The sequence below is a fragment of the Bufo gargarizans genome, chromosome 1, assembly GCF_014858855.1.
Source record: "Bufo gargarizans isolate SCDJY-AF-19 chromosome 1, ASM1485885v1, whole genome shotgun sequence".
In the NCBI taxonomy this organism is placed as follows: Eukaryota; Metazoa; Chordata; class Amphibia; order Anura; family Bufonidae; genus Bufo; species Bufo gargarizans.
Window position 1 is genome coordinate 610,644,378 of NC_058080.1, and position 72,089 is coordinate 610,716,466.

The 72,089-nt window shown below is 45.7% G+C and overlaps 1 protein-coding gene across 1 annotated transcript; it reads left to right on the forward strand.

The window, feature by feature from the left end:
- Positions 1-1,428: 1,428 nt before the first annotated feature.
- On the forward strand, positions 1,429-48,469 carry PRRT4 (proline rich transmembrane protein 4). The gene is made up of 3 exons (XM_044291149.1): positions 1,429-1,523; positions 18,493-19,469; positions 46,353-48,469. Exons 2-3 carry the CDS (start codon positions 18,569-18,571, stop codon positions 48,275-48,277), a joined length of 2,826 nt encoding a protein of 941 aa, XP_044147084.1. The 5' UTR covers positions 1,429-1,523; positions 18,493-18,568; the 3' UTR covers positions 48,278-48,469.
- Positions 48,470-72,089: the final 23,620 nt, after the last annotated feature.

The following is a 72,089-nucleotide window of genomic DNA, read 5'->3' on the forward strand; positions in this document are numbered from 1 at the left end:
AAGAGAAAACAACAAACTGTTGCATCAGTTACCGCCCGTTTGAGCCATTTCTGTCTGAAATCCATTTTTTAGACGGAAAAAAAAGGTGATGCCATTCTACAGAAAGATCGATCTAGCAAAAAGTGTTAAGAAACAGATCAATCCTTCATTTGCAAATCTGCCCTGAAAATTTGGAATAGTCTTTATGCAAAACGGACAAGGGGACAGGGGGTCGTCTAAGATTATTAAAACTCTTGGACAAGCCCCCGAATGCTCTGAAATAAGCAAGGATGCTATACTTACCTCTTGTCTGCGCAGCCAGCCCCCCTCGCTGCTGGTTTACAGACTGCAGAGTGATGTATGGCACGTGTGGAAGGTCTCCATTTGGACGGCCCAGCTCGTCCTGTAATGGAGCAGAACAACCAAAAAATTCAGGGCAAAATAGCGCCAACGGGGTGAACAGCCTGTTGGATCCATCCTGCCGCTAGTGTGAAAGTAGCCTTAGTTCGCATTTGTATACACAGGGAGAAGTGCTGCCGAGAAACAACCTTAGCAAATGGCATTTATCTCGTACACAAAATGAATACAAGTCACTTACTATAGTATTGTGATTGTCCATATTGCCTCCTGTTTTTCCATCACATTATTCAGGGCTTGTTTCCATGGTTATGACCACTCTGCAACCCAGTAGCGGTGGTCATGCTTGTACACTAGAGGAAAAAGTTCCAGTCTATGCTTACTCCTGTGGTCCCGGCCACCAGAGAGGTAGGTGGCGTTTTTCTATAGTGTGCAAGCACGACCACTGCTGATGGATTGCAAGATGGTCGTGACCATGGAAACAAGCAGTGTATAATGAGATGGAAATATGATTCCAGACAGCAAAGGAAGGAATATTACCAATAACAATACATTAGTAAGTGCCTTATATTAACTTTCTCTACATAATAAATGTCACTTGCTGAAGTGACACAACCTAAAAATGCGATCAGCTGACAAACAAGCACTTCCACCAAGCAACCGAGCCCGTCCTGAGGTTCTGCCGGTATAGTCTAGTCTAAATAGTAGTAGAGTAATAATCTCCCCACTCTTATTTGTATAAGGATGCCTATGCAGAGCTGTATTGTAAGGTGGCACTGCACTGCTGTATGGCGCCGTAACCTGAAGCTCTTGGGTCCAGGTGCAATATTTCTACCACGGTCCCCCAGCTTTGGGGGCCCCTCAGTCACCAGTTCCAGGTGTGACGGTAATCTCTCCATCCCTATGGCTACGCGCTGGTAATCCAGATACAGCATTGTGGCATGTATGTGAGAATACACACACAGGCATGGATACACTATCTGCAAGGAGACAGGGACTGGGAGGGGAACTGGAGGGAGATATAGTGACAGAGAGGAGGAGGGGATGACTGGGAGGTGGGATGGGGGAGGGAGAAACTCAGAGATGGGGCTGCTTTGGTAATGGAAAGCATTACTGTGAAGAGATGAGGTGGGATGCGGTGGAGAGCGGGCTCAGCACACTGAGGGGATCAGCATGGATGTGGATGGGTAAGTGATGCCTTCCTGCATGCCCACCTCACATCTGGCTGACATGTATGAGCCTCTAGAAGTGCACTTCTCTTGCTTTACCTCACTGTGCACTACATATGACTTACCTGACATTGCCAGGATGCAGATCTTTACCTATGTCTTCTACAGGCTGTCTCCATTCTCCATAGCTGATGTGAATTCTGCACTGCAGCCGTCTACATACATGAAGGCGTCTTCAGTGCACACCATTGTATTCCAAGTACACAGTGTGCAGATGTGTGTGGTCGCTACTAGTGAGCGGGCTGTCTCACATGCACGCTGCGCTCCTCATTCTGCTTCACACAACTGGCCATAGACATAATGATTTCTCTCCCGATAATCGTCAGTTCTGCAGCACCGAGTAATCTCATCTGGTGAAAGACACTTGATCGGTTGATAGAATCGCTGATAGATCTGCGGAAGATAATTTGATAAGTCCTTAGTAAATCACTAGGAGATGCACTGCACATACTACTGGTGTCTCTCTATCCGTGATCATGCGTGTATAATGTCGCTTGTGTTATTGTGCATATATATTGGATTAGGTATGAAACTATAGTGCCCTGACCCAACAAGAAATATCTTTTTTTTTTGTTGCAATATATTTTTATGTCATTTTCTGTTATTATGATCAAGTAAAATACTGCAGTTTACTAGGACGAAGCTTTCTCAACTCCATATAGATTTCTAGCCCATAGGAATGCAGCTTAGGCAGGGTACTGGCTCTCCTTAAAGAGACCAGCTCGGAGTAGAGACTTAGGGTCTATTCACATGTCCGCAAATTGCGGATCCGCAATACACTCGGCCGGCACCCCCATAGAACTGCCTATTGTCCGCAATTGCGGACAAGAATAGGACATGTTCTATTTTTTTTCGGGAGCCGCGGACCAGAAGATCGGGGCCGCGCTCCGGAAATGCTGTGTGCTGTCCGCATCTCTTCCAGCCTCATAGAGAATGAATGGGTCCGGATTTGTTCCGCAATGTTGCCGAACAGATCCGGACCCATTCTACCGATGTGCGAATGGACCCTTACTGGAAGTCCTCTATGGTATGGAGACTTGGTGGCAATACTCCATGGGAAAACAATATGCAAAGGGTTATATCCTGATAAAAGAGAACCATCTCGCTAGCACCTGTGCCTGATTGCAATGTCTTGGATGCAGCTTAGGTAGGGTACTGGCTCTCCTTAAAGAGACTAGCCCTTAGTAGAGACTTACTGGAAGTACTCCATGGGAAAACAATATGCAAAGAAGTATTTCCTGAAAAAAGAGAACATCTCACCAGTGCCTGGAGTGTGATGTCTTAAGTAGGGCACTGCCTATCCTTAAAGATACTAGCCCTGAGTAAAGACTTACTACTGGAAGTACTTCATGGTCTGGAGACTTGGTGGCAAAGCTTCATAGGAAAACAATATGCAAAGAGGTACCTCCTGAGAAAAGAGAACCATCTTGTGAGTGTGATGTCTTGGATGCAGCTTAGGTACAGTACTGGCTCTCCTTAAAGAGACTAGCACTTAGTAGAGACTTACTGGAAGTACTCCATGGGAAAACAATATGCAAAGAGGTACCTCCTGAGAAAAGAGAACCATCTTGTGAGTGTGATGTCTTGGATGCAGCTTAGGTACGGTACTGGCTCTCCTTAAAGAGACTAGCACTTAGTAGAGACTTACTGGAAGTACTCCATGGGAAAACAATATGCAAAGGGATATCTCCTAAAAAAAGAGAACTATCTTGCTAGCGCCACCTTGTGGAAGTGGCTCCCTATAAGTCATAGTTAATAATAATAATATTTCTATAGCGCCATCATATTCTACAGCGCTTTACAAATTCAGGGGGTTCATAATCAAAACAAAAGATATCACAACGTTACTGGCTAATGTACAACTGAAACACTAGTAGTGAGGGCCCTGTTTGCAAGAGCTTACAATCTATGAGGAGGTGGGGGTGACACATAAGGTTGATTGTGATATCTAGTAGTCAAGCCATTATTGTACTGAAAGCTGACTTTTTAACAAGCCCTAGGACACAAGGGGAAAATAGCCAGGCCAGATATCCATCTGTAGACAGCTATTTCAGGGTGTTTGCTCCTCTTCAGTACAGAGTAGGATTCTGTCTGCCTGATACAATGCCTTGGAAACAGGTTAGGTAGGGTACTGGCACTCCTTAAAGAAGTCAGTCCCGTATGGAGACTTACTTGAAGTAATTGATGGTATGGAGTTTTATTGACAATGCTTCATGGGAAAACAGTATACAAATAGATATCTCCTGAAAAAAGGATCCATCTCGCTGGCGCCACCAGGTTTCTTTTTTTTTTCAGGAGATACCTCTTGACATATAGCCCATAGGAATGAAATAGTTCACTTGGCCATTTAGATGACCAGGAATTAGGCAGTCACCCTAGAAGCAAATATTGTGATAGCACTATTGATGAGTGAAGCGAGCTTCAGATCCTAGATCCGAAGTCGCTTCGCTCAAAACTTTGGATTAATGCTGTACAGAGATCCGTCTACATACAACATTAAAATGTACAGCCTCCAATGAGGTGAAGTTAGTTATTTGTGAAGTCTTCCGAGACTTTGTTGAATAACTTCGGTATTTGAGTGGAAAACCACCTTAAAACTTGGATCCGAATTCGGCTTCTAACTGGTACCTCGAGTCTCCATACAACATTAAATTTAAAGTTTTGAGTGAAGCTCGTTTTGCTCATCACTAGATAGCCCCCATATAAAAGCTGTGAATTTGATAGATTGCACTTAGATGTACTGTATGTTTTAGGTACCATTAGTAGACCATGGTATCACTACAGAGGTGGACAGATTACATTTCACCCACATTGGGCTTGGCTTAGCCACATGTGGACAGACACCCAGTCTGATTTCATCCTTTGTGTACAGTCAGTTACTGATATAGTTCCGTCCACCTGCTTTTTTTGTGGATCCTGACTCACCCTGCCTTGTTTCAAGTCCATTTCTGTCTGAATCTTGTGTCTTGAGCTGAACCTTGTATCCTATCTGAACCCTATATCCAATGCCTGGACCTGTATCTGAACCTGTATCTGGACAGATGACTGTAGACTGTAGGAGCCAGTAAGACCAATCCAATGGTGGGATTGATTGTGATAGGGCAAAATAGGAACAACATACAAATTTCTTGGTGCATTGGTTCCTTGGACTCCATTCTCAAACAGGTACCTTTGTTCCCTCATTCCACATTGCCAATGTATCACCTGTGAAGGTCATGCAAGTGTACAACTTTAGCTATGAGGAGAAATGTTCTTTCTAACCTATGCAAGCTATGAAAAGTCAATGAAATTTCTCATAATACATCATTCTCACAAATGGCCACTGCTGCAATTAAATCTTGGACTTTTTGTGATTGGAGCTCAGAGACTAATGAAAAGAAGTCTTTCTAGCAGAGCATTGTCGGCAATCCCAACTCATGGATAGTTTCTGATTTCTATATATGATAAGTCAGCAGATTTAGAAGCTAGGAAAACTCCATTGTGAAGTCCAGAGTGGCAGCTACAGTATATCATGTTCTCTCAGTAGAGATTGACCATGTTAATTGCAGGAGGATTGTTGCCTGAGTCCATTATGTGTTCACTACTACTCCTATGAGATTAATCAATGCATTGCATGTTAAAGGCTACATGTTATTTTAGAATATATCACAGGAGGCAGTCGTATTAAACCATATCCATTTAAATCTATCACTAGTACAGGACCCTTAATATTAGAGCGACTCCATTAGCATGAGCTAGTGGGCCCAAATGGAGCTGAGACGGTTCACATTTAATTTTTTCCTACACAAAGCAAAGCAAGATGGATTTATTCTGAAACTGTTTTCCAAAAACCCTCAGACTGTGGAGTCATAGAGTAGTATGTGAGCCTGGCACTATTCCTTTTCATAAAGACTTGGAGAAAAATTGATATTTTGGAGGCCCATGACACCCAGTCAGGGTAGTACTTCCATTTTCTAAAAGGCCTCTGAAAAGAGAGAAGAGGAATCAGATTGGTTGCAGTGGTCAGCTTTACGACTACTGATACCATTGTTCTGTTGTAGGTTGACACATAAGCTCAGTTGTGTTCATCTACCTTTCAATGACATATACATTGATCATACACTTAGGATGAAGACCTTTTGCCATGCACAGCACTGCCATCATTGTTCTCACTGCTGTGTGCTCCAGCGCTCTCCTCCTGCCTCTGCTCAGTGCCTGCACCACATTGTTATGCAACATGTGCACTCCAATCATACCATTCCATCTTAGCAGCATGTCTGAGCAAGTAGGTCCGTTAAAACCATTGCCTGAGCACCAGCAAAACAGTGGTTAACTTTTCGTGGTTCTGAGCTCTCTTGCTGTTCATCTGTTTCTGATGAGCCACTTAAGGTATGCTATATATACCCAGATTGTTCTTTCACTCATAGCCTGAGGTTTAGTCCCAATTCAGATATCTGTTTAGTTTTTTTCCATGTGTGCAATTCACTGCACTCAGAACCATAGAGCTGCATGGTGTAATTCACAACTCTAAGTCAGGGATGGCGAGGGACAATTGGATATTTGTAGCATTGTTTACAGACCATACAAAATTATCAACTTAAAAATTAGACTGTTATATTTGGTCAAACATATAATTATATCAGACCCTACCAACCTCCATCAGCATTCATTCAGACCCCCCCCCCCCAGCCTGCATCAGCCTCAGATCAGACCCCTCAGATCAGACACCCCAGCCTCTATTAGCCTCAGATCAGCCCCCCTAGCCCCCATCAGACTCAGATTAGACCCCCAGATCAAATCTAATCAGCCTCAGATCGGACCCCCAGATCACATATAATCAGTCTCAGATCAGACTCCCCAGACCCCATCAGCCTCAGATTAGACCCCCAGATCAGATCTAATCAGCCTCAGTCCGAACCCCATCAGCCCTTATATCAGATATTACAAAAAAATAAAATAAACTTACCTGGCTTGCTCTGGACATCGCTGCAGATCCCGGACTCCCTGCATCGCTTCTTCCGGTTACCACTATGTACTGTGACCTGACTGTGCCCTACGTCCTGGCATTCTACGCATCAGGACACAGAGCAGGGCCCAAATAGGTTATGCTCTGGCAGGGAGTCATGGGCCAAATGAAATGATCCCACGGGCTGGCAGTTCCCACCCCTGGTCTAAGTGAAGAAATTCATTGCATGCGCTACAATTTTACCAAATTTCACCCTTTTTGGTCTTGGCTTAGCCATATGTGACCAGCCACTCAGTCTGGTCTCATCCTAAGGCCTCATGCACATGACCGTGTCGGTTTTTGCTGTCCGCAAACCGCGGATCCGTAAAAAACAGAAGGCGCCCGTGTTGCCTTCCGCAATTTGCGGAACGGAACGGGCACCGGCAATATAAATGCCTATTCTTGTCCGCAAATCGCGGACAAGAATAGGAAATGTTATATTTTTTTGGCGGGCCCGCGGAATGGAGCCACGGATGCAGACAGCACACGGAGTGCTGTCCACATCTTTTGCGGCTCCATTGAAATGAATGGGTCCGCATCCGAACCACCAAAACGGCGGCTCGGATGCGGAGCCAAACAACGGTCGTGTGCATGAGGCCTTACAGTCAGTTCGTAGAGCAGTTCCTGATATAGTTCCATCCACCTGCTTTTCTTGTGGATCCTGCATCACGTCCATTCCTGTCTGAATCCTGTGCCTTAACCTGAACCTTGTATCAGTGCCTGTACCTGTATCCAGTGTATGTACCTGTATCTGAGCCTGTGTATGAATTTTTAACCGAACTGTACCAGAACTACAAACTCAGAAATTGTGTTCCTGTGTTGTATTTCAGCTCTGCTGTTCCTGAACTAGGAGCACAGGAGTTTAAGACGCTAATCGCTGTAGCTGGCTGTGGACCTGCTGGCCTCTATATAACCTCGACGCATCCACCGCTAGTCTAAATGTAAGACGGCTTCCTTGCTGGCTTAAATTTAGACCATTTTTAATGCCTAAAACGGGCTTAAAAAATGGTAAATGAGACGTGCTACCGGCCCGTCCCCTTCACCGCCCATGTCACACACCCTTTTTTTAGACCTGGCGTGAGCGGGGAGAAGTCACAGATTGCGGTGCAAATAACCTATGCACCGTAATCTGCGCCAGATATACTCCAGAAAACAAACTGGAGTATATCTGATAGTAAATGATGCCCACAGTTTTGCTGTTACAGCTCTGCTGAACTGCAAACTATGAACTGAGGAAAGGGTTGCAGAAATATACAGCTCTAGAAATGGTTTCAGAGTCTCTGATGAGACTCTTTCCGTGTGGGGAGGGTGGATCTGATGTAGCCGCACCGCACTGCCAAGCCGCTGCTGAGATGCCGCCATAAACCCTTAGTTAATGACGTTTGCAAATTGTGTGAACGGGTTGCTGATTGTTAATGAAAAATGCAAACTGCGTGACCTTATATTATCAACAACCCATAAACGCTTGTACAATTTGCAGAAAGTGTAGACTTGGGGCTTTTAACTGCATCGTGGCTGCATGGCTTGAGAAGGGACATCATCCTCATTTGCATGTTTTAAAATGATCATAAGGTGTATGCAGTTCTTGCCTCTGGAACGTCATCAAACCACAATAGAATATATTAAACAGTATCAAAACAGTAATCCATTAGACCTGACAAATTACTCTAAGAGCAGGGACTCTGAGGTAGTCACGAGAGATCCCAACCGTCTCTAGCCTCAGCTAAGTTCAGTGTTCTTCCATTTACAGAATTATGTATTTTCTGTTGTAAGGTCAAGAAGTCACTTATATACGACTTTAGAAGCCAATTTGAGTTGTCTAGTGTCTCAGCAGTAGAGGTGACCTCAGACGGTGCGGCCTAGCTACAAGATGTTCATGCGTAAAACAGTAGCAAGTACAGGTGCAGCCCAACAAATACAGGCATATAATCCGTATGCGGATCCCAGAGCCACGCTTCACTGTGTACGGGTACCCTAAAGTGGTGGATTAGGATTGGTATAATGGATTAGATGTGGATTTTGGTCTTGGAATCCTGCAACTAAATTATGGTTTAATCCATTTCAAATATTATGATGAAGTTAAAGGGGTTGTCCCATGAAAAATATTCTGCAGTCTTCAAACCAGCACCTGGATCTTAGTACTTTTGTAATTGCATGTTATAAAAAATTTAGCATGGTTATTCACTAAAATGCCTCTGTATAGTGCCACCTGCTGTTTGTTCTGTTTCTTATCGTTTTTACCTGCTCACTGATATGGCCGCACATGCTCAGTTTCATCCTTCAACTGCCTCCTGAGCTGTGATAGGAAGAGCTGAGACACGCCTCCTGAGCTGTGATAGTGAGAGCATAGACACGCCCCCTTAGCTGCAGCAGAGAAGACACTCCCCTTGATCTGTCGGCTTGATATAAATCTAGCAGAGCAATGAACGGGGAAATATCTGGATCCATGTGAGGTACAGGGCTGGTTCTAACTTTGTTAGAAAGAGGTTATCATGTACTATATGATGTCCGGTTTTCATTTTTTACATTGGTCATGGGATACCCCTTTAAAAATCACATGGCGAAGAGGCTGACATGGTGACACTATATGGGACAGGTATGGGTGCTGCATCACTCACCTAGATTTTGCCTGGAGCCAGCCACCAAACTCCTATGTCCATGGTACAGGCTGCAGCTTGGCTGCTAGATCTCTTTCTGTGTGTGTATTGGTGTCTATTTATTGAACCTTGCCCTACAGCTCTGCAAGGTTTCATTCCCTTTTTTACTCTGTGTTTAGCTGTTTGACCAATGAGCTCATCAGTCCATCTTTATATGCTGGGCTGTTTGTTCCATGCCTGAACTGAGCAATAGATTCCTTTTGGTTTCACTTGCTTCTGGGATTTCTTCAGAATACTATCAATGCTCATATTTGTAGCAAATGAACAGTCAACATGTTGAGGAGAATCTAAAAACATAAGGAATAAAACACACTGCGAAAAAAGCATAATACATAAGCTTCAAAAACAAGTGAAATAATACAAAGACATAGTAATACTGACAGTAAGATTGGAAAAGGGCAGAACTAAATGGCTACCATCGCCCAAGTAGCTGGAACTGAAAGGTTGTTGTGTGTTCTTTACTAATAGGTCTCCATACAAGCGCAGTGGTGAGAGAACATTCCACCTCCACCTCCTTCGCCTGTGTTATACATAAAATATTTTTGTCCTTGTGCTTTTCATAAACTGAATTCAAATGAGTATGAATCATAGCACTGATGGAAAACTGCAGCCCACACAGCAATTTGTTTTGTGTTACATTGTATGTAACAGGTAGGCAGCATGACACCATACATGAGGCATGCGTTCTCCCACCGTGTGTGTCACACACCAAGAGTCACATCAAACATTTACGCATACAACTGTGCCTCTTCCATTATTTACCATTTAAATATGTTCCACACAATTGAATTTCATGTTCTCCACTGGAATTGTTCTGCTGAGATCTTTAATCAGAAGATGTTCCTGGGTGTTCTTCATCTGCTACAACACGTGGGCCTTCTAATGATAATGCTACATGTCTTATATTTTTAATGGTAGATTTTTTTTAGACCTGTCATCAAATGACAAATAACCCCTGAAAAGGATTTATACTGAAAAGATATTGGCCGAACAATGACTAAACATTGAAAGTTCAGCAATTTCATGTAGATGACAAGAACCAGAATGGAATGACATTACTGTATTGTAAGGGATGAAAGGATCTGATAACCCTCCCTAGCAAATAAACTGTACAAATATGAATATGCAGCCGACGTGTGGCAGAATACACTAGATATCTTTATTGTGCATCTGTATATCATACTTGGGGAATCTGTTCCCTTTGATAATATACACAAGGAAAACATAAGCCAAATAGTAAAGACCTGACTTTCTATCCCATCATAAAAAAAAACTAAAATAACAGTTTTATCACTGACAGAAAACAGTCTGTCCCATTAAAAGCAAGAAGCTGCTTGTAAAAGCTAAAAGGAGGCCTTACAAGTATTAGTGACAATAAGGTTCCCCTAGATCAAAAGCAGTTTAATAGGGAAAAAGCCTGTAAATACATAGTTTGACTTTGCCGGTAGTGACATGAGAGGCTGAGTTATGCCAACAAGTTCACATTTAGGTTACAAATAAGATACTATTATGTATATTTGTGTGAGGCACTTACGGTAGTACAGTGAAGAACCTAGGAAATCAGGGAATAAGCGTAGTCGGTTGTGGTGTGCCGAAACCGAGGATGAGGTAGGCCTGAGAAAGAAGAGGGCCCACCCAAGGAAAGAGATGTGGAAGAAATGAGTTTGTTAAATGAGTGGAGTGGTGGGAGGGTCAAAGCTCAGACCTCGGACGGTGCAGGAGTTAGGTAGAGGGGTGCCCTAAATAGGCTGGAGGCGGACCTCAGCCCCTCCCACAAATCCAGGCCAAAGCCTTCACACTTGTGTGAGGCACTTACGGTAGTACAGTGAAGAACCTAGGAAATCAGGGAATAAGCGTAGTCGGTTGTGGTGTGCCGAAACCGAGGATGAGGTAGGCCTGAGAAAGAAGAGGGCAAAAATGAGATAAACCGTTTATTGTATTCGATATACAGGAAAACTCAACCCGACATGTTTTGGAAAGCATTCCTTAACTCCCGTGTTGGATTGGGGATGTAACGTGCGAAAGCGGACGACTTCCAGCGCCCCAATCTCTTAATGACATGAGCCGGGATGTTGGCACTGGAGGCCGTGGACGCGGCCCCGATCCGAAAGGAGTGCCCAGAGTAGTTGGATGCGTTGAGGCCTAGTTGAGTGAGGGGTGACCTGACATAGGTCATGAAGGTGGTGGTGGTGAGTACAGACCCACGCCGTTGAAGTAGTGGCTGACAGGGTAGGAACTTGTGATGCTGTTTGTATGCGTCCAGGACCCCGACTGGGCACCATCTGTTCTGCGTAGGGTAGTATGGAATGTTCACGGGTGAGAGCTGACTGCTTTTGGAGTGAGGTAAGGTTAGGATATAATGATCCCCGTGTTTCGACAAGTGGGAGGCTAGCAGACAATGTGTAGTTTGGGTCGCCGAGGTCGTGGTGAATTCCCCGGGCCTCAGGAATCCGTAGAAGGCCAGGTACATCGCTGTTTTGATGATGGAGTTGGTATCAGCTTCAAAAGGACTGGAGTCTAATAAGTCGGATAGTGCTTTGAAAATGTGACTGTTAATGGGCAGTCTCTGTGTCGGCCGTGCGGGTTCTGTCTTCTGAATGCCCTTGAGTATGGTTTTGATCTGGTGTGAGGCCATGAAACTGATGTTGTTGGGGTGTATGATTAGCATGTGATGTTGGATACCGGTGAGATAGAGCTTGATGGTGTTGTATGACAGTTTGAGCTTGAGGTGGCAAAAAGAAGCAAATCCTAGCAGGGAAGTCATGACAAATGGGTGCGTGATGCTGTGTTCCAACAGGAATTTGTTAACCAGTGCGAATGCTCTGTTGTATGACCTGCGTGTGTTGTCTGATAGTGCAGAGTGGGATAATGACTGGCTATGGCGCATGATGACCTCTAATCCAGAATGAGCTGGTGAAATGACGGGGTGATGGAGGCCGTGGGTGACGCTGACGGGAGAGCCTGATGAAACGCCTGAAATTGGAAACGAGACAGATTGTCAGCTGCCGTATTGCACCTTCCCGGGACGTGGAAGCAGTGTATGAAGAAATTGTTGCAAGCTGCCAACCAAGTAAGCCTGCGCAGGAACCTCATGATTGTGAGGGATTTGGACCGACCCTTGTTAATGATCTGGCAGGTCGCCTGGTTGTCTGAGTAGCATCGGACCGACCTGTTTGCCCATGAATGACCCCACGCCACGGCGGCCGCCACGATAGGGTAGATCTCGAACAGAGCCGAGGTAGTGGAGAATCCCTTCCAAACCCTGGACCGCAGGAGGCCAGCTACCCCACAGCCAATCGTTCCCACAAATGGCCGCGAAGCCTGTGGTGGATGCCGCATCCGACCAGACAGATGGGGAAGAGTCCGATAGCTGAGGGAGGAACATGCTCCCTGTCCGTTCCAGGCGGACAGAAATCTCCTCCACACTACCCAGATCTGCAGTGGCGTGGGCATCCAGGGGCAGCCTGTGAGAGTCGTGAAGGAAAAGGGGGAAAAGGTGCAGAAGCCGTGAAATGAACGAGCGACCCTGGGGAATGATGCGCATGGCAAAGTTCAGGGACCCCAATAGGGACTGTAACTCCTTGCGGTTGCAGTTGCCGAGTTGAAGGTAATTGTCTATGTGGTTGAGAATAACCTGGATCTTCCCGAGTGGCAAACTGGCTTGCATGGAGGCCGAATCCAACTGAATGCCCAAGAAGGTGATGAATGTGTCCGGCCCTTCTGTTTTCTTGGAGGAGATGGGTACCCCAAGTTCCCCGAACAGCTTGATGGTGGCCCTGAGGCTGGCGGGAGGGGAGCTGTTTTCCTCCACGAGTAGAAAGTCATCAAGGTAATGCAAGACCATCGGGCATCTTGCTACGTTCAAGAGCAACCAGCATAGTGCCTCCGCGAATGTGTCAAAAATGGCCGGGCTACTCTTGGATCCGAAGGTCAACCGGGAGAAAAAATAATAGTTTCCGGACCACTTGATGGCCATGAAGGTGCCACAGTGACGGGTGGATTGGTAGAAATTTGAACGCATTGGCGATGTCGGTTTTGCTGAGCCATGCTCCGACCCCTGCTTGCTTGATGGCGGTGATGGCGTGATCTATGGTGGTGTATTGGAGTGAGAATTCTTCCGATGGAATGAGGGAGTTTAGACTGGGGTCGGCTGAACCGTGTGGTGCCGATAAATCGATGATTAGCCTCTGCTTCTGGGAAGACTTCCCGGTGACGATGCCAATGGGATTGGTGCGCCATGTGGTGAATGGGGGTGTCTTGAATGGTCCTAGCACGAAGCCCTCTGCGACTTCCAGGGCTATGAGGGCGTCAATTGCGGTGGGGTTGCCTTGGGCGGATAGGAGATTTGGACATTCGAGGGTACCTGTCGGCATGTGCAGGATGCCCGTGTGGAAGCCTTCGGTCAGACCTGACACCAGGAAATCCGTGAGATGTCTGGATGGGTGCTGAGACATGAATGCTTCCAGAATGTCCCTTTTCAAGTGCTCCGGTATCATGTGCGCCGGGCTGACTTCTTGGTCATCTGGGTTGATGGATGGCACGGCCACTGGCAACCCGGCTGGTGCCGGTGGCGCCGCCGGTGGTGGCACTGCCAAGGAGAGGGATGTGGTGACCGACTCCAGCTTCTCTAACCTGTCGTTGACCCTGGACATGGACGTCATCAAAGAGGCCAGCACGGCGTGTATGTCCCCCGTGCCTGGACTGGCTGGGTCCCTCCCCCTGCCTCCGCGTTACCGGCTGACGTGCGCAGTAGACGGAAAAGCTCCGCTTTCCTTGCCGTGGCGGGGAAGGGAATCCTGCCGTCTCCTCAATTCTGTCGTGATACGCGGAACTGTCCAGGATCTGATGGCTGCTGGGCTGGAAAGATCGTCTCCCTGGGCTAAGGTGATGGATCTGGCCGGAGTGCCAGGAAGGGAAAAGTTCTCACTTCCTTCCAGAGACATGCTAAAACAGAATAGTTTGTTAGTGTGGGAAACACAGGATCGTGCTGGCAAGCTAGCTATGCCGGATGGCGAAATAATTAAGCCTAAGATGGTGACAGATGAGGCCCTGCTAATTGCCGAGCGGCTTGAGAGGCACTATCTATGAGTTGGCGCGAGGGGTTGATGAGGCCACTGACGTGGTGGCAGGAGTGTGAGGCCTCTCGGTGACTTGTAAGACAGGACTAGGGAAAGGGAGTGACAGGTGAGGCCCTCTCTATGCAACAGCGAGGCGGCTTACTAACGAGTGGCGCGATGGGTGGCTGCCTCCGAGCGTGTGAGGCGGGGTGTTGGCCTCGCGGACCACTGACTGATGGCGGAGCCAAGAGGGGGATACTCTAGTGGGATTCCGATGCCCCTAATGCCAGCACGCTGACCCTAACGGGATGGAGTGAAATGTAGGAAAAATAGACGATTGAGCAGGTGTACGTACCTGGTAGCCAAAAAAAGTGGTCTGGACGTTGGCATGACCTGAGAGGATTGCGCCGTGACTTGCCATGGTGACCCGGTATGGTGGATGTGGTGTGAAATGTAGAAAAGAAAAGTAGTTTGACTGTGATGATTCTTTTATTTGTTTTCCATATGGTTTTTTTTTTTTTTTTTTTTTTAATTGTGGCGGGGTTTTTTTTTCCCATATGGCTTTTTTTTTTTTTTTTTTTTTTTTCCAAGTGGCGTTTTTTTTTTTTTTTCCATGTGGCGGGTTTTTTTTTTTTTTTTTTTTTTTTGTGGCGGGTTTTCTGTTTTCCATATGGGGTTTTTTTTTTTTTTTTTTTTTTTTTTGTGTTATGTGGCGGGTTTCTGTTTTCCCATATGGCGAGTTTATATATATTGGTTTTGTTTTTGTTTTCCTCTATTTTCCCATGCGGGTGTTCTGGTGCTTTGTGTGAACGTTTGAGGTTTGAGGATGTGGCGCCCCCCTCCTGAAGGTGCTGGCTGATGGAGGGGAGCGGTAGCCGAATCTTGAGGTGCCTGGTGCAGGGGTGTATGTGCGGCACCCCTCGGCTCCCCCTCCCCCCCGCACAGCGCACGTGCGCGGCATCCGGCCGGCCGCAGGTCACCGCGCATGCGCCGCGGCCGCGCACGCGCCGCGCCCCCGCCGCGCATGCGCAAACCGGGCGTCGGGACGCGGCGGACGCCATTGGCAGCGCGGCAGGAGGACGGAGATGCGGGGAAGAGAGGGACCGCGGCGCTGGCGCGGCGCGCGGAGGGGGAGCATGGAGCGGTCGGGTTGCGGTGAGCCACTGGTGACTGTGGGAGGGCGGGCGCGCCGCTGAGCTGGGCGAGGGGAACAACTTGCCCAACAAAGTAACAGAATGGTCCATGCACGTGACAGCCTGATGCATATATATATTTGTGTGTGAGGGGGAGGAAAGTGTGGGATGATGGTGAGGAGGGGAACGGCGTTGGTGGCTGCCATGGGGATCTGGTACAACGTGTTTGGCAGCGCTGGGAGTGGGGATGTGATGTGGTGACCGTGTGCATGCATGATCGGAAAACGTAGCAACATGAAACCGTGACAGGAGTGAAACTGTGACATGGTTTGACAAGGAAAAAGTGAAATGAACGAGCTGGTACAGGGGCAACCGTGAGGCCCTGTGCTGCACCGCAGACATGAAATGATAGTGACTTGTAACGAGAATTTGTGACATGAGTGCAAAGTTTGGTGAAATGAAATGAGCCGGTACAGGGGGCAACCGTGAGGCCCCAGCTGTACCGTATGGATGACTCATAGTATACCGGGCAAAACTTCCAAGACTCAGCAACTCGCAGGTAACTCTCCAGTAACTCCACCAGCGACTTCCTCCTTCAAAGCTCAGACCTCGGACGGTGCAGGAGTCAGGTAGAGGGGTGCCCTAAATAGGCTGGAGGCGGACCTCAGCCCCTCCCACAAATCCAGGCCAAAGCCTTCACACATATCTTCAGAAGGAATGCAGATTTCGCTCAGACACATCCTCTTGCCCGCAGAAATCCGGTGACCTGGTCATTGAGTCTCCAGTGAGATAAGACTGGAATTCTCTTCTGATCCCCAGAGTCCATGTAGATAACACCTGCAGTCCACTGCTTCACTAGTATGATAATGCACAGATAAGTCTTACCACGCTTGAGTTCAAATCCAATGTTACAGCTTTAGGCCGCGAGCATCTTGAAGTTGAATATTCATATAAATAATATTTTGTTGTGACTTTAGATATGGTGATAAACCTTTCCTAATGAAGACACCTATGTAGCCTCAAGTGCTTGACACTAAAAGTTACTTATTAAAAATTTTTACTACTACTCACATTTTTTATCTTTCAAGAACTTTCTGTCTGTGTTCACATCACGTTTTTGACCTATGTTTAAAGGTGTTCTACAGGTTATTTTAACTGATGATCTATCCTCTGGATAGATCATCAGCATCTGATCGGTGGGGGTCCGACACCCGGGACCCCCCGCCGATCAGCTGTTTGAGAAGGCAGCGGCGCTCCAGCAGCACCGCGGCCTTCTCACTGTTTACCGCAGGGCCAGTGATGTCACTACTAGTATCACTGGCCTGGGCGGGGCTAAGCTCCATTCAAGTGAACAGAGCTTAGCCGCGCCCAGGCCAGTGATACAAGTCGTGACGTCACTGGGCCTGTGGTAAACAGTGAGAAGGCCGCAGCGCTGCTGGAGTGCAGCTGCCCTCTCAAACAGCTGATCGGCGGGGATCCCGGGTGTCAGACCCCCGCGGATCAGATGCTGATGATCTATCCAGAGAATAGATCATTAGTTAAAAATAACTCAAGAACCCCTTGAAACATATAGACATGACTTACGGTATATAATAAACAGATGCCTCTGATGGATGCCGTACAGTGGCATCCATCACCATAGGGTTCCTATGGACAAAAAAAAAAATTGGGTTAACATATACCTTTTTTTGCTGGAAAATGTTAATAAATGTGGGACAAAAACGGGATGTAAACACAGTCAGATATACATTTTTTCAATTCCACACCATTCTCAAGGCCTGTTTCCAGAGGCTGTAAACCTGTGCAGACCTAATATTTCTCCCAGCTAAGAAGTGTATACCATTATATACTGTATAATCAGCTTGGATTTGAAACAGATACAGTACATTTTACCTACACTATAGGCGGCTATTCCTCCTGATCGCTCCCCCCCATACATTTGCAGGCTCGGTACAGCTGCATGCATATACTATATATCACTCTGCTCAGCTTCTCCTGTTCTATGACATGCTGCCTGCAGATTGCACTGCAGTTTGTGGTGACAGGTCCTCCTTAATGGAAACTTTGACCTTTTTCCAGTATGTAGATTTAATTGAGGCTAATAGCACAATGTGAAAAGACCTCAAAGGAGTTCTCTGGGAATAAGGACTTTTTACATACAAGTAATGCCCACAACCTGCCTCCATAAATAGAAGATTCTCACTTACCTGCTCCCTGCCACTCCAGTCCTCTGTGCAGGCTCCTGCATATCCATGTTCTAGTCCTCGTACTGTTTGCATCCAGTGGTGCATGGTGTCCTGCTCCACTGCAGCCCATAACTGGCTTCAGTGGTGACATGGCCACAAGCAGCACATCACTGCTGAAGCCAGTTATGGGCTGCAGCACATCACTGCTGAAGCCAGTTATGGGCTGCAGCAGAGCATCTGACTATGACCATACACTGCTGGATGTAAACAGTCTGGTCACCGGGACATGGGCATGCAGGGGCCAGCACAGAGGACTGGAGTGGTGGGAGTAGGTATAATTCTTCTATTTATGGAGGAAGACTGCAGGCATTTATGTAAAAAACCTTTATTCCCGGAGAATCCCTTTAATGTGTATGAGTATCTTTACTCAACTCCTAATTTGGACAATATTCAAAAGTACCTGTAAAGTAGTACAGGGGTGTAGCTATAGGGGGTGCAGAGGTAGCAGTTGCTACCGGCCCCAGGAGCCTGAGGAGGCCCAAAAGACCCTTGTGGTACATAAGAAGACACCGGTATTATAGAAAGTGCATCCTTGTCAAGTTACACCTCTGGCTGGAAGCAATTTTTGCCTCAGGCAACATGAAGGCTATGTGCTTCCCTGCGCCTGCCCACAAAGTACTGAGGGAAGGGGGGGCCCAAGCTGAACTCTCGCACCAGGGCCCATGAGCCTTTAGCTACACCACTGGTGAAGCCTATGCCTTCTCAAAATTATCGATAGACATTTGCCCATTCGTTCAAATCATTTTTGGAATTCCTTCTCAGGTGGCATAAAACACATTGACATACAACAATATAAAGCGTGTTATCCTGGACATTTCACTGTAATGTTCTTTCTTTTTTTGCCTTCTAGTTTCTGCTGTCAAAGAAAAGTGAAGCCACGGTGACCTTGTGTTTGGCTGGTAGATGTTGATAGAAGAAGAGACATCATGGGTTTGTCACACTGGACATCGGTGAACATCTTCCTTTTGGCATGCATACGCCTAAGCCTTCAGGAGGTAACGCCCACTGAAGACTTCTCACCGTCAGAAGAAGAACTGATTGTATCACGTACTTTCTCCCCAATTGGTCTTGCCCCAGTGACAGAATATCCTCCTTCAGAGGCACCTACATGGCTTGATGATAATGAAGCTTCATTTTCTGATGAAAGTCACACAGATATGTATCTGGTGCATGGTCCAACCTATAATACACCAGTTCTAGAATCAGACCAACTTCAGATTGATATGTTATTACTTGACAAAAGCCAGGAAACAGATGAATATGTGCAGACTGCCACTCCAATTTATGAGCTAACAGACAGACACCGGACAGTGGTGGCTATTGTAGAACCTCCAATGGTGCCTCTTGTGACAGACTCTTATGGATCAGCATCTCCTTGGCCTGAAATCTCGTCACAGTTACCCTTTACGCCTGACTTTACTACTGTTAATGTTTCAATAGAACTAATTCCAGAGGCTGTAACCTCCTTGGAAACATTGTTATACCCTTTACTTGAAGAGGATGATGTACAGCCTGTAAATTCAACAGTTCTGAGTAGCACTGGACCTCAGACGGATGCAGACTCTTCACTGCCATATATCTGGGACATAAGCAAGCAAGCAGTTACTGATTCTCGGCTACATGAAGATGAACCCACTGAAATGGCATCTTTTGAAGTGCCCACTAAAGAAAATAACATGGATGAAGTAAATGCTACTGAAGATGCACCATTTGTTATATCTGAAGTAATTCCTGATAAGATCTTAGAAGTCTCAGCAGAGAAAGATGTCCACCAAACATATGAGGACGTATCTAACGTAGCATCAACAATGACAGTAAACATCACTGGTAAGAAACATATTGCCATATTTAAGAGACAGGAAAGCATTACTTGTGTGGTTTAAGTGTTGAAAAGAGAAAGAGGTTTGGTTAGAAGAACCTATTTATTGCATTGGTTCTATTATGGGATAAACATATCTTCAATTGTTTGTTTATTCATTTAGCTCTATTTGTCTTCTACAGCTTGAGTGAATTCTTACCCATTGCAATCTGCTCAGTCCCATTCAGTGTGAAATCCGTCAAATGAGATCTGTGATGAGTGAGGCCGGAGCCCCTCTCTCTGTTCCCTAAATGCAGATCTAATATGATATCCTTACAACCAAATAAGATCAATTTAAATCAGAAGGGATGTCAGCTTTATGAACTTTCAGGAGAGCAGAGAGATGATCTGCAGACTGAGCCATCAGAAATATCGTCTAAAGGATTTCACACCGAACGTTACTGAGCAGCCTGCAATGTATGAGAATACATGCTGGCTGCAGAAGACAATTAAGAAAATATGTTTTTACCCCATAAGGCCCTCTCCTTTTCACTGAAGAAACTGATGAATTGCATATACTGAACTCTACCAAAATGTAATTTTTTCCTCATACCCTATCATTTTATCCTTGGGTGATGCAGTGGTTTTATTTTTGATCAGATGTTCATAAGTTTAGTGTCCCTATTTTAACAGTTCCACCATTATGTTTTGACAATACTAAATCCCAGCATATCAGCCTGTCCCAGTTACTAACATCACTGGTTTGTAATATAATCCACGAACAATACATTTATCTCTCCACCCAAAGCTTTCTTTTGACTGTTTCTTTTCAAGAATCCTTTGACAAAGGATTATTAGAGGATCAGAGTAGAGGAAGTGAGTAATATTTGGCTATTTTAATATGCTCACCCATACTACACCCATATCATGAATACCATTCTAGAACCATGGCTTCAGAACCCACACAATTTCTGTTCTGTTTCTTACAACGTCCATACGTAGGCTTTTATTTTACAGTTTTCATTGACATTCATTTGACTTTTTCTTTTGCATAGTATGGACCTTGGTTACAAAAAGAGAGTTTTCAAAATGTATCTGTAGACTTGAAAAATACTGTAAAAAATGAGAAGTCTGCTGAGAGGGTACACAACCTCAAATGGTGCTTTCTGCCAGTAACACTACAGTATATAAATGAAATGCTAGTATCTCCACATAGCTTTGCCTTTGTAAATATCCATTTCTTTGCCACCTAGAGAAGTACCTAGCAGTTTGGTAGATTCGCAAATTCTTTTTAGCTGGTGCCCCCAGTGTAGTGTTCTGTAGATATCTGCTGGGGTGGCTGGATGAAAGACCTTCATCAAACTGGCTTTGGTAGTGGATAGGCAAGTAGGAATTTGCAGCGAACGTCCAATGACATGTACCAGTAGGAGACGTCCATTTGCTTGTAACTCTTGGCCATTCCATCTTTTTGCCTTCTTATTTTACCCTTATAATATAGCTTTGCAGTGCATCAATATCTTCTTCTTTTTTTTTGCCCACCTGTACGTAGGATTATGTAGAATGATGTAGAACCATCCTTCACATTGCGTTAAAGATAGTCCTACCACATTCGTTCACACTCAAAGAATTCTGTAGGTGTACGGCCACACGTTCAGGCTTCCTGATGCAGTTTTGGAAGTCAAAAGCTTAAAAATGTTCTACTTGCTTTTCTTTATGATCCACTCCTGTTTTGGGCTTCCAAAACTGCATCAGGAAACCTGAACATGTGACCTTACCCTGAGCATAAAATACGAGCCCAGGGATCAATTCTCAAATATGTGCTTCATTTAACTATTGATCGCACCAGCTGAGGACCAACTGACACGTCTCTGGGCATCTAGACTAGTGGGAAATAGATGCCCCTATTTATTCAGCCTGTTCCTATACACTGATGTTTTTTTTCTGCATAGTGTATTAATGGGGAGGCTTCCACTGCTCCAGAATGTGTCCTTTATACAAACATGACCTCCGCAGGTGTATACAATGGGTCTAAGAGAGAGAAGTATAGGTGGGGGTTGTTGTTATTAGATCTGCATTACATCTGTTCAGACTGCTAGGCTGTGGTACCCTCGGGGTGTCCATGCATGCCTAGCATTATACAGAACGCATGGAGAACTGTGTACAGGTTGTGCCGTCAGTATGTTATAGAGCTTGTGATGACTGATTACTGTATATTTACTGTCTGGTTGATCATAGGATGCCATTCACACAGCTGGCATTGCATTGCAGTGGGAACGCTGGCTTTCTGCATTCTATCAGTAGTGGTGAAGCCGTCTGAGCTGTAGCACTGCTGTTGCTATGATGCTGTAGCATTGGTTAAATATAACCGACACATAGAGACGCACAAGTCCTTCCCTCTGCTGATCAGTATGCTGGCCAGGTACTAACACTACCCAGCATCCTCTCTGTTACTGCCGTCGTCTCATTGAAAATTCTGCAGGCACTTATTTACCTCAGTAGCCTCTAAACACCACCGAGGACCATAGCAAGATCTCAACTCTGAAGAACATCAGATCTCGTAACCTTCTGACAACAATGGTTTATTATTATGTAACCCCATTTTGTTTGCTACTTGATTATATTGGGTTGATGTCAGTCATTCCTGAGCGAGCACCGAAAATACGTTTTACTTCACATATCAGCTAGCGAGGCAGCTCTTCTATTTTAGGGCTAAAGATTCACCTTCTGGACCTTAGCTTTGGTCTACATCTTGGCACAAGTGTCTGACGAGGTGTCACTGATACCCTCTTCCTCCTGTTTGATACTGTACCACATAATAGGACTGAATTAACCTCTTGCATATGCCGAAGACTAAAAGATTAATGAGTTACCCCTGTGACAAGTCTCCATAATCCTTTATTACAATGACTACCTCATTAGGAGGGATCATTTCTCATGTCTATTTGGTACTAAGATGAGAAACTGATATTGTGGAAAAAGTAGTTATAATTTTATATGAGACTTGATAGAACGGAGTGAAAATGTAAAGCTGGTCATAGACATAAATGGGGTCATTTATCAAACTGGTGTAAAGTAGAACTGGGTCAGCTGCCCAATCATATTCCTGCTTTCATTTTGCAAAGGAGCTGTCCAAAATGAAAGGTGGAATCTGATTGGTTGCTATGGGCAACTAAGCCAGTTCTACTTTACACCAGTTTGATAAATGACCCCAAAATGTCTCATACAAGATCAGATAAGATGCAAAGTTTTACATGGGTGAAGGTGTGGGGTGTCAGACTCTCGTCCATCAGCATCAGCTAATGATGAAACTGGACAACCCCTTTAGGCTAAATGCACACGATCAGGATTGCGTGCGGATTTTCCGCGCTGATTTGCATCTGCACCGTAGGTCATGTGCTGTACATTGTATTCTATGAGAATTTGAAATTCTCAATGCACACGACGCTGATTTTGACCTGTGGTGCAGATTTGAAAATTCGCAGCATGTCAATTTATTTTATTTTTCCTGACCGGATTTTCTCCATTCACTTAGTAAAATCTGCACCAACTAATACGGATTGACCGCACGGATTTGCCTGCGAACACCTGCAGATTTCAGTGCGGATTCTCCGCACATGAATCCTGAACATGTGCATGTACCCTTAAGATGACTTTACATAGGCCAAACTGACAAACAGGGCAACTATCGGTAAGGAACATTCATTCTCGATAATTGCTCTGTGAAAAGGTGGCGCTGATGAGTTATCAAATGCTGGTTCATATTGATGGCCTATCCTCAGGGTAGCTCATCAGTATGAGATCGGTAGGGGTCCACCCAGCTGTACGTAGAGGCCATGGAGCTCTGTCACATGGCTTAGGCACAGCTCAGTACCATTCAAGTGAATGGGGCTGACCTGCAGTACCAGGCACAGCCACTATCTAATGGATGGTGCTGTGCTTGGTCAGCTGTGGGGAGGCTGCAATTTTACCAAACAGCTGATCGGCTGGGGACCCCCATCCATCTCATATTGATGACCTATCTTAAGGGCAGGACATCAATATGAAAATCCTGGAAAACTCCTTTAAATGTGGTTTACCTGTAAAACCCCAAATCTCATTTCTTTTGATTTTTTATGTGCTTTTAACCAAGCTTCACCTGTAACATCTGAATACACAGTAAGGGCTCATGCACACAAATTTATTTTATTTCCATGTTCGTTCCGTTTTTTAGGGACCTTAAGCAGAACCATTTATTTCAACGGACGTTACTCCATGTGGATTCCGTTACCGTACGTCCACATGTCTGTTCCGCCCAAAAATGTAACATGTTCTATTATTGTCCGCATAACAGACAACGATAGGACTGTTCTATTAGGGGCCAGCCGTTCTGTTCCACAAAATATGGAAGGCGCATGACATCATCTGAATTTTTTGCAGATCCATGTTTTACGGACAGCAAAATACATGTGTTCGTGTGCATGAGCCCTTACTGTCATAAGGAACAGTTGCTGTTTTTTATTATTCAAAAAAATGGTGTCTATGGCCTCCTTCATAACACTACTACCCTAAATATGGGAGCGGTTCTAAGAATATGCAGGTAGTACCTTCAGGACAGAAAAGATATTTGGTGTGGAGACAAGGGAAAGTATGGTCGCCTCTCCTGATGAGTCTGCTTCAGAGAACACTTACAGTCTTCATGAAAAAGGAATGCTATGGTATCTTTTCCCATGGCTTTGTGTTGCGCCATTCCTCTGTAATTCCCCCTGGAAATGTATGAATACATTTACAACTGGATGTTACCCTTCTCCTTGTCTCCTTGTCAGTCTGGCACTGTCCACACTGATTGGATAGTATCAGACTTTGCAGGGACACCCCAAACTAGTAATGACCATTTTTTCATGTGTTCATAAACTTCTAATAGGAATAACCGAGGGATGGCAGACAAGCAGAGTTATAAGAAAGGATGATCCAGATTTATTATTTCATGGGGACATAATGAATGAGTTAAACACACAGGTCCTCAACATGGTGGAAAACCCAAACAGGTAAAACATTTATGAGGAGATTTATCAAACTGGTGTAAAGTAGAACTGGCTTAGTTACCCATAGCAACCAATCAAATTCCACCTTTCATTTGTGGCAGCTCTTTTGGAAAGGTGGACTCTGATTGGTTGCTATGGGTAACTAAGCCAGTTCTACTTTACACCAGTTTGATAAATGACCCCACATGTTACTATTTGAATGGAGATCGATCCATTGCCAAAAATGGTTTCTGAACTGCATTGCCCCCTGCATGGTTTCACTGCCCGGGCTTGTGCGCTGTGGGGCACATATTACTTGTTAGGCCCCTTTCACACGAGCGTGATGGATTAGGTCCGGATGCTTTCAGTGAAACTCGCACCATTTTGCAAGCAAGTTCAGTCAGTTTTGTCTGCGATTGCGTTCAGTTGTTCAGTTTTTTACGCGCGGGTGCAATGCGTTTTGATGTGTTTTTCACGCGTGTGATAAAAAACTGAAGGTTTACAGTCAACATCTCTTATAACCATCAGTGAAAAACGCATTGCATCCGCTCTAGCTTCCGGATGCAATGCATTTTTCACTGAAGCCCTATTCACTTCTGTGGGGCCAAGGCTGCGTGAAAAACGCAGAATATAGAACATAAAACGCTCATGTACACAGACCCACTGAAATGAATGGGTCAGGATTCAGTGCAGGTGCTATGCGTTCACATCAATCATTGCACCCGCGTGGAAAACTCGCTCGTGTGAAAGGGGCCTTAGGCATCTACCCGAGAAAGTGACTCAATGTGGAGCTGGATGTTAATTGTTTAATTTGAGGGGGAGTCGCACAGAATCCGGACCCATTCACTTCAATAGAGCTGTATTCTAACATTGTTATAAGGGAAAATAATAACATTCTTAATACAGAATGCTTAGTAAAGTGTTGATTGAGGAAACTAAAAAAAATAATAATAATTAAGGCCTCTTTCACACTTGCGTTGTCCGGATCCGGCGTGTACTCCACTTGCCGGAATTACACGCCGGATCCGGAAAAACACAAGTGTACTGAAAGCATTTGAAGACGTCTTCAAAATGCTTTCAGTGTTACTATGGCACCCAGGACGCTATTAAAGTCCTGGTTGCCATAGTAGGAGCGGGGAGCGGGGAGCGGGGGAGCGGTATACTTACAGTCCGCGCGGCTCCCGGGGCGCTCCAGAGTGACGCCAGATCGCCCCATGCACATGGATGACGTGCCATGCGATCACGTGATCCATGCGCTTGGGGCGCCCTGACGTCACTCTGGAGCGCCCCGGGAGCCGCACGGACGGTAAGTATACTGCTCCCCCGCTCCACACTACACTTTACTATGGCTGCCAGGACTTTAGCGTTCCGGCAGCCATGGTGACCATTCAGAAAAAGCTAAACGTCGGATCCGGCAATGTGCCGAAACGACGTTTAGCTTAAGGCCGGATCCGGATCAATGCCTTTCAATGGGCATTCATTCCGGATCCAGTCTTGCGGCAAGTGTTCAGGATTTTTGGCCGGAGCAAAAAGCGCAGCATGCTGCGGTATTTTCTCCGGCCAAAAAACGTTTCGGTCCGGAACTGAAGACATCCTGATGCATCCTGAACGGATTTCACTCCATTCAGAATGCATTAGGATAAAACTGATCAGGATTCTTCCGGCATAGAGCCCAGATGACGGAACTCTATGCCGGAAGAAAAGAACGCAGGTATGAAAGAGCCCTAACTCACCTCGTCCTCTTGATCGCGCAGCCGACATCATCTTCTTTCTTCTTCTTTGAGGACCTGCAAAAGGATCTTTGATGATGTCAGCGCAGGGCCTGCTGAATGAAGATAGACATTATACTTAGCATTCTGTATTCAGAATGCTATTATTTTCCCTTATAACCATGTTATAAGGGAAAATAATAAAATCTACAGAACACCAAACTTCAGTGAAGAAGTCCAGGTTCGGGTCTGGGTACCACATTCAGTTTTTTATCAGGTGCGTGCAAAACAAATTGCACCCGCGCGGAAAAAAACTGAACAACGCAATGCAATCTCAGTCAAAACTGACTGAAATTGCGTGCGCACTCGCGCTGGTTTACCCCAATGCACACGCGACGCATCCGGAGCAAATTAGGGACGCCCGTGTGAAAGAGGCTGAAAGTCTGCCCCTTATTTAGAGTCTTTGAAGAACACGGCGAAAGACAAGACCTACCAAAAATGTAGGCTGATATGGAGGGTGATACTACAATACGTACAGTAAGTTAGGGTGGGTTCGCATCCCATTTTTGCCATCCTTTTAATGGCTACTTTAAAAAAAATAAAAGGATACAAAAGCGCGGCACACCACGATTTTGTATCCTGCAGAGTCTGGTAAAAAAAATATGTCTTTTTTTACAATGGAACTCTATTGTGAACAGTATGGCATCAGGCTAAGGCATCTGTTAACTTATACGTTTTTTTATATTCGTTAAACGGATGGCAAAAACGTGATGTGAACCCAGCCTAATGCAGTATGACAGTTAGGGGGTCCTTTAGGCTGTTACTGGGGGCTCAGTCATCACTGCACTATCCATGTCTATTCCCCGTGCACAGCACTAGATGCTGAAAGGATGATTAACTCGATTATTTGGGGCATCTGAAAATAAACTCACAATTAGATTAGTTTGTCAGCGGATATGTTCTGTGTATAGTAATCACATTTATGCCACGATAATATAGTTCTGACTCCCTGATTAACGGACGCAAGGGTCTGATCCTCTGTCAATCCGTCTCTGCCACCACGGTGACACACACCAAAAAGACCTATGACCCATTGATCTGTCCGAGCCGTGGCAGTCATATAATGACAGTCACATGGGATATAAGAGCATTAAAATGAATGGAAAGGGCTAGTGCAGGTAATATGGACGGCGTTATCTGCAGATGGGTATTATGTAGGCAGGAATGCAAAGTCCTGGGGGCAAGTAAAACACAGAGGGGCTGCGGGTGTTGTCCATCCCTGGCTAAAATGATGCCCTGTGGAGTTAAGTAAGGAATGGTCTGAATGGTTTCCTGGGGGGAAGGTGGAAAGAATGGAGCGAAATTGCTGTAGAGCAAACACAGACCCATTTAACATATAGACACAGTAAATAAACAGGAGAAGGTGGACAGGAACCAGATTTGTGAAAGAAGAGGGTGTGGGCCGAGGTTTACCCTAAGGCTGGGTTCACACTTGAGCGTTGCGCAAACGCGCGTTTTACGCGCGTTTTTGACGCGCATTTTTATGCGCGTTTTTGTAATAGTAAACGCGCGTTTGACGCGCGTTTGTGTGATTCACTACAGTGTCCTATGGCCACAAACGCCCCAAAAGTCGCTCATGTACTTTTTGGAGCGTCGGGCGTTTTACAGCGCGATCGTACGCGCTGTAAAACGCCCAAGTGTGAACCATTCCCATAGGGAATCATTGGTTTCTCCTTGTTGAGCGTTTTACAGCGCGTAGGAACGCGCTGTAAAACGCTCAGGTGTGAACCCAGCCTAAGGTGAATGTAATAAATCCCACACTAAGGCCTCATGCACACAAAGGTATTTTTTTCTGTGTCCGTTCAATTTTCTTTGCATACTGTCTGCAGAACAATTCACTTTAATGGGGCCACACAAAAAAAACAAAACTGAAATGATTCCACATGCATTCTGTGTCCGGATGTCCACATGGCCGTTCCACAAAAAAATCGTCCTATTATTGTCTGCATAGGACTGTTCTATTTGGGGCCAGCTGTTCCATTCCGCAAAATCTGTGTTTTGCAGATCCGCAATTTGCAGACCGTAAAACATACAACGGTCGTGTGTAAGGGTGTTGCCACGCATTCAGGGTTTTTGATGCAGACACAACTTTTTTTATCCACTCCTGCATCAAAAAACCTGAACGTGCGGCATCACCCTAATGCCATCTCAATCCACCAGCTAGTGCAAAGCATCTGTTCAATACTACTAAGGGCTCATGCACACAAACGTATTTTCTTTCTGTGTCCTTTCCGTTTTGTTTTTTTTGCAGACTGTATGCGGATCCATTCACTTCAATGGGTCCCCAAAAAAAACTGAAGTTACCCCGTGTGCATTCCGTTTCCTTTGAGTCCACAGGCGTTTTACAGAATTTAGAAATGTTTAACTGTGAAAATGTAAAATGTAATTAGTCTGGAGAGGACTCATTGGGGATTATTAATTAAGGGACTTGTGACTATTTCTACGACTAAAACAGTAACTTTTTTTTGCTGGCCGTTTTACAAAATTTAGTTGCATGGCCCGTTCCATGCATCGGGGAATGCAAATTGCAGTCCCCATTGCATGGGCACCATACATGTGGCTGGTGCAGATGGATGCAGACCCATTCAAGTTTCATTTTTTTTTGTGGTGTGGAGGCATGGACCGAAATGCCAATTGATTAGGTCTGTGATCTGCCCACACCACAAAAAATAGAACATGTGTAAGCCGTGTACCGGGGAGGGCTCCCCCAGGATACAGTGAAGTCACGAACGAGGAAAGCATCTCCAACACCAGCTTTTACAAAAACAGAATTTTACTAACATGTGGTAATAAACACAACACAAATGCTAGGAACATAAAATAAATTTACATAGACCCAGCCGGAAGGCTGAGACCCCTGTGTTGCATAGCACGGCGCCCTCTGATGGATGCTGGAGGAAATTTTGTGGTAATTTACCTACTGGCGGGCACAACTAAAACTGCCGTGCCATACCTATTATTACCCTGAAGCAAATACGAACAATTGTTTGGGTGCTTAGTATGGGCTAGCCTGCGGTGCAACACAACAGTTTACAATCTTACCATGCTCTATAGTATTCCCCCTCCCATGACTAGTCCGGTAGCACGTGCCTGAATATTACTTCTGAGCAAAACGCTGAACTGGATTGAGTTTGTGGGGGTGTTTATTAGCTCTCAAATGTGCAATTTCCCTTTAAGTAATGGAGTCCTTGTAGTAACTGTAGCAACACTTTAGACCTGTCACAAAGCAGAGACCCTAACTAGCTAACTACAGGCCTGGTCTTAGTCTCTAGGCGCCAACACTGCAGTGAGGTGCGTGCACGATCTTACCAACCCGGGTCTGCTCTTTATCCGCTGATAACTCTAAGCCAAACAACCAGTCTCTCCAGCAAACATGAGGTCCAGCAGGGTATGCAGCTTTGTTCCTCAGCTCTCATTAGCCTTCCTGGAAACAATCCTGCTTTCCCTGGACAGGATCTGGATCTTGGATAACGATCAGCTTCACTCAGCTGCAGCTGTGGTCACTGAGGGGTCCTCTCACTCCTGGATTCATCAGATCCTCTGCTCACACACAGTTCCTTAGTCCAGCTCGATTCTAGGTACTTTCACACTTGCTGCAGAGGATTCCGGCAGGCAGTTCCCTCGCCAGAACTACCTGCCGAATCCGTCTAAACGTATGCAAACTGATGGCATTTGTCAGACAGATCTGGATCCTGATCCATATGACAAATGCATTGAAATGCCGGATCCATCTCTCCGGTGTCATCCGGAAGAATGGATTCGGCTTTAATTTTTTCACATTTTTTGCGGTCTGAGCATGCGCAGACCGCAATGCCGGATCCGTTTTGCCGGAACATTCGGGGCCAGATCCAGCATTAATGCATTTCAATGGGAAAAAATGTGTTCCGGAATTATGGACGGAGATAAAACCGCAGCATGCTGCAGTATTATCTCCGTCCTGAAAAGTGAAAAAGACTGAACTGAAGACATCCTGATGCATCCTGAACGGATTGCTCTCCATTCAGAATGCATTAGGATAAAACTGATTAGTTCTTTTCGGGTATAGAGCCCCTAGGACAGAACTCAATGCCGGAAAAGAATAACGCTAGTGTGAAAGTACCCTAGGATGGCTGCTGCTTCTTCTAGCAAGTTTTGAAAACCACAACTCTCATGAATATGAAAATATATGCAGTCTGTTAGCTGTGTCTTGGAAACAGCGGCATCTTGTGGCCAAACAGCAGAATGTCAGTCCAGATCATTTAAAGGGGTATTCCAATCACAATGATCACTGTTTAATCTGTTAATGATTTGGCAGTGATCATTTTTGAAAATATATTGTACTGGCAAATTCCCACCCTTCTTGATAAATTTCTTTCCTTCCTACCTCATTTTTGTCATATGGTATCCCATAGATACGGCCACCGCTCACCCCCTGAATGAAGGGGCCACGCTTGCGCAGAAGATACTTTATTTTCACCTAGCCGTCTGTTTATTGCGCATGCGCAATGCTTATTTTTTTACAGTGCCGCGCCTAATACAGAGCCGTGCATGCGCTGTATGCAGCGTGACTCTGTATGAGACGCGGCACTAAAGAAATAAGCTTTGCGCATGCACGGCAGCGTGTGCGTTCAGGACTGCAATGGGAAGCCGGCTGGGTCTTCTGCGCAAGTGCGGCCCATGAATTCAGGACGCGAGCTGTGGCCGTATCTATGGGATACCATATGACAACAATGAGGTATCAGGACTGCAATGAGTGGCCGGCTGGGTGAAAAAAAATGGCTTCTGCGCAGGCGCTGCTCAGGGATTCGGGAGAGAAGCGGTGGCCATAGGAGACACATGAATGAGCACAGCAAGGAGTGTGATGTCAGAAAGAGGCGTGGCAGGGCGTCACTCAAACTGACTAAGCCCGCCCAGCCTTAGAAGCAGGAAACCAGGAAGTGAACAGCAGAGCTGGCTGCGGGTGAGGACGAATTAGCAAGATGGGAAAACCCCTTTAACTTCATTTAAACAAACACAATGTTCAGACAATGAGAGCTGTTTCCCCATCTCACACATGCGGAGGTACGGACAGAAAACCGCAGAAGCACTCAAACGAATGGGTCCGCATCTCTGATGCTGTGCACAAACAGCCGGTGCCCGTTTATTGTGGACCTGCTGTTTATGTGCATGAGGCCTTACATCGTGTTCGGCAGTTGGGTGGGGCTGGGACTTCGTCAAATTTAGGTTCCATTCACACGTCCATAATGTGTTTTGCAGATCCACGGATCCGCAAAACACGGACAGCAGCAATGTGCGTTCCACATTTTGCGGACCTCACATTGCCGGCACTAATAGAATATGCCTATTCTTGTCTTTGTCCGCAATTGTGGACAAGAATAGGACATGTTTTATTTTTTCGGGAACGGAATTGCGGACCCAGAAGTGCGGGTCCGCATTTCTGGAGCCAGGCCGCACATCGTGCGGCCCCATAGAAAAGAATGGGTTCGCAATTTGGTTCCGCAAAATGACATTTATGTCTGGAAACAGATGTAAATGTTGGTGAAAAACTACTCCGGCAAGGGACTAGAGTAGTTTTTATGCCAGGTGCATAGACTGCTGTAGATTTGCCTAATTTATGACGAGGCTCACGGACTGCTGTAGATTCGTCTAATTTATTACAAGCCTATTATTAGGCTTAGTGGCCCTTGTGAAAATTACAATATTTTAATATTTCTAAAATATAGATATTGACATGGAAAATAAAAAATAAAATCAGCAAAAATTCTTTAAAAATATGTTTAACATAAAAACTTGATTTAAACAATGGGCAATTTCCTGATGATGCATCCCCTTTAAGGCTGGCTACACACCGTGCGAATTACATGCCATTTTATCCCACAGATTTTTGTGCGGTGTAATACAGTACCAGCAAAGTGTATGAGATTAGACAAATCTTACGTTCACTCTGCTTTTTTCTTAGGTGTGGAAAGTGACCTTGTGCAGGGTATGTTCACACAATACATTTTGAAAATCCGCCTACAAATATATATATTTATTTTTTTCAGCTTTTTTTTGCATATTTTGATTTTAACCAGTGGGTGTTCACTTCAGTACAAAACTGCATTTTCAGCTTGTGGTTAATGGCGCAGATCTGTGCAAAAACCCCATGGACACGCACAGAGCTGTTTATTTGATTTTTTTACGCTTGTAGTCATTTCAATGGGAAATTCAGTGTGGATTCTGCCCCAGGAAACGGCACGCTGCTTATTTTTTCCTCATAGAAATAAACAATTGCCAATTCCCATTTAAATGTAACGGGAGGCGGTTTTTTTGGAGCTCATTTTGAGGTGGAAACGCTCCAAAATCAGTGCCAAAAAACTGTGTGAACTGGCCCTAAGTCTCCCATACACATTATTGTATTGTTAGTCCAAGCCCATAGAGAATGGCAGGTTTGGCCAACAATCTAATTTGTGTGGGGAGCTCCTGATGACGTCATGGAAGAGGAGGATTGGGCAGACTGATGTTTGTGTTCCCCCAGGAGATGTGCCTGACAGCAGATCTCTCCTCGGTCCCCATTGACTACACATACACACTCAGCCAAACTGTATGTGTATGGTGGAGCCGGGAAAGGTAACGAGCAGTTACTGACTGTGTATGGCCATCTTTAGACCACACATTTAGCTGCCACTTCTCAAGCCTCTTCTGATGGTAATTTGGCTGAATAAGACCTATCTGAAGTTGGTGAAATGAACAGTGTTGGAGGTAGCCATGGCTCTCTAGCTGGAATGACTGGATCTAGCAATTTGTATTGACTGTCATTCAGACCTACACCTATGGAGCAGATGGAGATATGCGTCTCATTTTCCGCTCTCCTTCAGTGATCTTTGTCTGTAAGGAATCCTCTCCCTTCCTGCTCATCTGTGTCCCATACTCGGGTCCTCCGGCTCAGTTGTGTCTGATTTCCCTCTCGGTTACTGCTTCTCCCCCACCCTTCCCTGTTCTTCTCACTTAATCTGTGCTGAGGTTTCCTAATAGATTCCACTACTAGGGCCAAATAGTAGAGCACATTGACACTTTGAACGTTATCCAGCTGTGAAGCAATAGACGGAATATTCTCCTTTTCATACAGCAACAATGATGGATTTTGGAATTATTACACAACCGGTGGCAAAACGTTCAGAAATATATAGGAAGGTAGAAGTGAGGCAGCATAGCTGGCGTGCCTCGGGTGTCACATGATGTGCTGCAGCTGTTGGGCGAGGGCTTCAGGGCACTGACAGTGACAAATAATGACAGTTGAATGGTTGTCACTGGTTGCAGAAGGGGCTGCTGTGTGGCGTCTGGGGCGGCAGTGATTTGGTAAGTGGTTTGTAGATACAAGTACTTGATTTTCGACGTGTATGAAAGAAAACTGAGTGATTTTTTAATGTCATGGCTGCGATCATTCAAATACGGGATGACATTACGCAATATTTCAGGTGTTGAGGCTAAGGGCACCTTTACACAACATTTAGCTGCTCGGATTCTAGTGCATTAGGCTGCACTCCATTAAGTTGTGAAAGAAGCAGTCTATATCTTCTGCCTGCACTTAGACTTTGTTCACATTAGCTTTTCGGAGGTGTCTGGAAGGTTTCCAGTATTTTGTTCTGCAGTCTGCAGAGCTCTTCTTGCCATCAGAAATACTGACACCCCAATGGGAGACTGATAGATCCCATTCTAAGTCATCTGTTAGGTACTGTCTGACAACAATCTGACAAATGGGAGCTGTCATGGTCCCGCTGTGAACAGAAACAATGACGCTAATGTACTGAACTACACTATCCAGCATACCAAACTGCAGGTTAGTTCGCTAGGGAGCTATCATTGCCTGTGTAGCTGTTCACTGGGGGTCATTTACAAAGTCCAGCGTTATACACAAGCCTTTGTTCCCCCCTACACTGGCAGAGAAAGCGCCTAACTTATGATGAGGTACAGGGCTCATTATTAATTAGGCACACCGTCAGCAGTCTGTGTACCTGAAGTAAAAACGACTCCAGCCTCGTTTCCTGGCGTAAAAGATCCTAAATGTGTCAAGCCTGATGCCCCGCCGCACCCTGTCTCTCCCGAATGGTGAGCACAGAGCAAAACAGCCCATGTGACAAAATATTGTCACAGAAGCATTCAAAAAGTTGCAAAATAATTTTTTTAAACTTTTTTTTACTCCAAAAACCGGCAAAGCGCTGTAAGTAAATGCCCCCCCATCCCCCCCGCTCACGTGTGTTATTGATGTGCTTCTTACATATGTCTCTACTGACGGTCTGTAACCGGTGGCTCTCCGGCTGTGATGAAGCCACCAGTCTCTGGAAGCTATGATTAACTTTAATGGCATGCTGAGCTGTGTCGGCTCTGGAGGTCCGCAGGATGAATATGTATGTCCATATGATGTATGTGACCTTCAGTTAGCTCATATGTTCATAACACTACCTCTGTAGTGATTATTAGGGTCGTCTTACTGTAGATTGTACCTACAGCGACAGGCGTAGATAAATCCAAAATGTCTCTGCACAGCGTGAGAGATGGGAGAGGAGAAACCGCAGCGTAGTACAGAACCAGAAAAGTGTATCAGATGAGACACATCTCATATACACTTTGCGGGTGTTTTCCATGCGAAAGTTGACCTACCGTGCGGATTTAGAAATCTGCCGCATGTCAATTTATGTTTGTGGGTTTAGCTGTGGATTTCAGCCTTTTCTAATGAAGGGTGAGATCTTCAGCAAGACCACATCTAATCCGCACCAAAAACCAGCCAGTCAGTGCCCTGAAGGGAAGAAAAGGTGTGACTGGCTCATAACAATGCTAGAGTGAGGACTGCCATTGTGAATAACTATTACCATCATTAGGCCCATCCTCTACAGTACCCACTTCTCGGGCCTGTTGCACATGTAATACTATAATGTATGACCCGGAGACATCATTTTGCTTTGCTTTACTTTACCTGGAAAAAAGATTTGCAGATTGAGTTTGGCTGGTGTCATGCTTCTGTGTGTCCAGAATGGGTGTCCTCTGTAACGTGCTTCTGTGTGGGTTGGAAGAGTCCCTTGTGCAGTCTATCTCACTCCCATCATTGTCTCCCCTCCCCATGCATGGTCGGTGGAACAGAGCCACAGTGCTATGCATTCCAAAGAGCAGGAGCTCCTGAGCCAGCAATGCATCCAGATGGGGGATACCATTTAGAGTGGTGGAGGGTCTGACTACTGGGTTTCCCACCAATCATGAGAATAAGGGTTCAGTGTTCCATGTATAAATGGAGCGGCAATCACGCATATGTACAGATGCTTCACTAAAACTTTATGGAGCTGCTGGAGATCCCATAGAGCAGGGATCACCAACCTTCGGCACGCCAGCTGTGGTGAACCTACGACTCCCAGCTTGGCTGTTCTTGTATTTCCTGTAGAAGTGAACGGAGCCTGCTGGTAGTTGTAGTTTCACAACAGCTGCTGACCCCTGCCATAGAGCATGCATGCCCCGACCACTGCTCCTGTAAAATAGGGAGTAGAAGGCTCAGACAACCAGTTGATAGGGGATAACTTATTCCTGCTAGAATAACCCTTTAAAGGGGTTGGCCACTTTCTGGTTATTGTTGACCAATATGTTTCTGAGATGATAATATGACACTTACTAATATAGCCTTTGTTGAAATTCTGCACCATTTTCTAGATTTTATAAGATATGCTCCCTTGTTTACAATGTCTTTTGTGCTGTCCACACAGAGGTGCTGTCCATAAGAAGGCTGCTGATGGAGGGTCATGTGACCAGGCAAATCACTGCCGTATGATGTCTCCTCAATTCAGACACACCGCTCCTGCCATCTGCACTTGTTCTGTTAGGAGTTTAGTCCAGATTCAGTGTGTTTGAACAGAGAATACACCATATGGAGGCGATTTGCCTTGTCACATGACTCTCCATTAGCAGCCATTTTATGGACAGGACCTCTCCATGGACATCACAAAAGACTTGGCAAACAAGGGGCATACCTTAGAAAATATAGAAAATACCACAGAATTTCAACAAAGGCTATATTAGTAAGTGTCACAAAATCATCTTACGGAGACATTGGTCAACAGTAACCAGAAAGTGGCCAACCCCTTTAAGTATATTTCTTTCTATAGCATAAAGTTGACCCAAAGCTTGTAAAGCAAGTCAGATCACATTGCAGGAGCACTTTTCTAAGTAGCAGAAGCTATCTATCATCTCTCTAGTCCATTTCTAATTGATTCTTAATTTTACCTAAACCAGTTACAATGTGCTCATTGTAGAACACTTCATATCATATGAGCTTCCTCCGCAGTGAGTTGTACGAGCATCGGCTTCCTGGGAATCGCCTGAGTTTTGGAAAGTAGGTTAGTAGGTAGTGCTGATGTCCAGTCCGTGACAAGGCTGTCATCTCATATCTGGCTGATGAATCTGTTTTCCGCGTGAGCGATGAGATGACCATTTATTGTAGATTATCTAGGGTTGCCATCAGCCGTCTGGGTGGCCTGGAAATGAAACAAGCTGTCTGATTAGATGAGGCTTATGTTTCCCTTCTGTATGCAGCCAGTTGCACACCACAGCAGGGTGCACTGGCTGTTTTACTTGATCAGTATATATTTCCATAACCAATAATTCAGAATCTCATGCAAAAACATTACTGTAGAAAATAAAACATTTGATTGAAAAAAGTGAAATACACGGATGCTAATCACATTGACATGTGTATCACTGAGGGCACTGAAAGTCCTAAAACTTAACTTTTATTATATTGCTTCATATAAAATTGAAATACAACTTGGATTGAAACATCCTATTTGGTGTGTAGAAAGCTATCAACGGGTAAAAATAAGCGGTGGGAGGCTGAGATATTGGCATACTGGAAAGGGAGTTAACTGTCCCTAGTCTTACCCTCCACCATCTGCTCAGCCCAGAGATACACCTTGATGGTAGATGTACTCTGTCCGCGTACCTAGGACTGATCTGTCCTTAGAAAGACCCTATTACATTATATATCCCAAATATCACAGGTCTAAACGCGTTTCCCCCTCCAGGTAAAGCAGAGCGTTCATCAGGGGACAATACTTGTACAGGTCACTACAGAAAAAAATTGCGGCCTAAAATTGGGCTATCAGCGCATTGATATAAGGGCAAAACGCACAAAAACATGGGACCACTGGTACACACAGAAACTCCTAAGCTGTAGAGTTCAGACCGCAGAATTGTTACGAAACAATAATCACAGTCGCTTGATAATCCTACTATAAATCAGTGCATGGCCTGATATTACCTGCACCACAGCGACCAGTGTTGTCTCCATTAGATAATAAGTAGAATCTTACATACCAAACTGCTTGAGATGCGAGTAAGGTTGGTACAAACTCACAGTCTGACGGTTGTGTGGCCAGGGAAACGTTCCTGGGGCCAGATGACAGCATCTTTTACGGCCCCGTTGAAGTGAATGGGTCCGCATCCAAGCCGCCAAAACTGCATCTCGGATGCGCACCAAAAACAACGGCCGTGTGAATGAGGCCTTAGGGCCACAGCCATCACTCCCATTCTCCACACACTCCTCAGCGGGTTGCAGTAACACCAGTGCAGCCAGTAGTGGGGTTCTGGTCCATATGGATGTGGGTAATAGTGCAGAGTATTGGGGGGCTGGTAGATGGGGGTCGTAGTACACCACAGTACATATGTGTCATTGTGATATAGTCATCAAATGGAGGTGCTGACTGATGTCTCCCCGTGCAGAAATCCTCATTCTGGAATTCGCTGGTGGTCTGAGATCAGACATTATCATGGTCGTATTCTGACTTGTATCTATGACTGGGATTGGTCATTGCAGTCATTTTTCGGTGGGGCCTTCTATGGAGGCATTTACCAAGAGCCAATTATTGGGAGATAAGCAAGGAGTAGAGAAAACCAGCTCACTGGAAAATGGATTTTAGATTTTTTTTTATTAAACATATGGCTCTTAAATCAAAAGCAGGCAACACTTCCGTTAGGCATTGCGCCTAAACATTAGGTAGTCTGACGTCGCTGGAGGAGTGCCAGTTCTCCAGAAATGACAGAGTAGTAAACGCTTTGGCTGGTAGACTGCACAGAGAAAGCATATAAAGCAGTGCCTGATATAACCCTTACTCCCATTATCGTTAATAGGATTTTCCATGCTTTTACCCATAGTTTTTAGGCTGGGGTTTTGTCCCATAAAAGCTATCGTACACGTCATTGTCCTTCTACTTGTGGACAACTTCTTTTTTGCCCCATGTCTTTCATGGAAAGTGGTAATAATGGAGGGCACTGCATGTTGGGATGACCATTGCTTATCATGTGGCTAGATCAGAATACCTCCATTGTAGTCAGATTGCATCTCCCTGTGATTATACCGTATGTATGTGCTGTATAATCATGGAGAGCACTTAGGTATCAGCTATCTCCAGGTTATGCTGTGTTAACTTCACATTTAAAGGGGTTGTCTCACCTGAGACATTGGTGGCATATGGCAAGGCTATGTCACCAATGTCAGATAGGTGCGGGTCTCATCTCTGGGACCCGCACCTATCTCTAGAACAAAGTTTCCAACGTGAAGGAGAGCGCTCTGAGCATGTGCGGCTGTCCTCTATTTATTTCTATGGGAGCGCCAACTATAGCTGCACGCTGGCGTCTTCATTCTTTTCTGTGGGAATTCTGAAGATAGCCACTCGTCTGTTTTCGGCACTCCCATAGAAATGAATGGACGCCGGCCATGCATGTGCAACCACCGCTCCATTCACTTCTATGGAACTGACGGAAATAGCCGAGCCAGCGTGCAGCTATTTTTGCTGCTATCATAGAAATAAATGGAGGGCAGCCACACATGCGCGGTGTGCTCGCCTTCACTTTGTGATGTGCACCCAGGCTACTTTCACACTAGTGCTTTTACTGGATCCGGCAGGGTTCAGCAAAAACGCTTCCGTTACTGATAATACAACCGTCTGTATCCGTTATGCCACTATAGCCAAGAGGGATCTGTCATAAACTCCATTGAAAGTCAATGGGGGACGGATCCGTTTTCTATTGTGTCAGAAAACGGATCCCTCCCCATTGACTTGCATTGTGGGTCATGACGGATACATCTTGCTCTGCATCCCAGGACGGAAAGAAAACTACAGCATGCTGCGGTTTGCTCTCCGGTATGAGAACGGAACGGAATGCATTTTGGAGCATTCCGTTCTGTTCAGTTACGTTTTGTCTCCATTGACAAAGAATGGGGACAAAACTGAAGCATTTTTTTTTTCCGGTATTGAGACCCTATGGCGGATCTCAATACCGGAAAATATTAACGCTAGTGTGAAAGTAGCCTAACCAGAGCTCAAACTAGTACATTACAAATACAGGGCATATTATCAGGATTTTCCAGTTACTGTCCACATGAAGGTTTCTCAGACAGGAAATTGGCGTTTGCCTTGTTTGATAACAAGATTTTCTGGATCTCTGTGGAAAGGGAATCAAATTACTACTTTACCCTTTTATGTTGGTATATTGTACGTGCGCGTCTTCGTGGAGGATGATCACAGCATTGCAACCTGTGATATTTCTTTGTTCTCTCTTGGGTTGGTAGAAATGAGGGGGTAGAGTACTGACGCATATAAAAATAATCTTCAGTGTAGACAGGTATGACAACTGTCCATATGGTCCCATCTGAGAACGGGCTTTGTACCTTTCTCGTTTATGGCTGTACAGAAATAAGGATTAGAAACGCATGTCAAATAAAAGTGATTCCCACCTGAACTGTCCATTGGCTGCACCAGAAGAGATTCCAGATTAAAGGGAACCTGTCACCGGGATTTTGTGTATAGAGCTGAGGACATGGGATACTAGATGGCCACTAGCACATCCGCAATACCCAGTCCCCATAGCTCTGTGTGCTTTTATTGTGTAAAAACCCGATTTGATACATATGCAAATTAACCTGAGATGAGTCCTGTATGTGAGATGAGTCAGGGTCAGGACTCATCTGAGGTTAATTTGCATATGTATCAAATCGTTTTTTTTTGACACAATAAAAGCACACAGAGCTATGGGGACTGGGTATTGCGGATGTGCTAGCGGCCATCTAGTATCCCATGTCCTCAGCTCTATACACAAAATCCCGGTGACAGGTTCCCTTTAAGCACTATTAGGACTCATTCACACAGTACAGTCTAATGCTGATGCTAAAGCTGAAAAAAACTGATGAGAAATATACAGTAAGGCAAGGGCTACACGGTGACACTGGTCACGCGAAACCTGTCGCAGACAGGATCGCTCGGTAGCTGTGATCCCATAGAAATTAATGGGATCGTCGCGGCAGTCGCAAGAAATCCAACCAGTGTAGCCCTCGCCTAAAAGTGGCCATACACATTAATTGTTCAAAATGGATGATTTTAACTAAAACAATCATATAGTCGCTAGTCCAGTCCATGAATAATCTTCTCATTCCTGCCCCTTAAAGGGATTGTCCCTCGAAAAATATTCTACGATTTTCAAACCAGCACCTGGATCTGAATACTTTCATTATTACATGTTATTAAAGGGAACCTGTCACCTCCAAAAACCATCTGAAGTTGCCAGCAGTCGCTGCCCCCTTGACTTCAAGCATGTCTAGAGAAGCGCGCCGTCAGGGGATAAAGGAACGTTTTCGGAGCTTTTGCCGCATCTGCCTTCAGGAGCAAAACAATGGTCAGGAACAAGCTTCTGGCTACTGTCAGGTACTGCTGGTGGCTTCAGATGGTTTTTGAAGGTGACAAGTTCCCTTTAAATAAAATGTAACTGTATAGCGCCACCTGCTGTTTGTTCTTTGTCCAACATCTGATACTTAAAAACTGAAGGAGTGCTCCAGATCACTTTTGGTTGCAGGATGTCCTGCACATATTGCTGAGCTGTCAGTGTCCCTCATCTCGCTTCTAGGGGTGACGAACTATCGAATGCAATGGCTCCCCAGATCATCACACTGGCAGTTGGGGCAGTATGTTGCTCCACAGCAAAGGCAGGATTGAAACACACACCACAAGGCCTCTATGGGATCCCAAGCAGAATCTGAAATCATCGCTAAAGACGATACAGTTCCATTCTGTATCGGTCCAGGTTTCTCATTCAGGACACCACTTTAAGCTAAGGCGACGGTGGTTGGCTGCAGGACAAGAAATGGGCACCATGACACCAAATTTCCTTGTACAACCCGCCTGGAAATGAGAGCAGAAACGGGGGGTTTGTAATGAAGGTGCTACCTTTGTCTGGATCACGGACAGCTAAACTGTGGGAGCTTCTAGTGCTTGTCAGTGGATGAAATGATCATCTCTACTGATGGGTTGTAGGGAGCCTGTTTTCCATGTGTTCGCCCTCATGTAATCACGGCTCCCAACAACGCCTAACAGCTAGGTCAGAACAGCCTAGATGTCGGGCAATTTGTCAAAACGACCATCCTGCTTCTCTAAGGCCTCATGCACACGACCGTTGTTTCATTCCGTGTCCGTTGTTCTGTTTTTTGTGATTTTCTGCGGACCGTTGAAAAGTCGGCTAATGCACCGTTTGTCATCCGCATCCGTGGTTCCAGTCCGTTAGAAAAAAAATATAACCTGTCCTATTATTTTCACGGAAAACGGTGTGCGGACCCATTCAAGTCAATGGGACCGTGAAAAAACGTGGAGGCACACAAGATTGTCATCCGCGTCCGCGCGTCCGTTTTTTTCCTATTATTTGCATGGCAAACTTGACAGACTTTTTTTTAACTTTCCTTTATGTCTGTTGATCCTTCCAAAAATAAAGGAAGACACACGGAAACGGATCACGGAACAACGGAACCCCATTTTGCAGAACGGAACACAACAACGGTCGTGTGCATAAGGCCTTAGGCTGGGTTCACACGGGCCTGACTGATTTATTCAGGATGCGTCCCTGGTGTATTGTGGCAAACCCGTGTGAACAGGTACCCAATTGCAGTCAGTTTTGACTGCGATTGCGTTCCGTTGTTCAGTTTTTATCGCACGGGTGCAATGCGTTTTGCACGCGCGTGATAAAAAACTGACTGAAGTTCAGGTTTGGGTTCGGTGTTGTGTAGATTTTATTATTTTCCCTTATAACATGGTTATAAGGGAAAATAATAGCATTCTTTAATTCAGATACAAAAATAATACAGTGAATAGACTGTCATCTTAGCAACCATGCGTGAAAATTGCACCACATCCGCACTTGCTTGTGTGCCCCGTGGGCGCATTGCGGGTCCGCAATACACGGGACACCGGACGTGTGCATTCCGCATCATGGATGCGGACCCATTCACTTAAATGTGCATGAGCCCTAAGAAGTACACTACCCAAAAGTAGCCTCTTAGAGCCTTTGTAGGCTAGGTCTACACGACGACATTTGTCGCGCGACATTTTGTTGCACCAATGTCGCGCGACAATTTTTATAATGGCAGTCTATGGTGTCGCACTGCAACATGCGACATGCTGCGACTGCGACGCGACAGTCGCAGAAAATCCATTCAAGATGGATTTTTCTGCAACTGTCGCAGTCGCAACATGTCGCATGTTGCAGTGCGACACCATAGACAGCCATTATAAAAATTGTCGCGTGACATTAGTGCAACAAAATGTCGCGACAAATGTCGTCGTGTAGACCTAGCCTTATAGGGCGAGGGAAGCACTTTTACACCCTCTTGTGGTAAGACCCAGTGTCTAATCAGACCACACCTCTAATCATTTACACGCTTGCCTGGGACAGAACTGTCAGCCGAGTTTTCCAGCAATCCAATATTTCTATCTGGATGTGTTATTATTCGATTTTCAATGAGTGTGTTTATTTTGTTCATTCTGCCTACAGATTTGTGTTGCATTTTTGTATCTTCCTAGAAAAGAGACATTTTGCTGGGTCTGCCATTTATTATTGGAATTGCAAGGCTAAAAGCACCGTTTAGCAGAAACATGGTTTTCTTGTAGGAAATCCAGACAATTCAGCAGTATTTTAGAACCTAAAAACAGCAGTTTTAATATAAACCGCGGTAGAGGAGGAGGATTGTCAGTAAGACTCTCTTGTCCTGATGCTTGGTACAAACTGCACTGCACCAGGAGGTTCTCCCTTAGGTCTTCATTAGTAATATTCTGCAATCATTTATGGACGTGAGGTCCGAACAGCCTTCTATGGGTTTGGTTTAGTTCCAGTAGTGTGATGAGTATCCATGGCTATGACCAAGATGGTTTATTATTATCTGTATGTTTACAGACATGTTCTTCTAATAGCGGGGAAGTTAAATTTAAAGAGGTTGTCCCACAAAAAAAATATTCTACAGTTTATTAACAGTCACCTGGATCTGAATACTTTTGTAATTGCAAGTAATTATAAATTATTCAATGAAACCGCCTTCTGTTTGTTCTTTTTAAAATTTCTCTGTAGACCTCTCCGAGGTGGATGCACATGCTTAGTTCTATCCTTCAACTACAGCAGAAAGGACATGCCCCTTGAGAAAGGACACTCCCCCTGAACTACCAGCAGCATACTAATCTAGCAGAGCAATTAGAGCAATGAGTGTGGAGATCTCTGGACCCATGTGAAGTACGAGGCTGGTTCTAGCTTTGTTAGAAAAAGACCGGTCTGTACTATATGATGTTCGATTGTCATTTGTACATTAATCATGGGACACCCCTTTAAACAGCTGCAGAGATATGTTTTATTTATTTATATGCAAATGACCCTTGGAGCACCGCTGCTGCCCACAAAGGGAAGGGGGAAGTGTGCAGAGCACAGGGACGGTAAGAAAGCAGTGCTCCAAGGACCCTGGCAGGCTCCTTGGTGCTCCAATTTGCTCATTTGCACTGTGGTATTTGGCTCTACTGGGGTGGTATTATGTGCTGTAGTATGGTAACGCTGTTCACGCCTACTTGTGCTGCCCCGCATTCAGTCAATTTGGCCCTGTCCACAATATGGAGCTACTTTTTTATATTTTTTTCCAGGACCACATCAAGTTCCCAGTCTGCCCTTGAGAATAGCTGTGCATGGAAAGCCAGTAATCTCAATGGAATAAAAGGCCTTGAATTTGTCGAGTTGCCAAGGTTTAGGCCTCATGCACACGACCGTTGTTGTGTTCCGTTCCGCAAAATGGCGTTCCGTTGTTCCGTGATCCGTTTCGTTTCCGTGTGTCTTCCTTTATTTTTGGAGGATGAAGGAAAGTAAAAAAAAGTCTAAGTCAAGTTTGCCATGCAAATGCGTTTTTTCACGGACCCATTGACTTGAATGGGTCCACGAACCGTTTTCCGTGAAAAAAAATAGGACAGGTTATATTTTTTTGACGGACTGAAACCACGGATCACGGACGCGAATGACAAACGGTGCATTAGCCGAGTTTTTAACGGACCTATTGAAAGTCAATGGGTCCGCAGAAAATCACGAAAAACTGAGCAACGGACACGGAATGAAAGAACGGCCGTGTGCATGAGGCCTTACTTGAAATGCTTTGGTTTCGGTATAAATATCCCAATCAGAGGCCGATCAGCACTGCTACAATCCCAGTTAGGCCTCATGCACACGACCGTTGTTGTGTCCCGTGTCCGTTGCTCCGTTTTCCATGATTTTCTGCGGACCCATTGACTTTCAATAGGTCCGTCAAAAACTCGGCTAATGCACCGCTTGTCATCCCCGTCCGTGATCCGTGTTTCCAGTCCGTGAAAAAAATATAACCTGTCCTATTTTTTTCACGGACAACGGTTCGCGGACCCATTCAAGTCAATGGGTCCGTGAAAAAACACAGATGCACACAAGATTTTCATCCGCGTCCGTTTTTTTTACTATAATTTGCATGGCAAACTAAACTTAGATTTTTTTTTACTTTCCTTCATGTTTGGAGATCCTCCAAAAATAAAGGAGGACACACGGAAACAAAAACGGACACGGAACAACGGAAGCCCTTTTTGCGGACCGCAAAAAAATACTGTCGTGTGCATGATGCCTTACAGGGATTTTTTTGTACCAGACATCAGTGGTCTCCGAGCTAGCGCACCCCTGGACAATTGCCTTCTCAAGATTTCCACACTACAAATAAGAGGTATACAAATCTTGAGACTACATTTGTGCAGAGGTGTCCCAAAATCAACACATCCCATATACACAGTGTCCCTCAGAAGTCAAGCATGTATACTGAACCTGCATTCGAATTCTGTGAGACTGCTGAAGATGACCTCTTTTGGCTTTCTTCATTAGTCCCATATCTCATAGACTTTGGAGTGGTAGCACATCTGTTTGATGGCTGCTCCATTCAAAAGGGGAACATGGGACCTCTGTTCTTGTCATCAGTGGCGGGTCCTAGCAGTAAGACCTCCATTAATCAGACACTTTAAGGGTCCATTCACACATCTGCGAACAGGTGCAGACCTATTAATTTTCAATGGGGCCGGAAGGTGCTATACGCATCCACACTTCCGCATCCGTGCTTCCGTTTCCGCAAAAAAATAGAACATGTCCTATTCTTGTCCGCAATTGCCGACAAGATTAGGCATTTTTTATTATAGTGCCGGCGATGTGCGGCCCGCAAATTGTGGAATCTGCAAAACACTTACGGACGTGTGAATGGACCCTTAAGGGGTTATGTGATGATTGATGTACTATAAAATGTTTGATTTCCATTTTTTACATGACTATCTATTTCTAACAAGTAACAACCAGCCCTGAAGCTCATTGATCCAGAGCTCCCCTGTCCATTGCTCCAGTTGCTCTTCTGGATTTCTTTGGGGAGTTTCCTTTCTGCTGCTGCAGCTCTCTATCACAGCTCAGGGGGTGTCCTTCCTTAGGGGCATGTCCTTTCTGATCCAGCTCTCTGCCTGTCACAGCTTTGAACAGTAAACGTGGCTAGTTGCAGTTGAAGGATGGAGCTGAGCGTGTGCAAGCACCTCAGTAGGTGAAGGTTCACGCTAACATACAGATCAAATACCATGGGGCGCCATTATAATAAAATAAAGAGAATATCTCACAAATAAAGCATTTTTGTAAGGAAATATTACAAAAGTAACTAGTTTTTTATGCAGAATTGTATTACAATAACATTTAATGGTAGAACAGCCTTTTTAATATTGATTCTGGGAAGGCCTATTAAAAAAATATTTACACGTATATTTTTATTTTGTGATATAAAATTTACCTATTTACTTTTTTCTTTTTTTTTTTGCAGATACTGGTTTTATTTTGCATGGCTCAACAGCCCCAACAGATCCTGCTTCTTGGGACTGCAATCACTCTAGTTCTGAAAAATGTGATTTCAGCATGACTCAGAGGCCCACTCCCCATGAAGTAGAACCCACTCTCCTTGGACTTTCCCCGCTTCTGTCTTCTCCACCGATTTTTATTACACTGCATGCTGACTGGAATACATCTGTGGCTGACTGGGGTATTGCTTGGGAAGCTCTGGTATATGGCTCTGTTGGGCTATATGGATCAGTGGCTCTACTTGCTTTACTCTCCATTTTCTGCCTCGTGTTCAGATGCCCCTCAGGTGGTTTTTATTTCTCACTTTTACACCTACTGCTGATAGCATTAGGTGTCAGCCGAGCCTTCTCCCTTTTTTATGATGCATATGGTCACCAGGATCGTCTCCCGGCTTTCACTGCTTTGCTTCTGCATGACCTAGCCTTTCCCTGTATGACTTCAAGCTTCAGTATTGCATTCCTCTTGCTGTGTTCAAGATGCCGTCTTCAGCACTCATCTCCAAGCGTTCCACGGCTCTGCCTCTTAGCTTCTGCAGCATTGCTTCACTTTATCACTGCAGGAGGAGCAGTTGTAGTTGTTGATCTTTTACAGCAATTCCCCTTCCTTCTTCTGGTTTCCAGGGGATTTTATGTCATATTAACTGTTGTTCTGTCTTTCTCCTTCTTCATCTTTTGTTGCATTGCAAGAACCCAAAGCACCCAAATCTATGACCTTAAAAGTTCTGCTCCCCCTACAGAATATATCAGTGGATGTCCTATTGCAAACCTGAAAGACTGGTGCAGAGCAACACATGTAGTTCTTTTGTCTGCCTGTTTTGGTATTTTAAATGCCGGCCTACAATTGTATGCTGTACTGTACGCCCTGGGCTATGGTGGTTCCATTGTTTTTAGCCCTTGGCCTTGGTGGGCTTTCCAGTTAAGCTCAAGCCTCTGTGAAGTTGGAATCTGTTTCCCTCTTGCACTCATAGGAGCCTACCCAATTTTTTGTGCCAATGAGATTGGAAGAACCAACTGCTGGACACAGGTATTTCGTCTTTCCCCTGGTCATGTTACAATGAAGGCACCTATATTACAAACCAGTCATCAGTGGGCTTCTTCTCAACATGAAAAGCTACTTGTCTGTGACACCATCGCTAGGAGTGACTCGGAATTCTTCCCACTCTACACTCTAGTGGAAAAACGCCTAAGTCATGGAGAGGACCTCAGCTTAATTTACCACAGCAACAAAAGCCTTGAGGTTCAAGGTTTAACCCTTCCCCATGGTTACAACACACCATCGTATATTAGTGTGCAAATAGACAGTGACTCGACTGTTGATTTTCACCCCCCATCTCCAATCAACCTGAGGCGAAGCATTGATGAGGCACTTTTCAGTGAATCTTTGATACCGAAGAGTCTCTTTCATGGCACTACCTTGTCCAGTAGCTTGTCTCTCACAGTAAAAAGTTCCACAAAAATGGAAGACTGTGTCTTTAAAGAAAAGGCCTCTGATAGGGGACTATATCGAACTTCTTCTTGCATGGAGATAGAAGCAGGACTACCATTAATACAGCCTATTCCAACCACAAGGCAAGACACTCCAGCGTCCTCGTCTCCAGGGGTATGGAGAGGAGAGCAGAGCACTGCTAGCTCTTTGTGCAAAATGTCATTGGATGGATCATCCTTGGTGCTTTGTTCCAGTCCAGAACATGTAGCTCCCTCAACTTGCAAGCTTGAAGGAAAACAGGAGCCAGGTTGCAAATCAAAAGAGGTATACCATACACTGACTTCACCATCAAAGGAGTCATTGGATACTACAGCTCAGCCAGGAGATAGCCTGAGAGATGACTTGATAAATGTTTTTGGTCCAATCGATGCTTTGAGTGTTTGCAGTGACACCATTGACTTGTAAATGAAATGCAGTATTAAGAGTCAAGCAGACATCTCACATATGATGCACATATATTGGGCAGATGTGGTTGTTGTCAGAACTGACATCTATATATGAGAGTGGTTTCCATTCTAGAGAATCAAGATAAGATGTATTTAGATTTAACGTATTTTATATATTTAATCATTAAAGCTTACCATCTTTAAAAGCAAAGACTTTTATTGAGCCGTAAAATATTTAATTGTGCAGTGGTTAGACCCGATAAATTACTTTTCATCTTGGATCTATAGAGACATGGACAATGCCATATTTATATAGTATTTGGCTGCCATTTTTCTGTATTAATGCATTTTCTAGTTTTCAGAGTGTGGCCCAATATCTAAAAGTGTGAGCCAAGGATTTATATATGGTGGTATACAACACTGGACACTGAACAACAAATGGACAGTCCAGATCAAAACCGCAGAAGAATAAAATGTCGCAGTTGTGATAACAGGTATATTTTACTGTGACAAATATACCTGAACAAAACCAAACCTACCTCATGCACACCTGTCATACTTCTGGGACATCTAGGCCTAGTTCACACTTCAGCAATTTGGTCAGAATTCCGTGCGGGTGCAATGTAATGTGTAAGGTGAATGCATTGCACCCGCACTGAATCCGGACCCATTCATTTCTATGGGGCTGTGTACATGAGCGGTGATTTTCACGCATCACTTGTGCGTTGCGTGAAAATCGCAGCAAGCTCTATATTGTGTGTTTTTCACGCAACGCAGGCCCCATAGATTTTTCACACATGGTTGCTAGGAGACGATCGTGATGGGGTACTCAATCTTTATTATTTTCCCTTATAACATGGGAAAATAATAGCATTCTTAATACAGAATGCTTACTAAAATGTGGATTGAGGGGTTAAAAAAATAAAACAAATTAACTCACCTCATCCATTTGATCGCACAGACGGCATCGTCTTCTTGCTTCTTCTTTCAGGACCTGCAAAAGGACCTTTTGATGATGTAATCGCTTAATTCAGCAGGACCTGCACTGACGTCACCATGCTCAATGATTACGTCATCAAAGATCCTTTTGCAGGTCCTGAAAGAAGAAGCAAGAAGACGATGCCGGCTGCGCGATCAAATGGATAAGGCGAGTACATTTTTTTTATTTTTGAACCCTCAAGGCACATTTTAGTAAGCATTCTGTATTGCGAATGCTATTATTTTGCCTTATAACCATGTTATAAGGGAAAATAATAAAATGAATAGAACACCTAACCCAAACCCGAATTTCAGTGAAGAAGTCCGGGTTCGGGTCTGGGTACCACATTCAGTTTTTTTTCACACGCGTGCAAAACACATTGCACTCGCGCAAAAATTAACATCAGAACACAATTTAAGTCAAAACTGACTGCAATTGCGTGCCTACTCCCGCTGTTTTCCAGCAATGCACACGCAACGCATCCTGAGCAAATTCGGGATGCCCGTGTGAAAGAGGCCTTAGGCCTCATGCACACAGCCGTTGTTTTGGTCCGCATCCAAGCCGCCCATTCACTTCAATGGGGCCGCAAAAGATTCCCGACAACACTCCGTGTGTTGTCTGCATCCGTTGCTCCATTCCGTGGCCCCGCAAAAAAATATAACCTGTCCTATTCTTGTCCGCGCTTTGCGGACAAGATTAGGCAGTTATATTAAAGGCTGTCCGCGCCATTCCGCAAATTGCGGAACGGACGCCATCCGTGTTTTGCGGATCTGCGATTTGCAGACCACAAAACACACAACAGTCGTGTGCATGAGGCCTTATTCACACAGTGAGTGTTCGGTCAGTGATTTCCATCAGTGATTTTGAGCTAAAACCAGGTGCAGCTGTAGACACAGAACAGAGGCAGATATTTCCCTTATACCTCATGTCTGTGGAGGCTCCAATCCTGGCCTTGGGGCACAATCACTGATGTAAATCACTGACCAAACACTGGTGTGGGAATGAGGCAGAACGGTGTGTGAATTGCGGAACGGAAGCCGGCAATATAAATGCCTATTCTTGTCTGCAAAGCACGGACAAGAATAGGACATGTTATATTTTTTTAACGGGGCCGTGGAACGGAGCCACGGATGCGGACAGCACATGGAGTGTGCGGCCATATTGAAGAGAATGGGTCCGCATCCGAGCCGCCAAAATGGCGGCTCGGATGCGGACCCGAACAACGGCCGTGTGCATGAGGCCTGAGGCAAAAGGGAAAGATCTGCTCCTGTTCTATGTTTACAGGCACATAGGGGTTTTGGCTCAAAAATCACTGATGGAAATCCCTGACCGAACACTGACGTGTGAACTATGCCTTAGTCCCCTTTAACACGAGCAGGTTTTCCACGCGGGTGCGAGTTTTAAGACAAATTCAGAAGTTTTCTAGCTTTTGCACCTAATTTCTGTCCTATCTATGTAGGTGCGCCCTATTTTGCCCCAGATTTTGTTGTAAAAACAGTCTATTTTCCACCCCACCCCAGGGCTGGCGTACTTTTCTGTTCTGAGTTGCGCCACTATTTGTCTAATTTCATGGAGACGTGCACCAAAATTCAGCTCACAAGAAAACTAATACTAGATGTCAGACTTAAACCAAAAAAGACAAACCAGATATTTTAAGGCTAGGTCTACACGACGACATTTTGTATAATGGTAGTCTATGGTGTCGCAATGCGACATGCTGCGTCGCGACAGTCGCAAAAAATCTATTTGAGATGGATTTCTCTGCAACTGTCGCGACGCAGCATGTCGCATTGCGACACCATAGACTACCATTATGAAAATTGTCACGCGACATTGGTGCCATAAAATGTTGAGTGACAAATGTTTTTGTGTAGACCTAGCCCCCCCAAAAAAAGGCAAGTTTAGTAAATGTGTCCCTAATTGAAGAAATGCCTCTAGGAAAAGAAAAAAACGCTTTTATGTCATGTATTTCCGATAGATTTGCAGTTAACACCTGGAACTGACATTTTTGCAGCAAAAAAAGTACCAAAAACTGCAGATGCAAAACTGGTGACAAATGCCAAAGTATCTGTGTGAATTCAACTTTAAAGGGCTTCTGTCACCCCACTAAAGTGATTTTTTTTTTTGGGCTAGTGAAATTAGTTATATTGTGATATATGACAATATAATTGTGTTACTTACTTTGATCCAGCAGTTTCTGCAAAAAACGAAGTTTTAATATATGTAAATTCAGTCTCTACCAGCAAGTAGGGCGTCTACTTGCTGGTAGCTGCTGCAGAAATCCGCCCCCTCGTCGTGTTGATTGACAGGGCCAGCCGGGATCTCCTCCTCCGGCCAGCCCTGTCGGCATTTCAAAAATCGTACGCCTGTGTGGATTCGGCGCAGGCGCTCTGAGATGAGGAGGCTCGTCTCCTCAGCACTCCCTCAGTGCGCCTGCGCCGATGACATCACCGAAATAGAAGACGTCATCGGCGCAGGCGCACTGAGGGAGTGCTGAGGAGACGAGCCTCCTCATCTCAGAGCGCCTGCGCCGAATCCACACAGGCGCGCAATTTTTGAAATACTGACAGGGCTGGCCGGAGGAGGAGATCCCGGCTGGCCCTGTCAATCAACACGACGAGGGGGCGGATTTCTGCAGCAGCTACCAGCAAGTAGCCGCCCTACTTGCTGTTAGAGACCGAATTTACATATGATAAAACTTCGTTTTTTGCAGAAACTGCTGGATCAAAGTAAGTAACACAATTATATTGTCATATATCGCAATATAACTAATTTCACTAGCCCAAAAAAAAAAAATCACTTTAGTGGGGTGACAGAAGCCCTTTAAGCTTTATTCACACCTACATCCATAAAAACCAGTGTTTCATCCCTGAAGATGTGCATGAAGGCACGGGCATGTCTGCTGCACTGAAATTGAAAAACCTGATTATGCTGAAATCCACCATGTGAACTAGCCCTTAGGGCGGGGTCACACACAGCTTTTGGCCGAATGCACACGGCCGTGAGCAGTCCGTGGTATGTCAACCTGGATTCCTGCTGACAGCAGGAGCGCACGGTGTCATTGGTTGCTATGACGCCGTGTGCTTCATGCCGCCGTTGCACTACAGTAATACACTGGTATTGCGGATGACATCCTTTTGGCATCCGTATTGCATCTTTTTTTTTTTTTAGGATTCATGCCTATCCTTGTCCGCAACATGGTGTGCTATCCACATTTTTTGAAGACCCATTGAAATGAATGGGTCATCATCCAATCCGCAAAAAAAAAAAAAAACAGACACAGAAACAAAATACGTTTGTGTGAATGTAGCCTTAGGGCTTGTTCACACGACCGTGTGAAGCCCGTGCCGGTGCTGTGGACTGCAAATTGCGGTACGCAAAAAAAGATAGAGCAAGCTCTAACTTTTTTGCGGTGCGGAAGCACGGAACGGAACCTTAGAAAGCACTCCGTAGTGCTTCTGTAGTGTTCTGTTCCGTGATTCTGTTCCGTACCGTTCCGCATCTTCGGATTTGTGGACCCATTTAGATGAATGGTCGTGTGAACAAACCCTTACAATGTGTTTTTCACTGAAACCACATTCACTTCTATGGGACCAGGGCTGCGTGAAAAACACAGAATATGGCCTCTTTCACACGACCGTGTGTCCCCCGTGGCCGTATTGCAGCCCTTCATACAGCAGGTCCGCAATACACGGGGCACCGGCCGTGTGCATTCACTTGAATAGGTCCGCAAATCCAGAGATGCGGTGCGGAACAGAAGCACGGGACGGAACCCCATGGAAGCACTACTATATATTTTTGCGGAACGGACGGATCACGGACCCCATTCAAGTGAATGGGTCCGTGATCTGCATGCGGCTGGCCCACGGTCGGTGGCCACGCACTGCGGACCGCAATTTGCGGTTCACAGCACGAGCACGGCGGGACAACGGCCGTGTGAATGAGCCCTATAGAACATGCTGCGATTCTCACACAACACAGAACTGATGTGTGATAAACAAAGCTCATGTGCACAGACCCACTGACATGAATGGGTCAGGATTCAGTGCGGGTGCTGTGCGTTCACTTCACTCATGGCATCTGCGTGGAAAACTCGCACCTGCGAAAGGGACCTAAGGCCTGTGTGACACACACAGTTTTTTGGGGTTTTTTCAGTGTTTTTGAAGGGTTTTGTGGTTTTTGGTGGCTGACATTTTTGCAGCTTTTTTTAGGCATAAAAACAACAGTTTAATGTTGCATAGAAGTCTACAGAAATATTAAATGGACACAAAACATTTTGGGGGGTCAATGGCCTTTTTTTTTAACTGCAGCATGCTCTGCAAGTTTGTGTTTTTTAAATACGTTTTCCCCATAAACAGAAACAACACCCTAATGCTCGTAAACACCAGAATTTCCTGGCATTTTGTACAAATAATATTTTTTTTTTTAAAACACCACTGTACGTGGCAGTTACATAATGGCACTGTTCTTTTTATTATTTTTTTAAAGGGAACCTGTCACCCAAAAATCGCCTATTAAGCTGTTTACAGTACCTTATAGTGCTGTATACTCGTTTCTTGATGCACTTTTTGTTCGTTTTCCCGCATGTCTGCTCATTCAGAAATCGATGTTATATTCAGCTGCTGCCCCGTGCTTCAAGTCAGGCTTGAAGTCACGGGGGCAGCGGCCTCGGCGTCTTACATGGCCCTCTCCCCGCCCCCTGCCTCTGTTACTGACAGCCGAACTCCGAATCCGGGACCGCGCTCAACGGCCGCATGCGCAGTAAAGGGCGGCAGGAGCGCGGTCCCGGCTGCCGCGCGTACTACGCGCCGTCTTACTTTCGCCGCACTGCGCATGCGCCCGACATCCTGTATCAAACGCGCCCGCGCCCAGATGCCGGGCGCGGGCGCGTTTGATACAGGATGTCGGGCGCATGCGCAGTGCGGCGAAAGTAAGACGGCGCGTAGTACGCGCGGCAGCCGGGACCGCGCTCCTGCCGCCCTTTACTGCGCATGCGGCCGTTGAGCGCGGTCCCGGATTCGGAGTTCGGCTGTCAGTAACAGAGGCAGGGGGCGGGGAGAGGGCCATGTAAGACGCCGAGGCCGCTGCCCCCGTGACTTCAAGCCTGACTTGAAGCACGGGGCAGCAGCTGAATATAACATCGATTTCTGAATGAGCAGACATGCGGGAAAACGAACAAAAAGTGCATCAAGAAACGAGTATACAGCACTATAAGGTACTGTAAACAGCTTAATAGGCGATTTTTGGGTGACAGGTTCCCTTTAAATATTTTTTTTTTTATAGGTCAACAAATGGCAGGTATACAAAAAAATATATAATACTTGCACTTGCACCACATATGCCTCCATGCCATTTTTGTAAATATGGCCTACATATTCTGCATATTTACTAAATATTGCCTCATTTTCACCAGCAAAACGGTCTGAAAAATTACAGCTTATATAAATGTGTTCCAAAATGTTGCACAGTTTTTATATTCGATATACTACAGATGTATATTATGGCCTCAGAACACTGGTGTATTTAGGTCAGTAGTTTGGAACATAAACAAAAAAAAAAGTAAAAAAAAGAAAGATCATACCTCTGCCATGTTTTAGATCCACTGCCGTTTTTGGCTTACAAATTCTGATGCAAAGTACTGACCAAAATATACAAGTATGAAGGCCTTTCAGAATGACAAATGTGAGGTTTAAAGGGATTTTCCGGAATTTATGTGGTTTTCAACAGATATGCTCATGTAGTTGCTTACATCATGTACATTTCCCCCATGCTTTTTTCAACTTGGAATCTCCTGACCCGTTTTCCCTATGTAAACTAATCTTATATGTAGCACTTCCTGTTGTATCCAACCAAACCCATGAGGCACTTCCCCTTTCTCTGCCATGACTCCAGCACCATCCCTAACCACGCCCAGGTAGTTTATAGCTCCTCCCACCCCGCTAGTTACATAGACACTCCCCTATCACTGCCCCTAACATCACCCAGCTACTTTATAGCTCCTCCCATCATCGTTACATAGACACTCCCCTATCACTGCCTCTTACATCACCCAGCTAGTTTATAGCTCCTCCCACCCAGCTAGTTACATAGACACTCCCCTATCACTGCCCCTAAAGACAACCAGCTAGTTTATAGCTCCTCCCACTAGCTAGTTTATAGCTCCTCCCACCATCGTTACATAGGCACTCCCCTATCACTGCCCCTAACATCACCCAGCTAGTTTATAGCTCCTCCCATCATCGTTACATAGACACTCCCCTATCACTGCCCCTAACAACACCCAGCTAGTTTATAGCTCCTCCCACCCAGCTAGTTACATAGACACTCCCCTATCACTGCCCCTAACAACACACAGCTAGTTTATAGCTCCTCCCACCCAGCTAGTTACATAGACACTCCCCTATCACTGTCCCTAATAACACCAAGCTAGTTTATAGCTCCTCCCACCAGCTAGTTACATAGACACTCCCCTATCACTGCCCCTAACATCACCCAGCTAGTTTATAGCTCCTCCCACCCAGCTAGTTACATAGACACTCCCCTATCACTGCCCCCAATAACACTCAGCTAGTGTATAGCTCCTCCCACCAGCTAGTGTATAGCTCCTCCCACCAGCTAGTTACATAGACACTTCCCTATCACTGCCCCTAACATCACCCAGCAAGTTTATAGCTCCTCCCACCAGCTAGTTACATAGACACTCCCCTATCACTGCCTCTGATGCTGCTCTGACACACCCATGGACACATCATCACAGGAAATAAGAAAGAGCTGCATGGACACGGTCATGTGACCACAGCCTAGAACGGAGGATAGGACCAATAAAGGTAAAAGAAATACATTACAAAATGACAGCTACCATCATAAATGAATATTTTAAAGGCTGTTGATGCAAACTGGAAAACCCACTTTTATACTAACTTTTAATATGTTGTTCCTAACCACCTAAAAATATTTTTCTAATATACTTTATTTATTAATTTTCTACTTTTACCATACTTTTTTATCACTTAAGCGCACCCCCTCACTGGTGCGCTAAAACTCAGTTCTCCATACATCGCTGACCGCTCAGCGGTGTACGGAGTACTCATTTTATGAATGGGCAGCAGCGCTGCGAGTACGGGCAGGAGCGCATATTGCTGACATGCAGTTCTCTTAGCTGAGCAGAGCAGGCAGAAGCAGGAGCCCGCTCCGCTCAGCTAATCCTGGCATAGTATATGGGTACAGGGTATCCATGTGCTGTGCCAGCAGTTAGTAATCCTCTAGGGAGCACTGCGCTACTGCTGCCCATTCATAAAATGAGTACTCTGTACACCATTGACAGCTCAGCGGTGTACAGAGAACTGAGTTATAGCGTACCCATAAATGGTGCACTTTGGGGATGAAAAAGTATGGTAAAAATAGAAAATTAATAAAGTATATTAGAAAAAGATTTTTTAGGGGTTAGGGACAACACATTAAAGTTAGTGTAAAAGTTTAATTACTCTTTAAGGTTCTATTATCAAATGATTGATAGAAAAAAAAAATGTATTTACACCCCTGTTAGCCTGAAATCAGCATACTCTACATCATGTAAATTCTTTTCCATTTTTAATGTGATCTTGCAATATAAAAAAGTCAAAGATATTTTTACCCCAAATCCTTAAAAAATGAAAATAAAACTATCCTTGTTGCATAAAAGTAGATGCCCTTTTCTCATTGGCTAATAGATGTGTTCAGAGCTAACCTAGCATGTTCTTAAATGAATGGAGGGTGAGTAAGGGAAGGACTATATTCATAGGAGCAACATCTGCGTGTGAAAATCCTTCAGTCATGTGAATGCAGCAAGCTGATGAATGGGACTGTCGCAGAAAGTACTGCCATGGAGCTGTCTCTCTGACTATACCCTAACCCCAAGTTCACACCTGAGCGTTTTACAGCGCGTTCCTACGCGCTGTAAAACGCTCAACAAGGAGAAACCAATGCTTCCCTATGGGAATGGTTCTCACCTGGGCGTTTTACAGCGCGTACGATCGCGCTGTAAAACGCCCGACGCTCAAACAAGTTCTTGAGCTTTTTTGGGGCGTTTTGTCGCGCGTTCCCGTACATTCGGGAACGCGCGTCAATGTGTGTTCACCTGTCTCTGTATGCGCGATTGTAAACGACGGTACAATCGCGCATACAGAGCGCTCCTTTCAGAACGCTCAGGTGTGATTCCAGGGTAAGGCTACTTTCACACTAGCGTTCGGCTGTCCGCTTGTGAGCTCCGTTTGAAGGGGCTCACAAGCAGCCCCGAACGCATCCGTACTGCCCTAATGCATTCTGAGTGGACGCGGATCCGCTCAGAATGCATCAGTCTGGCAGCGTTCAGCCTTCGCTCCGCTCAGCAAGCGGACACCTGAACGCAGCTTGCAGCGTTCGGGTGTCCGCCTGGCCGTGCGGAGGCGTGCGGATCCGTCCAGACTTACAATGTAAGTCAATGGGGACAGATCCGTTTGAAGATGACACACTAATGCTCAATCTTCAAACGGATCCGTCCCCCATTGACTTTCAATGTAAAAGTCTGGACAGATCCGTCTGAGGCTACTTTCACACTTAGAATTTTTTTTAAACTATAATGCAGACAGATCCGTTCTGAACGGATCTAAACGTCTGCATTATAGGAGCGGATCCGTCTGTGCAGACATCAGACGGACCCGCTCCGAACGCTAGTGTGAAAGTAGCCTAAGGCGTCTTTCACACGAACGTGTGGGCTCTGTGGCCGTATTGCGGGCGCCGTTCCGTGGGCATTCCGCATCGCGGGTGCAGACACATAAACTAGAATGGGTCCGCAAATTCGGAATGGTGCCAAACGGAGTGCTTCCGTGGGGTTTCGTCCTGTATCACCGTTCTGCAAAAAGATAGGACATGTTCTATCTTTTTGCGGAACGGGCGGATCGCGGACCCATTAAAGTGAATGGGTCCACTATCCTTTGCGGATTCACTGTTGCTGTTCGTGCATTGCGGCCCGCAATTTGCAGGCCACAGCATGGCCACGGGGCGCACACGTTTCTGTGCAAGAGGCCTAAGAGTAAGGCTAGTTTCACACTAGCGGCAAGGAACTCCTGCAGGCTGTTCCGGCGGGTGAACAGCCTATCTTATCCGTGATGCCGCTAGTGCACGCGTGCCCCCGGACTACCGCTCCGGCCCCATTAACTATAATGGTGGCCGGCCGGAGTTCCGGCGGCAACACGGCAAACATGCCGAGAGGCGGCCGGAATAAAACTACGTACGACATGTCGTAGTTTTATTCCGGCCGCCTCTCGGCATTTTTGCAGTGCTACTGCTGGAATTCCAGCCCGCCCCTATTATAGTTAATGGGGCCAAAGCAGTAATTCGGGGGCATGCGTGCACTAGCGGCAGCACGGATCCGACAGGCTGTTCACCCGCCGGAACAGCCTGCAGGAGTTCCTTGCCGCTAGTGTGAAACTAGCCTAAGACCATACAAATTGTAAACACAAGCGTAACATCTTCAAATTTTCTGCTACAAAATCCATACATAACTTGACCTGTAGTGTGGATTTTAAATGCAATGCAAAGGCTCAAATTTGCAGCAAATCTACAGAATTTAGTGGCCGCTCAGAATAAAACTCTGACTCTGACAACAGATGGTTTTTGACAGGGTAAGCGCCTTACGGAGGATACGGCTCATACTCCTCAATGTATTTTACCCCTTTCTCACTGACTTTAATAGTCATCGTGGATAAAATACCCTTTAGGGTATGGCTGCTGTGGGCAATACAGACAGGTTTTCATTTGCTGCAGCCTTAGGCCTCATGCACACGACCGTTTTTTTTTTTATAAGGTCCGCAAAAACGGGGACCGTAGGTCCGTGGTCCGTGATCCGTGACCGTTTTTTTTCATCCGTGGGTCTTCCTTGATTTTTGGAGGATCCACGGACAGTGACAGGTCTGTGCGGCGCATTGCTTAATGATCTGTCACTTACCAGTAGGAGGAGCTCCCGGCTGGGCACAGACAGCGCAGCAACCAGCAGGTAAGTATGATGCTTCTAATATTGCTAATTAACCATGGCAACCAGGACTGCAGTAGCGTCCTGGTTGCCATGGTTACCGATCGGAGCCCCAGCGATTAAACTGGGCCTCCGATCGGAACTCTCCGCTGCCACCAATGATCGAGGGGGGGGGGGGGGGGAGGCCGCACACTGTGCCACCAATGATATTAATACAATAGAGGGAGGGAGGGGGCCGCACACAGTGCCACCAATGATATAAATACAATAGAGGCCGGGGGGGCCGCACACTGGCCACCAATGATATTAATACAATAGAGGGAGGGAGGGGGGGGGGGGGCCGCACACTGTGCCACCAATTATATAAATACAATAGAGGGAGGGAGGGAGGGTGGGCCGGGGGGGGGGGCAATGGGAGAAGATCAATGGGGGAAGATCGCTAGGATATGCCTTCATTGTCTAATAGGTGCGGACCCACACCTATCTCATAAACGTAGCTGACAAAGTAAAGGAGGGCACACTGCGCATGTGCGCCTTCCCTCCATTTATTTCCATGGGGCTGTCAAAAATAGTCGAGCGTTGGCTCGGCTATTCCCGTTGGCCCCATAGAAGTGAATGGAAGCTGTGGCTGCGCTACCATTAATTTCTATGGGGATTCTGAAAAATAGCTGAGCACGCCACTTGACTATTTTCAGTGGGCCAATAGGAACTCTTGGTGGTGGTCGGACCCGGCACTGCAGGCCACCTCTTTGCCGGCTTCGTTTTCGGCTGCATTTGCGAGACAGCTGTGGGTCCCATAGGCGGGAGCCGCAGCTATCAGACAATGGGGTCATATCCTAGCAATATGTCTGAGATGGGAATACCCCTTTAATTTTTATGGTCCACTCCTGATTTTGGCTTTCAAAACTGCATCAAAAACCTGAACACGTGGCTGCGACGAATCCACCGCCAGCTATAGGGCTTAATAAGACTAGCGTCTAAAACGCTCCTTCTTAATAAATGTGCCCCATATCCCTATTTGTATATTCAGCTCTGACATGGAGATCCTGTTGTGTCACCATAAACTAATGAAGAATTGGTGGAGTTTAGGGTACATGCCAACAGCACTTCCAGATACCGGGGGCTGTGTGTGGAATGTAGATACCTAGGTAGGTAATTCATTTGGCTAAGTGGATCCATGAATATAATTTGAAAGGGGGGTAGAAAAAATTTATTGTGCAAGGTAAGTTTATTTTTATTTTTTAAGGTGTTGCACCTCACCAATCTAACCTCTTTCTGCCCCCTGAGGCAGACCTACCAAGTGTCCCTCTTTTTGACCCAAGTCCCTCTGTCCCTCTTTGACCCTTAAGGCCTCTTTCAGAGGGGCATTGCGGGAAAAGGTGCGGGTGCGTTGCGGGAACATGCACGATTTTTCAGCGCGAGTGCAAAACATTGCAATGCGTTTTGCACTCACGTGAGAAAAATCAACATGTTTGGTACCCAAACCCGAACTTCTTCACAGAAGTTCGGGCTTGGGATCGGTGCATTATTTTCCCTTATAACATGGTTATAAGGGAAAATAATAGCATTCTGAATACAGAATGCATAGTAAAATAGCGCTGGAGGGGTTAAAAAAAAATTACAAATAATTTAACTGACCTTAATCCACTTGATCGCACAGCCCGGCATCTCTTCTGTCTGTCTTCCTTTGCTGTGTGCAGGAACAGGACCTGTGGTGACATTAGCTCAACAGCGGGTACTAAGCGGGGGTACAATAATGTTTGGGGGACATTATCTTTATACTAGTAGTGTCTGGACGCAGTTATTTTTTTAGAGCACTGTGTGCCAATAATTGTTGAAGGGGGCACTATCTGTGTGGTAGCAGTATTTCCAGGGGGACTGTTTCTGCAGTATAGTATTGGGGGCACAGCGGGCACAGTATTGGGGCACTATCTGTGTGGTAGCAGTATTTCCAGGGGGACTATTTCTGCAGTATAGTATTGGGGGCACAGCGGGCACAGTATTGGGGGTAGCAGGAAAGGGTGTTCAGAAGATGTGAAGATGATGGAAATGTGGGAAACTAATGTCTGTTTGTTAATCTCTGCAGAGATGGGAGATGGCTGAAAAATCATCATGGCGGTCTGGTCTGAATGGAGAAGATGAGGAAAGAGAACGTCTACAACAAAGGTGACATCACTGGATGTAAGAGGTATGTGGTGCTATGTAGGAGAGGAGATGCTCCGGCTCCTCCCCTGCCATTTGCAGAAGGAGGGTTCAGAGCTGGGTGAGGACAGCCAAAGGGGGCAGCAGGCAGATGGTGGGGGGAACCACAGGCCTTGAGCAGGATCTGGGGAGGGAGGAGAACGGAGGAGCTTCCTGGCTGCAGCCTGCTGTCTATTGTATGATTTGAAGCAGGCAGTGCAGCCAGGACAGGCCTCCCCTCTCCGTATGATGTGTAGAGACAGGCCGCAACTATAGAATGTCAGCTGTACAGTGTTTGTTGGGAGTGGCCTATTATATGTAGGAGGGGCTTTTAATAATGGGCGGGGCCCCAAAAATTTGCTGTTTTTGTGTAAAACTTAAGTAAATAAAAAAAGTATACGTCTTAGGTATTGCCGCGTCCGTAACAACCCGCTCTATAAAAATACCACATGACCTAACCCCTCAGGTGACCACTGTAAAAGTAAAAAAATAAAAACTGTGTCAAAAAGTGTAATAGCAAGCGATCAAAAAGTCATATGCACCCCAAAATAATGCCAATTAAACAGTCATCTTATCCCTGCAAAAATCATACCCTACCCAAGATAATCGCCCAAAAACTGAAAAAACTATGGCTCTCAGAATATGGAGACACTAAAACATTATTATTTTTTTGTTACAAAAATGATATTATTGTGTAAAACTTACATAAATAACAAAAAGTAGACATATTAGGTATCGCCGCGTCCGTAATAACCTGCTGTATAAAAATATCAAATGACCTAACCTCTCAGGTGAATACCATAAAAGACATTTAGATGACAAAAAATACATTTTTTGTCACCTTACATCACAAAAAGTGTAATAGCAAGCGATCAAAAAGTCATATGCACCCTATAATAGTACCAATCAAACTGTCATCTCATCATCACATATGGGGTGTTTCTGTAAACTACAGAATCAGGGCCATGAATATTTAATTTTGTTTGGCTGTTAATCCTTGCTTTGTTAGTGGGAAAAAAAATGATTAAAATTGAAAATCTGCCAAAAAAGTGAAATTCTAAAATGTCATCTCTATTTTCCATAAATTCTTATGGAACACCTAAAGGATTAACAAAGTTTGTAAAATCAGTTTTGTATACCTTGAGGAATGTAGTTTCTAAAATGGGCCAGGTGTCCCCTGATAATGCCCTAGAGATGGTCAACCTGGTAGAGTGCTATGAGGCCACCAGAAATCTACAGGGGGTCAGTTAAACCCTGGAAATCTCCACCCTTGACCAGGCGGCCAGTACCAGCAAAACCCGCTCGAGATATACTCCCTACAGACCCAGCTCTGATGGTCTGTTGGCGGTGTCAAGAGGCTGGTCACATAAGGGCCGACTGTCCTCATCGGGTAAAACCCATGGACACTAACTATGGCTACCGCCCCTCAATGTATGCAAGGAGGTTGTGTGCAACCGGTACCCCCGAGACAATAGTCACCTATGCCAGGTACAAGTGGGAGATACCCTGGTGGTGGCGCTGCTGGACTCAGGGAGCCTGGTATCCCTGGTAAGAGCTGCCCTGGTGCGGCCCGCCAAATATACTGTCCGAAAAGTCGGCGTTGTGTGCATCCATGGAGCCCTAAATGACTATCCCACTATCCCACCGTCTCTATCCACTGTGGCCGGCAGGTGGACTCATGAGGTGGCCGTCGCCACAAAGTTACATTATGAACTAATAATTGGGAGAGACTTCCCCGGTTTCCCGTCACTGTGGCCTGAGGCGAGAGTCACCAATACCCATGAGACAGCGATAACCCTAGCAGAGTGGCCCGGCGCAGGGGGGAGACCAGAACCCTGGGAACCTGAGATTGAAGGGCCAGCAGTAGGGGTAACTGCCACTTCGGTGGAAGAGGGGGAGACATAGAGGATTCGCTGCCAGAGACAATTTCGGTACAGCACAGCACCAGGACCCGACTCTAGCTCGAGCCTGGGAAAATGTGATAGTAGTTGAGGGTGAGCCGCAACAACCGGGGGCCCGAGTCTATGTTTCTCCATTTTGTGGTTCAACAAGAGATGCTGTCCCGGTAAATCAACTACGAAGTGAGCATATTGAACAGTTGGTGGTGCCCAAGGCGTATTGCAAGCTCGTGTTGGAGCTAGCCCACCAACATGTTCTTGGGGGACACCTGGGCCAGCAGAAAACACAGGACCGGATTCTACAGCGGTTTCAGAAAGTTTGTGTGTTCAGAGAGGTCGAAGAGTATCTCAAGTCTTGCCAAACCTGGCAGATAACCAGCCCTCAGTCACATTTCCTTAGTCCCCTGGTCCCTCTCCCGATTATTGAGGTTCCATTTGAGCGGATCGCTATGGATCTCATAGGCCCAGTACCAAAGTCCGCTAGAGGGCACCAACACATCTTTGTAGCCCTGGACTATGCCACTCTGTACCTGGAGGCGGTGCCGCTGCGACATACCTCGGCCAAACTCATAGACAAAGAGTTAGTGTAGATGTTTTCCCGAGTAGGCCTACCGAGAGAGATTCTGACCGACCAGGGGACTCCTTTTATGTCAAAAGTCATGAGGGAACTCGGTAAACTACTGCAGATCAAACAGTTGCCGACATCCGTCTATCACCCCCAAACGAACGGCCTGGTAGACCGATTTAATCAAACCTTGAAAAACATGTTAAAGTGAGTGGCATCTAAGGATCGGAGGGATTGGGATCTTCTACTGCCCTATCTCATGTTCACAATGTGAGAGGTGCCCCAGGCCTCTACTAGGTTCTCGCCCTTCGAACTGCTGTATGGCCAAAATCTGCGTGATTTGTTGGACATAGCCAAAGAGGCATGACAACAACAACTCACACAGCATAAAAGTGTGATTGAGTATGTCACTCGGATGCAAGAATGGATGGAGACGGTGTTGCCGCTGGTTAAGGAACATATGGAGCCAGTCCAAGCTCGGGTTCGGAATTTTAACCCCAGAGATCAGGTTTTGGTTCTGGTGCCGACGGTGGACAAGTTCCTGGCTAGGTGGCAGGGTCCCTATGAAATTCTCGAAAAAGTTGGGGAGGTAACTTGCAGGGTACACCAGCCAGGGCAGAGAAAGCCGGAGCAGGTGTACCATATCAACTTACTGAAACCGTGGAAAGATAGGCAAACCTGTACTAAAGACAGCCCGCGGCCAGGTTTTCTAGGGGAAGCGGTTTCGGTCCCACAGTCTGATACGAGGAAAGCAGTTGCCACAGTAAAGATTGCTGACAACCTTTCCTCTAAAAAAACTCAGGAGGCCAGGGAGTTGTCAGCAGAAACACAGATGTGTTTTCAGACCTCCCTGGACGCACTTCTATCATCCGACATGACATTGTCACTGAGCCTCAGGTCAGAATCCGGTTGAAACCATACTGGGTACTTGAGTCGCGACGACAAGCCATCTCAGAAGAAGTGCCACTGATGCTAGGTGTCATCGAGGGGTCAAAGAGTGAATGGGCCAGTCCGATAGTCTTAATACCCAAGCCGGACGGGACGTTACGATTCTGTAACGACTTTCGCAAACTTAATGAGATTTCCAAGTTTCATGCATATCCCATGCCCCGAGTGGATGAGCTTTTTGAGAAGTTAGGCCAAGCCCGGTATTCTTCTGTTTTGGACCTCACTAAAGAGTAATGGCAGGTACCCTTGACGGAGGCTGCCAAGGAAAAAACGGCTTTCATCACACCAGAGGGGCTGTATCAGTACAAGGTATTACCCTTTGGTCTACATAGCGCTCCCGCCACGTTTCGAAGGCTAATGGACATTGTACTCCGTCCACATCATCGGTACGCTTCGGCGTACCTGGACGATATCGTTATCCACAGCACTGACTGGGAAAGTCACCCACCTAAAGTATATGCGCGATAGGGTTAGAAAAGACCAAGTACCTGGGGTATGTGATTGGGCGCGGAATTATCAAACCTCAGGTGAACAAAATTGAGGCAATTCCGAATTGGCCCTGACCAGTCACTACTCGGCAAGTAAAGTAGTTCCTGGGAATTATGGGATACTGGGATACTATATTAGATTTGTCCCTCACTTTGCCGCTGCAAGATGCTATGGTAGCCATGCTGGTATAGTATGCCTTCAATTTTGAATAAATCCCCAACAGTGTCACCAGCAAAGCACCCCCACACATCACACCTCCTCCTCCATGCTTCACGGTGGGAACCAGGCATGTAGAGTCATCCGTTCACCTTTTCTGCGTCGCACAAAGACACGGTGGTTGGAACCAAAGATCTCAAATTTGGACTCATCAGACCAAAGCACAGATTCCCACTGGTCTAATGTCCATTCCTTGTGTTCTTTAGCCCAAACACGTCTCTTCTGCTTGTTGCCTGTCCTTAGCAGTGGTTTCCTAGCAGATATTCTACCATGAAGGCCTGATTCACACAGTCTCCTCTTAACAGTTCTATAGATGTGTCTGCTGCTAGAACTCTGTGTGGCATTGACCTGGTCTCTAATTTGAGCTGCTGTTAACCTTCGATTTCTGAGGCTGGTGACTCGGATGAACTTATCCTCCGCAGCAGAGGTGACTCTTGGTCTTCCTTTCCTGGGGTGGTCCACATGTGAGCCAGTTTCTTTGTAGCGCTTGATGGTTTTTGTGACTGCACTTTGGGACACTTTCAAAGTTTTCCCAATTTTTCGGACTGACTGACCTTCATTTCTTAAAGTAATGATGGCCACTAGTTTTTCTTTACTTAGCTGCTTTTTTCTTGCCATAATACAAATTCTAACAGTCTATTCAGTAGGACTATTAGCTGTGTATCCACCTGACTTCTCCACAACGCAACTGATGGTCCCAACCCCATTTATAAGGCAAGAAATTCCACTTATTAAACCTGACAGGGCACACCTGTGAAGTGAAAAACATTTCAGGTGACTACCTCTTGAAGCTCATCAAGAGAATGCCAAGAGTGTGCAAAGCAGTAATCAAAGCAAAAGGTGCCTACTTTGAAGAACCTAGAATATGACATATTTTCAGTTGTTTCACACTTTTTTGTTATGTATATAATTCCACGTGTTAATTCATAGTTTTGATGCCTTCAGTGTGAATCTACAATTTTCATAGTCATGAAAATAAAGAAAACTCTTTGAATGAGAAGGTGTGTCCAAACTTTTGGTCTGTACTGTATATCACTATATGCACTCACCTAAAGAATTATTAGGAACACCTGTTCTATTTCTCATTAATGCGATTAGCTAGTCAACCAATCACATGGCAGTTGCTTCAATGCATGCAGGGTTGTGGTCCTGGTCAAGACAATCTCCTGAACTCCAAACTGAATGTCAGAATGGGAAAGAAAGGTGATTTAAGCAATTTTGAGCGTGGCATGGTTGTTGGTGCCAGACGGGCCGGTCTGAGTATTTCACAATCTGCTCAGTTACAGGGATTTTCACGCACAACCATTTCTAGGGTTTACAAAGAATGGTGTGAAAAGGGAAAAACATCCAGTATGCGGCAGTCCTGTGGGAGAAAATGCCTTGTTGATGCTAGAGGTCAGAGGAGAATGGGCCGACTGATTCAAGCTGATAGAGCAACGTTGACTGAAATAACCGCTACAACCGAAGTATGCAGCAAAGCATTTGTGAAGCCACAACATGCACAACCTTGAGGCGGATGGGCTACAACAGCAGAAGCCCCCTCCGGGTACCACTTATCTCCACTACAAATAGGAAAAAGAGGCTACAATTTGCACGAGCTCACCAAAATTGGACTGTGAAGACTGGAAAAATGTTGCCTGGTCTGATGAGTCTCGATTTCTGTTGAGACATTCAAATGGTAGAGTCCGAATTTAGCGTAAACGGAATGAGAACATGTATCCATCATGCCTTGTTACCACTGTGCAGGCTGGTGGTGGTGGTGGTGTAATGGTGTGGGGGATGTTTTCTGGGCACACTTTAGAACCCTTAGTGCCAATTGGCCATCGTTTAAATGCCACGGGCTACCTGAGAAGTTTTGAAGGCAAAAGGGGGTCCAACACCGTATTAGTATGGTGTTCCTAATAATTCTTTAGGTGAGTGTATATATACATATATGTTAATATGTCGCAAAAATCCACGGCACTCCGCGCCTGCTCCTCCCACTAGGCGGCGCAGGCGCGTGACATCAGTGAGTGAGCGCCGCCTGCACTGCCTGCTGTTACCGGAACTAAGAGTAAGGTATCCAAGTAAAGAGATCAGCGATGATTAAAGTTAAAGTTACTGATTAGTTTATAAATGTACTCCTGTGAGCGTCGGGGAGGGGGATCTGTGGATGTCACTGTTTAGGGGGGATCTATGGATGTCACTGTTTAGGGGGGAGATCTGTTAATGTCACTGTTTAGGGGAGGGGGATCTGTGGATGGCACATAGGAAGGGGTGGTGTTTAGAGAGGAAGGGGTGGGTCAAATTTATATTAGGGGGGTGCCTGAGTTTAGTCTCGCCTAGGGCAGCACAAAACCAAGATACACCACTGATCCACAGATCTCCCCCCTAGACAGTGACATCCACGGATCCCCCCCCTAAACAGTGACAGTGCCCACTCACTGACGTCACGCGCCTGCGCCGCCGAGTGGGAGGAGCAGGCTCGTGAAAACTCAGATCCGATGGTATATTCTAACCCCCCAGGCAAGCGTCCCCGTCACCATGGGAACGCCTGGGGGTTAGAATATACCATCGGATCTGAGTATACCGGCGTATAAGACGGATGGGACAAGGGGCAAACAAGGCATTTTGCCGCCCCATTGGCAAGTGCCGCCCTAGGCAAATGCCTTGTTTGCCTCGTGATAGATACGCCACTGCCGGCAGGGGAACAGCCTGCCAGATCCATACTAACTGCAGATGCGGCTGCAGGATGGCATCTGCGCCGAGAGGCAGCCAGACAAAAACTGAAGCATGCGGAAATAAGGCGCAAACCAAAGACAACTCCAAAATTAGTCTCAAAGTAAGAATTAGAATAAGGCGCAAATGCCTCCTAAACAGACGCAAAATCAGTTGGTAAATGAGACTTAAGAAATAAGACAGTCAGAAACAGCATTCTTAGGCCTCATGCACACGACCATATGTATTTTGCGGTACACAGAAAATACAGATGACATCCGTGTGCATTCCGTATTTTGCGGAACGGAACAGCTGACCCTTCATAGAATAGTACTATCCTTGTCCGTAATTCGGACAAGAATAGGACATGTTCTATTATTTTTTTTTGCAGGGCTACGGAACGGACATACTGATGTGGACCCATTGAAGTAAATGGACCCGCATCCTATCCGCTAAAAAAAAACAACGGAACGGATACGGAAACAAACATCGTTCGTGTGCATGCAGCCTTAGGGTCCATTCACACGTCCGTAGTAGAGGATACAGAATACACCCGGCCGGCACCCCCATAGAAATGCCTATTCTTCTCCGCAATTGCTGACAAGAATAGGACAAGTTCTATTTTTCTGGAGCCATGGACCGGAAGATCGGCCTCAAGAAATGCGGATGCAGACAGCACACTGTGTGCTGTCCGCATTCATTCCTGCCCCATAGAGAATGCATGGACGTGTGAATAGAGCCTTAGGCCTCTTGCACACGACTGTATGGCTTTTTCCGTATTTTGCAGTCTGCAAAAAACGGATGATGTCCGTGTGCATTGTGCTTTTTGCAGAATGGAACAGCTGGCCCCTGATAGAACAGTACTATACTTGTCCGTTATGCGGACAATAATAGGACATGTTCTATCTTTGAACAGAACGCAAATAAAGAAATGGAAGGCACACGACCGTTGTTGCTTTGCGGTTTGTTTTTCACGGATCCATCGTTCCGTATCTGAGGTTTTTTTTTCTCTGATTTAAGTCCTCTTCCGTTCCGCTTTTCCACAAAACATATCCGTATGGTTTCCGTATGAGATCCGTTTTTGAGAATCGGAAACAGTAACTTATTAATCACCAAACACATGAGCATAGCATTTCTACAGTATGGATCCGCAAAATACGGATGACATAGAACATGCTCTATCTTTTTGTGGAATGGAGGGATCGTGGACCTATTCAAGTGAATGGGTCTGCAATCCCCATGTGCCTGCCCCACGCAGTTGGCGGTCCACAGCATGGGAATGGGCTTCACACGGCCGTGTGAACGAGCCCTAATGGACAAGGATAGTACTGTTTAGGGGCCAGATGTTCAGTTCCGCAAAAAACAGAATGCAGACGGATGTCATCCGGATTTTTCACTGATTCGTTTTTTGCGGACCGCAATATACTGAAAAAGCCATATGGTCATGTGAAGGAGGCCTAAGGCCTCTTTCACACGAATGTGTGCACTCCGTGGCCGTATTGCGGACTGCATTTGCGGATCCGCAATACACGGGCGCCGTTCCGTGGGCATTCCGCATCATGGATGTGGATCCATTCACTTGAATAGGTCCGCAAATCCAGATATGCGGAATGGAAGCATGGAACGGAACCCTACGGAAGCACTACGGAGTGCTTTCGTGGGGTTTCGTCCCATACTTCCGTTACGCAAAAAGATAGAACATGTCCTATCTTTTTGCAGAAAGGGCGGATCGCGGACCCGTTAAAATGAATGGGTCAGCGATCCGCTGCGGCTGCCCCGCGGTTGGTGTTCGTGCATTGTGGCCCGCAGCACGGCCACGGGGCGCACACGTTCGTGTGCAAGAGGCCTAAATTAGAGGGGGAAAAAACTCGGACGCAAAACAACAACGGTTGTGTGCATGAGCCCTAAGGGAAAGATCTATTCCTGTTCTGTGTTTATAGCTACACCTGGTTTTGGCTCACAATCACTGATGGAAATCACTGACCAAAACACTGACGTGTGAATGAGGCTTTAAGCTTCATTCACACGTCAGTGTTTCATGGACGTGTGCTGTACGTGTTCTCCACGGAGAGCACACGTCCCCATTCATTTTAGGCCTCCTGCATACGACCGTTGTGTGCACCCGTGGCCGTTGTCCCATTTAACGTGTTTTTCTGCGGTCCCCATGACTTTCAATGGGTCCGTGGAAAAATCGGAAACTGCACCGTTTGGCAGCCGCATCCGTGATCCGTGTTTTCCTGGCCGTGTGTCCTATTTTTTTACGGCCAACGGTTCACGGACCCATTCAAGTCAATGGGTCTGTGAAAAATCACGGATGCACACAAGATTGTCATCCGCGTCCGTGATCAGTGTCCGTTTTTTCCTATCATTTCAATGGCAAACTTGACTTTGATTTTTTTTTTTTTCATTTTTCATGTCCGTGGATTCTCCAAAAATCACGGAAGACCCACGGAAGAAAAAACGGACACGGATCACGGTACAACGGAACCACGGTTTGCGGGACGTTAAAAAATACTGTCGTGTGCAGGAGGCCTTAGTGTGTGTGTTCAGACATCAGTGTTTTAGCACCGTCCGTGGGTCAGCATTTTTAGCATGGATGCATGCTCTATTTTGTCCGTGTTCACGGATTCATCACGTCCATTATAGTCTATAGGTCCGTGAAAATCACGAATGCAACACGGATGGCATCCGTGTTGCATTCGTGTTTCACAGATAATTAACAGATGCTTTGAAAATTATTTTTCAGCTGTTCAGTGTCAGTGAAACACGGATGCAACACGGACAGCAAAAAACGGACACACTGACCCAACACGGATTCTTCACGGACAGCTTCACAGATGCATCTCTGACCGCCTGCTCATAGATTTAAGCACGGACACGGACTTCTGAATGATGCTTTACTGTGGTTTACTCCAGAAACTGGTGAGTTATAGCTGGTGTCCACCAGCCAGTGGGGTAGATTTGAGTTTCTGGTGCATGAAGAGCAAAAGCTGCATCTAATTTATTAAGAGTAGTGATGGCCAGTTCGCAGTGTTCGCCACGAACACATGCGGGCTGCCATTTTTAGTAAGGTTAGACTCACCCGTCCGGCGATCCACAGGTAAGCCCTTACCTGTGCCGCGAGCCGGTCTGAAATCAAATGCGGTCACTCAGAGCAGGCAGTTCCGAGAACAGCCTGATGAAGGCCCCCGGTGGCTGTTCTCGGAACTGCCTGCTCCCGATGGCCGCATTTGATATCAGACCAACTCGCGGCACAGGTAAGGGCTTACCTGTGCATCGCGGGACGGGTGAGTCTAACCTTACTAAAGATGGCAGCCCGCATGTGTTCGTTGGCGAACACTGCGAACTGGCCATCACTGATTAAGAGACATCTTAATCTTAATAAATAAAGGAGCCTCTCACTCCACTTCACAGGATATCAAGACTGGCATAAGAAACACCTGTCCTGATTAGGCCTCATGCACACAACCGTGTGCTGGCCGTGTCCGTGCTGCGGACGTGGACCTATTCACTTGAATGGGATCCGTGATCCACATCCGACGGTACGCACCACAAAAAAGTTGTGCATGCACTTCTTTTTTGCAGTGCGGAGGCACGGACAGAAAACCCACGGAAGCACTCCGTAGTTCCACACTGCACCGTATATCTTCCGAATTGTGGACCCATTCAAATAATACATGATAAGGTGCGCCATTGCTGGTATATTGCAGGCCACAATACTGGCACAGACCTGAGACCTCATGCACACGAACGTATTTTGTTTTCGTGTCCGTTCCGTTTTTTTTTTGCGGATAGGACGCGGACGTATTTATTTTAATGGGTCCGCAAAAAATGTGGACAGCACACCGTGTGCTATCCAAATCCATATGT

Excerpts from the sequence above, each read along its gene's own strand:
- PRRT4 (XM_044291149.1), top strand. The coding sequence starts at position 18,569 with ATGGGTTTGTCACACTGGACATCGGTGAACATCTTCCTTTTGGCATGC. Across the intron at positions 19,470-46,352 it reads AATGACAGTAAACATCACTG|ATACTGGTTTTATTTTGCAT; the intron begins GTAAGAAACATA and ends TTTTTTTTGCAG.